Source organism: Pipra filicauda, unplaced genomic scaffold (assembly GCF_003945595.2).
Source record: "Pipra filicauda isolate LSUMZ 115617 unplaced genomic scaffold, ASM394559v2 scaffold308_size869403_pilon, whole genome shotgun sequence".
NCBI lineage: Eukaryota > Metazoa > Chordata > Aves > Passeriformes > Pipridae > Pipra > Pipra filicauda.
In genome coordinates this window covers 287,676-359,764 of record NW_024104430.1, presented here as the reverse complement: position 1 = coordinate 359,764, position 72,089 = coordinate 287,676, and the positions used below count along the sequence as shown (strand labels likewise).

Here is a 72,089-nt window from a genome sequence, read left to right as displayed (position 1 = left end):
TTGCATCCAACTGAATATTTGAAATGACAGGACTTTTGAACATGCTTTTACATAAGAATCTGAATATGAAGGCAGATTCTGCAGAAATATTATATGGCGCAGGGAGGCACTGCTGGGTTGTAGGCAGCAAATTATAAGATGATGGTAAAAGAGATACAGTTATCTGAAATCCTCTTACATTTTGGAAAATTCAGTGTGTACCATTTAAAATATAGATGGTCTAGTTAAACATTATGCAAACTGTAAATGTATGTGCTAACATGGCAAAAACTGAGGATAGCCATTAACTGATGACTGTGTAAACATGCTCAGTAAATTTGTGTGCATATCAGATTAGCAGAGTACTCTGATGGTAGTGGAATATCTGGAAACTACTGTGCTAAGAAAAAATACTGGGTTTATTCTAATTTCTATTTTATAATTTAGCAGGCTTATTTCAAGTTTGGGAGATTTTTTAATGTTTGAGGTGTTCCCCTGTATTCTTATTTCAATGAGGGGGGAAAAAGTCACAGTTTTAAACAAGAGTTGAACTGGTAGTTACTCTAGCATATATGTACTATAAACTAAAAACTTGTTATTGGCAAAAAATAACATCTTTCAGTAGATCCTAACTAAACTAGGAAATCCAGATCATCTATTACTTTTGGGTGAAGCCAAGATAGGCAAGAACATGGAAATACCCAGACAAACTTTAGTGAGACATGTTTTACTCTCCTGGTTCAGCACAAGAATGGCTTTCCCTTGACTATTTTCTGCTCTGGGAATAATAAAGAGGGCACTTGCTGGTCATTTCTGAATGACAATAGATTTTCTTGCTTTTATCTTTTGCTGTGAAGTGTATAAAGCCAGATTATTTATTTTTTAATTTATTTTTATTAAATACTAAATGTATGTACTTACAAAATTTAGATATTGTAATGTTATTTTTAATAAACTGAAAAAAAGGTAAAGTATTGCTTCAATAATTTTCAACAGTAACTGAGTCTACAGTTCCTAATTATTAAATTAAGCCTCAAGAACTTGGATGTATTTCTAATGTAAGACTGTAGCACTGTTATTACTATTTATGTTTCTCATAATTTTGTGAACAGGTTTTCTCTCCTGAATAAAATGAAACTTCAAATTTGAAAACAATTGCAGTATCATTACAAATATTCAGGTTCATTAAAATCATAGTAGAAACAGAAACTATCACTATATTAACAACTAAATTGCCTCAGGACCACTAGATAAGATGAATCATAAAGTTCTCGTCTTTGGTATTTTCTGCTAATTACCTAATTATATATTCATTATTATCAGAATGCTATTCATCTTTTCCTTGAAAAGAAATATCTCCTCACTTGTTTTCACAGGAGGTATACAATGAGCTTTTCTATGGTTTTTAAGTCAAACTACCCATTCGAATTCAAATATCTATCCCAGTGCTTTTTCACTCCTGTTGTTCCCCTCTCTCTGGAAAGGAAGAACACTTTCCTTACTGGCTCTCTTTTATCTTGAATTATGTTTCACAGTAATGATCTTTAGCTGTTATATGTCTGATAGAAAGGCAGTTGAAATTGAAAGAAATTGATCCGCTAGAAAAAGATGACTCCTATTTATCAGATTTCTGCCTCACATGACCTCCAATTTGTTCATTTTGCACTCTGCAGATTTGCTGGAAAAACAAAAAACAACCTCTTTTCCCCCTGCAAATACCTCAACACCTCCTTTTTTTTTTCACTTTCTATGTTTTCTCTGTGCCTTGAGCATAAATATTTGTAAATCTATCTCTGGCAAGGCTGCACAAATCAAAAGGCAGCACGATGCTCTGTCAGTGGTCCTTTGGTGCACCAGGACCTACATGCCACTCTTCCAGCATAATTTTTAACCACCACATCTCTCGTTGGGAATAATTTTTCAAAAATGCCATTAGAAGTAACAGTTGTGATATATTTACTATATAAACCAAGTAGAATATACTATTTGATAGTCTTTTCTGCCTGGAACATCATTATCCAATGCTAAACGGAGTCTCCAAAGCAGAATAATCAGTGATTAGAGGATAATTAGTAATCTGGTGGGGCCTTACTGCTATGGCCTGTAGGTACGAAGCAATTCAGAAAATAGAAAAAAGCCTTTTAATTCCTTTTGAAGTTCTACAAAAGAACTGGAAATTCTTGCTGAGATGCTGTAGACACCTAGACAATACTTGCCTCTCTTTAGATGTTGGTATAAAAGCTACTGGATGTTGGTGTAAAAGCACCATCTCCCCCCAGCCAGGATCAGGGCAGCCAGGGACATCAGGGCAGCCCCAGCCCCTGGCATTGGGCACCTCCTTGGGGATAGGGAGGGGCAGAGGCCGGGCAGGGTCATCAGCGCAAGGGTGGGCCGGGCTCAGCAGGGCAGGGTGGGGCTGCAGGGAGCCGGAGACCCGCCCTGGTGCTGCATCACTGGGTGGGATTGATGGTCTCAGGGGGCTGATGTGGGGTCCTGGGCCCTGGGGAGGGCAGGGGGAGCCTTGGAGGGCTGGTGGTGGTGCCCTCAGGGACACAGAAGTTTTAAAATATCTGTCAGCTGTAGTGTAAGAAGTATTGAAATAAAAGCAAAAGAAAAACCATTTCCTCCCCCTTATTTCTTGGGTATGATGCCATTTTGTGGAAGTAATTTTGTACGTCAGTCTGTAAAATAGAGATATGTGTAATAATAATAACTTTTTACTTCTGTACTACTCTCAGACACATAATTCTTGGGGTTTTGTGCAGGGCCAGAAGCTGGAATACAATGGTCTTTGTGTGTCACTTTCAACTCAGGATATTCTATGATTGCTACAAAGGCCAAGTAGAAGTAAATTAGATACTACTGTGTTTCTGTTACATCAGCAGTACAATTAGTGAATTCTAACCTTCAAAACCTGTTAATTTTATTTTTTTTAATCTTTGACTGACAGATGCTTCACCCATTCATGGTCATTTATCATTGAAGCAATACATGAAGGAAAGAAATGGTGAACAGTGCTTACACCTCACATACAAGTATTTAGTATCTAGTGCTTCTGTACTCCTACACTCCAAAAAGAGATATCAAGTTGAAGGCATATTTCAGAACAGGAAGAGGAGCAGGGAGTTATGGATGTGGTTGGACAGTTGACAAAAAAACAAGGTCTACCTGTGCACTTGCCATCTCCACACTGAAAGTATTCAAACAGGTCTCAAACTGTCTGCTCAACAAATGTTTTTTCAATAGGAGAGCACAATGGCACAGCTTCTTTGCATGCCCCACTAGCTGTCAGCTGTCTAATGATTTCAAAATTAGGAAAGAGAGGTTGATGGCAACTTCTGAATTTTCAGTGTAGTCCAGTCCTAAAAGACCAGAAAGAGAGCATGTTCTGAGACTAGGAAGTTCTCTGAGACACTTGTGACTTTTGATGGGAAAACAAAGTCCAGTTCTACTCCATTTTCCAAAAATGCTTCTGAGTACTTTTCCTCAGGAAACAATTCTGTCTGTGGATGGAAGAGCAACTCTGAGAAGGGTGATCACAAAGAACTGTGATTTCCAATGCAGAATCATAAGTTTCCATATTGGCCAGATGGTTCTAAACATGTCCCTGCTGGGACAATTAGTTCCCCTCTTACACTGTAGAGAGAAATTAAGTATGTATTTCATGCAATGTTCCCCATTTGTCAGCTGTCAAATCAGTATTTAAATACGGTATCACACGAGCAACAGCATAGCATAAATATATCTCACTTTCTTCTTCAAGTTACAATTCCTCTTAGAAACCATCAATTTAAATGGAAGCATTGTCCTCCATCTGATACAAAAAAGAAGTGTTGACTCTGTGTGTGATGTGCATTTAAATTTAAGGACTAGAGATAAGCATTTTACTGTGTATTTTAACAAGAAAGGAATGTAAATCTTAATATGATACTCCTGATAGCCACATACTAGCAATTGTGACAAAAGAAATCTTAACAAAATGTACCAATGGAGAAAATACCACAATGAATGAAATGGAATAAGAATCAGTTCTTACATACAGTTAATTGATGGTAATGTACAAAATCTATGATCCCACTGCCAGATGCAATGTTTATCAGCTATCAAAACCAGACACATACAAAGATGTTTACTATAAAATAAAATAAATAATAAAATAAATAATAAAATAAAATTTTCTATCTAAGTTTACAGTTATCTAAAGAAAGTACAGATATTCTGGAACCGTTTTAGAATACTGCCTTTAGAGGACTGTTAAATAATTCACAAGCATATTATTATATTTGACAAATAACTAGTCCAGTGTACATTTCAAATAGAATTTTCTTGGAACATTTTGTTTTCACTAATGCTTAGCACTGTTTATGAATTTTCTGATATAGAAAAAGCTCTTCTGAATTCAAAATCAGTATTTATCTTGTAAGGTTCTTATCAGTTAGCTACTGGCATGAAGGTTCCAGAGTACTATACAGAAAATAGTTGGCAAGCAAACCATCTGTTTGGCACTCAATTCATGCAGTCAAAGATGTCTTCATCCCACTGATGGCAGTGTGGACATCTCCAGGGAGTATACATGGATAACTGCTGCACCAAGAGCAAGTAAATCTTTGAGACAATATTGAGAACACAAAAACAGATTCCTGAATTTTAATCTGCAACTAGGACTAAAGTTTATCATATTCTTTAATGCTTTTTCATTGACAGTATTTACCAGCACTCACAACAACAGCTGGGATAAACTGAGACAGAGTATGCTCCTAGTTCCTCATCTGTTTCCTTGATTCCTTTTGCAAAACATAACAAACGACAGGCTCTTTATCAAAATATTTCCTCTAAGGTACTCCTGATCTTTGTGGTTGGGAAAGGAGGGAGAAACAAACCCTCAACAGTCCAGACTCAGATATTTCCAGTTTGACTTATCTAAATGGGAAAGTTCTTTAATTATTAAGAGCCACAGATGTTTTCCAAACTGATTTCCTGCCGGTCAGACTTTTTCTGTCAAAAAAATAGTATATCCTCTGTACTCTCAGGAATTCAGAGTACATACATGCTGTGTGTTTGTGAACTGAAATGGTTGTTCCTGGCATGGGAGAAATTCTTTTCTTTGGCAGGCAAGGGAAAATCTAGTTAAACCCTTTTGAAGGTACTGTGGCTACTGCAATGAAATGAAAAACAAAAGAGGGATTCATTAATTGTAGCTCTGCCAATTTATCACTTTTGTTTGTTTGTTTGTTTATTTATTTCCTTGTGAACCCAATTATTGCATAACCTTTAAAAGAAAAGCCTCTTCAGAGCACACAGAATATCACTTTCTTTTACTTGATGGGATTAATGTTTTATCTTCGCACAGAATTATGCTGAATTACCTATCCCCCCGTAAAATAAAAAGATATATTGGTTCCATTCCCTAAGATTCTGTTTTTCTTTCCATCTTGTTCTTTTTGTACATAAATTCCAGAATATTGTTCAAAATGAAAGATGATTCATACCATTTGTGTACATTTGAGCCATTTGTTCCTACATGTAAAAATGAAAGAGAAAATCAAAATTCTGGCTGTATTGCAGCAAATTATACATGTAAAATAGTGAAATAGTGAAATTAAGAGTAAAAATGTGTTTGAAAAAGACAAAAGGAAGAAAAAATGAAACTATATATTTAGGCAACAGAAATGGTAGGGCACCAAAAGCTTTCTGACAGATGTTAAGCAATTAGCAGAGTGTCTCTTTACATGGTGATACAGGAAACACATTTAATAATATATTTATTAATTATAGTCTAATTATGTACTTTTCCTTACTAAACCCCCACTAAGGACAGAACAACTCTTCATGGAAGGTAAGGCTGAGCCCAGAGAGTTCTGGTTACTGAAAATATAAAATCGGAAACTGCAAAAATAGCAGCCTATTGTATTTAGGATATTTGTATCAAAGAGAAGGCTCAGTCTTTTCACATAACAGATACATTGGAGTGGATTTTGTGACCTCTATAGGAACAAGGAGAGTCTGGAAAACCTACTTAATTTCATAACCTGCCTCTCTCTTAACAACAAAAGAAGATGTAAAGGAACAAGTACATTTAACTTCCCTTGTCTTTTCTAATTTTAGACAAAAACTCACATAATTCTTACAGTATTTTTCATTTTCAGCACAGAAGTATTCTCAATTTTAAAATTAAGATAAGGAGACATTTATTACAACTGTTCACATTTTTCCAACTTTTATCATCATAAATAATAATGTTGCTTCTCATACTCTGTACCCAGGGAAGTACTCAGGTAGCATCACTCTCCTGATAGGAAATCATGTCTGACTGTGTTCTAATCTAACCTACAGCATGTTTCTGCATCCTATAAAAAGCTTTTATCTCATCTCACTGTAAAAAACCAGAACAGACTGCTAACAAAACCTCCTTGTCAGTAATAGTAGCTGCAATGTATTTTACGTGGTACCGTTTAAATCCTTTTGTCAAAATGGAAAGATTTCGCCCCAGCTGAAGTAAACCAGGATTCCCAAATATTAAATAATGCAAATCTATTAAAATTTATTTTTCTGGCCCGTGTCTTACCCCAGAGTGTGGTTGGGCAATGGTATATGCTCCCCAGGGAAGTGGTCTGACAGATTTAAGAAGCATTTGGATGATACTCTCAGGCACATGGTGTGACTCTTGGGGATGGTCCTGTGCAGGGTTAAGGGTTGGACTCAATGATCCTTGTGGTCCCTTCCAACTCAGCATATTCTGTGATCTTTCACATGTACAGTAAAATACTGGCATCTTCTCTCTACAGTATGGAAATGTAGGTGCCACTATAATCCTGCCAAGAGGGAGAGATAAGCAAACACCTTGAAATTCACAAGTTCATGAATGCATGGCTTGTCAAATCCTAATTTAAAAACAAACAAACAAACAAAAGTACCCCACAAATTAAACAAATAAACAAGCAAACAAAAAAAAACCCACTAAAACTATAAAAGACCCAGGCAGTGCATTTTTTTTTAACCTTAGAACTCTTTTTTTTCACTGAGCAAAAAACTCCAGAGGGGATTGCCCACTTTAAAAGAATCTTTCCCACAGTTGTATTATAAGGGAGTCTTTTCCTTTTAACACAGAAGACTGTCTTCTGTTCTCATTTCCACATTGACAAGTCTGAATTTGTGAGAACTGCCTCTTGGTAAATCAACAACATTTTTGTCATAAACTGATAATGTGACTATGTAGAAAATAATTGTTTTGCACAGGTTTCACTAGATGCACATGTGAGAATGTGAGTTAGCTGGAAGAGATATCTGTATAGCAGGAAAAGATAAAACAGTTGATGTGAAGCTTCTCTTATCATGTGTGTTTTCTGAGTTGCTTTTCCTGCTGTACAATACCCCCTGCAAACACACACGGTCTCTTTATCTTCTTTGGGCCCAAGGTGTGTTCTTCTAGTGTTCTGGAATTCTGTTCTTCACAACCGGTGAAGGAAACAATTGATTAACACATTTGTTACAAAAGGTGATAATTCCTAGTTGGTATTTTCAGTTAAGACAGAATTCAGCTCAATGCGTAAGTCAGCACTTCCCAGAACTTTCTTTAGGAGGCAGATAAGTCCTTTTAAGTCATTCTTAGATTTCTCCTCTGCTCTTCAGCATCATGCTCTCATCAGACAAACACATATGGAGAAGAAGGTAATTTTCAATGACCACAAAGGAAATATTAATAGAAAAACTACATGAATGATTATATTATTAATTTAATATTTTTATTTTCCAAATAAATTTGAGTATATAACATAATACAGAGAAATTATTGGCCTTATGGTTTCAGTTGAAAGATCTGTTATTTTATTCCAGATGGAGGAAAGGGACAGAGAAAATTGCTTACGCAAGTTTTCTCTTCATAGGTGAAAATTAATGAAAACCTTTGACAAATTTGAGAAAAGAAAAAGAACTATTTCCTGTTAGATCTGTACATTGCAACTGACTTAGGAACAAATCTTGCATTTGATAAAATATTTCTGGGGCTTCAAATTGTTTTGCTTTTGTTTCCATTTTTGTTTTTGTTTGTTTGTTTGTTTGCTTGCTTTTAATGCTGTGCTACTTTTCTTTTACTCTTTATATTTTGTGTTCCAATTCAGAACACAGCTTTTAACTCCAACATATTTGATAGTCACAAAAAAAAGCTTAAAGGCACGATGATAGAAAAGTCCTGAAAGACCTCAGATTTGCTGAACTTACTTCAGTTTGTGATCTAAGGAGGTCTATAAGATATAACTGCTCATTCTCAACATTTACTTATCCAGCACATCTCACAGGAACTGAAGTGGTAATCCCTAATATTTTAAAATTTAAAAGTAAAAAAAACCCAAAACAATACAAAGAAAGAGGGAGAATACAAAGCTTCAGAAGACAAGTTTCACTAGGTTAAGGATTTTGTTAGGCTGATTTCAAAAAGATTTTTACCATTTCTTAAATACTATAGATACACATATATAAAAACTGATCGGAAATTAAGACTTAAATCCTAGTCTTGTCAAAAGCAGAAGAAATATTTCTACTGAATAACTCAGGGAGAAACCTTACCATTTTCTTAATGTTTTCTGACACCGGAAAGTCCTTCCATACAATGAAAACTTCTTTGTAAGTGAACTGAGGAAATTTGCATTCAGTATCCACCTGATAACAGAAAATAAAATATCCTGTGCCTCATAGTAGAAAGGTGATTCAGTTCAGGTTTTGTACACATCTAAGAAATAAGAATAGTAACTGTATTTTCTTTGTGTCACTTGAAAAATAGAAATCTCTTCAACAAGCATGATGCACAGTTGTACTTCTCATATGAAACCGAGATAAGGAGGAAACTGTAAGTGTAGGAGATCTGCATTTGAATTTAAGTCATTGTGTGACTGAGAATTATTGAAACATAACAATGAAGTGATACATTTTCTATATTCACTTACCTACTGAATTCAAGTCTTAATATCGAGGCATCTTTTGTCAGGCAAACTAAAAAAGACCTTTCAATGACTGAGATGGGATACTCTGGGGATTTAAGAATTGTGTCAAGTTGAATCTGATTTTTCAATAAAAACGTGGCAAATATTTCATTCTTCTTGTTTTTTTTATGGTGTTAGAATTTTCTTAATGAAGGATTTAGCTCTGCTAACAGGCACTGGATAAATACCACTTCAAACTAAAAACTATGGAAAGAGGACGGATTTTGCAAAATTATTTATGAGATTTCTGTTGGTATAATAAGATAGCGAGGACTGATGTATTCAGACAAATTTGCTGTTCTTCCGCCCAGTGGAAGTAAGGAAATGATCTATTCCACTAAAGTATTTTCAAAAAGACCACTCAGTAGTCTTGTTTTGGAGCATAACAGACCCAATAGAAAAATTTGGAGGAAGTTCTCACTGAAGCCACTCAAAAGCCCACTCTCTTCTGTCCACTCTCTTTCCATTCATGAGTTTTCCTCACAGTCTGGAGAATCTCAGCCTTTCCAATCAGGCCAGAAAGAGTAAGAAGAAACTGAGTTGGTTGTAGCCAGAACTGGAGACTGAAATAATTTTCTGTATAAAACCTCTCTATCCCCTTCTCCCTGGAAAACTTTATTTTTTTTTTTTCTCTCTCTCCTCCTCTCTCCCTATCTCTTTCTTCCTCTGCAGTATCTGATCTTCTTTATCCATACACTTTAGCAAATACACAATACTATTGCAATATGTTTGATATTACACAGTTCTAGACAGTTGAGAATTTTCTGCTTTCAAGATTACAGTACTACGGCTTCTAAAATACACAAAGGAAACAAACAGTGATTCTATATTGCTACTAATGACTAACAGTCTACTGGTTTGTGTAATGCCAGTGACAAACTTTTTACAATAAAGATATTGAAATTTAAGTTGATTTTTTACAGATTGCTTTTATTTCATGTGCTGGGGTTTTTTAGTTTTTGTTTTTTTGGTTTCGTTTTGGGGTATTTTTTGTGGTTTATTTGTTTGGGGTTTTTTGTTTGTTTTTTTTCTTCATAGATCTGACTCACACCAGGTCATCAGCCCTCATGAATACTTTTCCATAACAGCAGATAACATAGGTAAAACACAGGAGCAGAAAGGACAGAGAGGGAAAAGTGAGGAGGGATTCAAGAATATCTTCTTCTGTACTGAGGCATGATATCTATTTCCTCTTTGCGTTTACTGATTGTTACCAAATTTCTAATGCTATCTTTGTTCTTTACCTATAGAATATTCAGTGGTGTAATATTAAGATTTTACTCCATAGGAGTTTGCAATAGTCACTTTAATCCTTAGTAAGAGCAATGCAACAAGGCATCCCCTAAGGAAATCAGAAGAAAATTTCACACCACATTTCCTTATCCCATTCTGCAGTAATACATATACTATAGAAAGGCTATTTGAGGAGCAGATGATTCCATATATTACAGGGTATTATCTCTTGGGTTGTGTATTTCTATCCATAATTTCAATGTAAAATTTGGAATGATAACACAGATTTGCAATGTTTCTGAGTGGGTTTTGTTGTTTTTTTGGAGATTTGGTGGGGTTTTTTTCAGAGATATAAAAAATTCTATCTGATTTTAGTCTGCTTGATGTGTGTACCCCAAAATGAATCATTACAAAAGACAGGGAGATTTGAAGACTGATAATGTATTCAAAGAGCATTCCCACTGGAAACAACAGCTTTAACATTGACTCCTTCACATTACATCTCTTTAGTGTGACAGTATTTCAAGATACAATTTCATATACAACAACGGCTGTACGTTTGTCTAATTCTAATTCTCACTTCTAAATAAACTATCTCACCCATGGACCAGAGACCTGAAGTCTTAACTTATCCAAATCCTTCCAAATTACAAGGCATAAAAGTTAAAATTCATCTATTTTCAGAAAACATTTCTTATCCACATTTCAGAAGAAATACAGATTTTATTTAAATATTTAAAAAATTTTACATTTCTCAAGGTTTCTCTCCTTATTTATAATGACCATATTTCCTAGTGAAAATGGATACATTTTTATGTAAAGCCAGGGAGAACTTAGAAGAAATTTTCCACCTTCATGGAAATAGTTCTATGTGTCCTTCACATAATAAATAACAAGTGAATAATTATTGGATAAAGGCACATCTTTAATTGAGATTTAAACAGTTTCAAGGAAAAAAAAAAGAAAGCAAACCAACAGTATGTCATTGTTTTCATCCATGTTTCAATAAACAGGGTTAGTGAGTCCAGGTAGTTGACATTAAATTCAGTTAACTTTAAATGTTAAGTTAATTCCTAGTAATTAAAGTTAAACCCCAAGGCCAGGGTATGAGCTGTTACGTGTCATACAAGCCCCATGCACCTATTTTTGGGTCAGCTTCAGAAGAAGTAGATGGCATAAAAAGAAAAGATTGTGCAAGCAAAAATAAATATTTATGAAGTTCTCAGACAATTATGTTAAGAAAAACGGTATAAATTTTATGGTATCAAAATGAACCTAGACAGTCAGAGAACAATTTAGGCTTCCTGTTTCCTCTGTTCAAAAAGATTTTATGACTCCATGCATCATTGTCCTTTGCTGTTACAAGTTGCATATAATGTCATCACCTTCACCCACAACACAGCACAGGGGATATTAGCACTGGTAGAAGGGAATACAAAAAAATGTGTGGGATGTGAAGCAATCATTGTTGCAAGACACATGAAAAGCATCCGCATTGCTCTTAGGCAGGAAAGAAAGTCATTATTGTGGAGTAATCAGTAGAGTAATCAAAGTGGGGGTTTTGAAAATTGACTTTTAAAGCTCCTTTCACATTTATATATGAAGAGGAGTTAGTGCTCTATGAATATTGAATACTAATATACTATTAATCTTATTGAATATTAACATTGAGTGGTGGTTTTAGTAGCTTGAAAATGATCATTCTTCAATTATACTGTTGTAGCCGTTGCATGGCACATTAGTAACACAGAAAACCAATTTTTTATTATATTTGTTCTAGGTGAAAAACAAAACAACAATAAATGAAGCTGTAATAACATTATCAACTAGTAATTAAATGATTCCCAAGGGTACACAGTCCTTCAGGATACAGGATTTCTGCCAAGAATGCCTTAGGAGTCTTACTTAGCTGGATAGGTGTTGTTCTCCAAGATGATATTATTTTTCTCTCACTGAGCTTGTTTCATTAATTTGATGTGTGAGAAATAAATATTTGCCATGCAATTAACCGGAGATTATTATGGTCTAATGGAACTTTCCTGTAGAAACAGATGCTCGGCCCTTTAGATGCATAAAAAGCACATCAGGACTTGGTAAACAGAAGGAACCTGTGGGAAAAATATTGTTAAAGGCATTTAACTGGTGAACAAAATTGATGCACATGTAATAGTTTTGGATTTGCTTAATTGAAGTAGCAAAGACAAAAATAAGTTACCATATGTGCAGATATATTTGTCAAAGCCATACTAGTACAGCCAGTAAAAGTAACAATTTTTTTTTAAGAAAAACACATGCCCTTGTTCTCAAAGTGTCACATATACATATACAATATTATGTTTACATATTTATCTTACATATACAATATTTTATAAAACTAATTATGTCACTGTATATTCTGGTAAATGAAAAAGAAAGAAACCACTGAAAATTATAGGTTGAAAATTATAGTACTTAATAGCCAAGACATTTTTTGATGACATTGCAAAATAAATATATGTATGCACTGTATTACTGAGACTGCAAACCACTGGAAAGGGAAGTTTGACCTCTTTCTCCACTTAGCCACTTGTCAACTGAGTGATTTGGTACTTTTAATAATACTACAAAGCCCATCATTAAAGGCTATGATGTCTTCAAATAAAAGGAGTAACTAAGTAAGCAAAGAAATAAGTTAGCTAACGGGGACTCTGGAGGGTAGCTTCTTCTAACACTGCATTTCAGAAACATCACTTTTTATAAGAAGACTAATCCAGCTTTCTCAAAGTGAAAATGTACAAATAAAATTGATTGAGAAAATGTCAAGCAGATAAATTATAATTAATTCTACTTCCAATATACACAGAAATGTTCAGTCTACAACAAGGTATTTTAGGTATTCAGTTAGCACTTACGGTTCACCTCTTAAATTCTCCACACACTGTTTTGCATTTTACATTCGTTCAGGTAGTTATGCTCAGTGTGAGTAAACCAGGAGGAGCTGTACAATCAGTTCAAGCAAAAAAGAAGCTAGAACAAAGGTGGCATTGAATCTTCATAAATATTTTCCTGAAATAGTATGAAACACTTAAAACACAAATCTGAACCTAAATATATACATCTAAATCCAAATCTGTATCTATATATAAAAATAGATATACATAATAAAATGTGTCAAAATGAAAACGTTTTGGAATATCTCATTTCTGAAACTTTTCCAAATGTCCCTATCTTTTTTCCAGGCCAGCCATCATCACAGAAAATTTCTTGAAAATCTCTGTGTAGCCAATGCAATAATTTCTTTGTTTGCAAAAATGTAGAAATAGTGAAAAGTTTTGAACAACCTTGAGATCCCCACCACAGAATCACCCAGGGTGAAGAAGTACCAACGGGACACTGCTGGATCCATGGGTGGTGTCTCTCTTCTGCTTAATCTCTCTCTCTCTGTCTCACTCTCTCTCTCTCCCTCCTCTCTTTTCTGTTTCTTTCTCTATCTCTACCTCACATTTTACTGTTAAATAAAATCTATATTATTGACTTCAGCATATGGTCTTGTTTGCTCCTTAATTCAGGCACCTTAATCCAACCTCTAGCTAGTCATATCTTAACAATAGTATAATGCAGCTAGAAAAGAGATACAAAAGTACCTATTCCATAATTCTTGAAAAATTTCTCTGGAGTTTTTGGAGTTCTGTTACTTGATAGTTCTGCAGGGAAAGTTAAAATGCTAAACTACCTTAAAATACCAAACTGGGTAATGAATAGGCTTTAAACTTTGATCTTAAGGTTCTAGTTGCTATACAATTTTAAAATATTGACTATATTACCAGCGTTCTTTAATATAACTGTGAAATTAAATTACAGTTAAATGCAAAGGTCAGCATTCAAAAACAAAAAGCCAACAAAATCTAAGATGGATAGCACACTGTAAACTGAAGAAAAGAATAATATTTATTTTCATTCTCACTGCTCAATAAGTAAACTCCTCTCTCATTAATTCTGCAGTGACCCTCTTGTATGCTGAAGGCCTAATGGCTGAAAAAACTTGCATTAATTTAGCAAGATGTATAGGCTTCAGAAACTTTAACCAAAGCTTTCTGTTTTGTGAACAAATGTTAACTCAGAATAAGGCATAAATCTGTATTCCGGAAGGAATCCAAAAAAGCAGAAAACATCTACACTTGATGAAGTCTAAGTCTTTAAATGACAGACTGGGTTTGCTCTGAAAAGTACCTAATGAATAAATGGCAAACGTGAACACACCTAGAGAAGAAAGTATAAAGACAGATGAAGAAATAAGTCAGGTGAGTGAAGCTGTAGAAGGCAAGAGTCTCACTGAATGGCTCAGCAACATTAAAAATCATATTCAACACAACAGCTTAGCTGTCGCATGCCTTTTCCACAGACCCACAAATTGCCAGCCATGAGTGATTCCTACAGAAATAGCTCTCTAAACTACAGTATAGAACACATTAAAATGAAAACCTTTTATCCAAAGGTAGTTCACAAATACTTTCAATATGCAATTTCATAGCACAGGAAAGGAAATTTATTATTAGGTCTGGATCTGAAAATCAGAGGTGACATAATTCATAGGGCAATTTACAGGTGCCAGATTTCTCCCTTACTTTTAGTAATCTTGCAGCAAGACCTAGTTTCCAGTTCTAAGTGCTCTTTTGCAGTGAGGTCCTGCTGCTTACCTGCTCTGGCACTGTAGACAACATGCATGCCTCAGTGTGTATGTCCAGAGCTTCCTTGTCAGCAGCTCCAAAAGAGTACTTCCTTTCCTAGCATTAACCTACTTTAATCTCAGTCCTGAGCCAAGTTCAGCTGCAGGACCAAGGCCGGCCTTCAGCTACATAGAAAGTGCTAAGGAGAAAGACTAGGAGAGGTTACAAAACAATGGTATCCTCCCTCAAAACCAAGTATCGAGGTAGGATATCTTTCAGGCCTAGAGGTGGGTAACAAGAACTCTGTCAGGGTTTTTATTGTCCCTGGGAATGCATATCCAGTTTCACTGATGTTTCTGAAACAAGCCAGGATTACAGCATGAGAACTGATCTCTGTGAAGACACAAAACCACACACACTGCTTTGCCCCGACATTAGACCAAAGCAGTAAGGTCTCTTTGTAGTTTCTCCACAATCAGAATCTCACCCTGAAGCAACTTGCAGAGCAAACAGCAACCTCATAGGAAAGCGACATTGCAAATGATGCAAGGATGTACAGATCTTAGAAGGCACCTATGTCTGAAACTGTTCTTACAAACAACAAGAAACGGGAGATTAATTTGCTATGGTATTTTCCACAAAATATTACAGTTCATAACTGATAACTGAATGTCTTCACTGATAAAAGAGCTATTACATAAAGTAGAGCAGATATTATATTGATGTTAAAAAACATAACATGATTCCCCTTGTAATAGTATTCTGCCACATGACACAATGCAAGCTTTTGTGATATTACCCATTATGATAAAGTAGCCACAAAACCAATGTTCCATCCTCGGAAAAGATAAATCCTTCTCCATGACTCTTTCTAAAAGAGCCTGTCCAGCCAACCATAAAAACAATTTAGCCTAGCTAAATGATCAAAGGAAGGCAGACTCATTTAGGGCCCCATGAACGTTGTGGTTTCTTTGGTTAGCACTCTGTTACTTTTGAGGGTTTCCCAGACAGGTCTATTTGCTTTCTGTTTACATTTGTCGCCATTGGGAACTATGTACCTCTCATATCTCAACTGCTACTAGTAATAAAACAACACAGCTGGGGGCAGGCTGTCAACTGAATAAGGCAGTAACACTGTGTTAAAAAACTTCAGGGTAGTCGTGGTGGTGATGAAAACAAGAAATATTAAAATAAAATTAACAAAATACCCTAACAATTATTTATAACTGATGACAATAACATTACACTAAGGATGGTAATGGGAAGAGGGTAAAGGGATAAACTGAAATTATGGGTAGCACAGATTTCTTCAAAAGGAAGTGTTCCCGAAATGTTTTACCACCTGCTGAGTAGCTCCGACAAGTCACCCTCCTAAAACTCCTTTCTCAAAAGGAGAAGCTTTCTTAGGACATGCCAAATTTTGATCAATTAACCCAGCCTTTCTAGCTCTCAAAGCTGAATCACAGTTCTCTAATAAAAGTCTGCATATACCTAACAATATTTGAAAAATTTGTTAACACTTTTCCGTTGTTATCATTGCAGAGAAAGAAAACATAAAAATACACTCTAAAACATTAAGCTTACCCTTATTACACTGCATAGACATACAAAACTGAACTTGCTACTTGTTTCCTCAGCAGCAGGCCTTGGTAGCTTCAAAATTTCCCATCAATTCTCCATCATGCATAACACACTTTACAATCTCCTCACCTCTCTTTGCTTCTCCTTCTCCTTTCCCAACATTTTCTTCCCTTTCCCTTCCCTCTCTACCTCTGCTTCTGTTCCCTCTCCCTCTCCTTTTCCTTCTCCCTCTTCCGATCCCACTTCCTTTACCCCCATTGATAAACAGACTGCAAAGACAAACTCACAACCAAAAAAAGAACAATGAATTTATAATGCAGAAATAATTTTTCACACTTTAATTAAGCTTCCACTTTTTCAGTGTACATACATCTGCAACAAACTCTAAAATTAAAGAATCTCAGGCAAAAAAACCCTTTAATATTTAAGGGACAAACACAATCACATAACAGGAAAAGTGTTCAAGAATTTGACAGTCACTAAATCCATCTGGATGTACTATGCCTCTGAACTATTTTTATTTACATGGAAATCATCGTTCCTCATTGACACTTCAACACACCTGCCGTCAGATTCAGTAGGGCTCATTCCCTTTTACTAGAAATTGATACTCTCATCTCGAGACCAACTGTAGTCATTATCATTCTGCTGATAAAGATTTTTGGGCATATACTTAAAGAAAACAATTATGAACAGTACCTACGAATTGACTTTAAAATGCACAAAGCACACAGAAAGATAGTTTGCTGAATTACTTTTAATTTATCATCTTATATTTTCATTAAAAGACCCTTCCATACTCAACTAACAACAGAACTTAAATGAGCTTTGTTGCATGTCAGCAGGAATGCACTAATGCTGATAGATGCTGATCTGACCTCTACTTATTAGGATCTGACAGCTGGGTTTGATACCATCTGCCATCCTTTAGGGATGGCACCTGAGAGTTACGTTACTAATGCATCATGATGGCAAATTGCTGCCATTTATACAATACTTATGGTTCAGCAAATACAGGCAGAACTTGAATGATAAAATCTTTCAGCTACTACACCTGCTGCAGAAAACTTGGCTCCTAACTTGACTGGTTATATAAAGTAAAAGTTCCTCAAATATTTCTCATGTCAGAAGAATATTTAATTCAAGTTTCAAATACAAAAATGGAACTGATACATTTATCACAACAGTGATAAATTAAAGTACTATGGACTCATGATTATCAAGTGAAGACTTTTAAGAATTTCTTGTAATTCCTGTAAGTAACTTCCCAAAATTACCAGCCTTTTCCCTTACCTCCAGTGCTCTGTCTTACAGCATGGACATCTATGATTTTACTGTTTCACCCTTACTACTCTAAGTAAATGGGCATTTCTTAAATAGAGTCCTTTGGCTTTCAGCAGTGCTCTTTTGGGAGCTTGAACATTGCAATTTTACTGTAATGTTAACAGATCTAAACTGCCCAGTATTATAATTACTAATTTAACAGTCTCCTTCCATCCCTCAAAAAAACCTCAAACAAAACAAAACAAAAACCCAAACCAAAATACCCACATAAGACCAACCAAACAGAAGACCCTGAGAAATCTCCAGTTTTACATAGCTAAATGACTTAATGACAGTTTTAGGTCTATTAGAGCACAGACCTTTGGAAGAAGCCAGACTTAGCCTTTTTCTACCCGACCACATGAACAACTTTGTTCAAATGTAGGCTACCCATGATCTTCAGATGTCATCGTAACACTAAAAAGACAACACATCAAGAAGACAAAAGTGTTTCTCTCTAACATTGTATAAGTAATTGATAATATGCAGTTGCTAGAAATCTATAGAATGAAAACAGAAAACAAAATTATAACTCCTCCACCTTTACAAAAGGTAAACTGAGACTCAAAAGTTAATATGGATGAGTAAAGGTTATGTACTAATTTATGCCTTAATTACTTGCTTATGATGAAATGTTTCTATATACCTTCCACAGCAAATCATCCCCATTTCTACAATACAAGCCTGATTAAACCAACAACAAAATAATTAGATGTTTCAATAATTATACACATCTAGATCTAGTTCAATATACATAGTAAACAAAAGCAGATTAAGCAATGCAATCTAAATGTGGTATAGGTGACAGAACTGGATGTATTTAATAACAACATAATGTACTATACCTGATAATGTAAATTGAAATTGCATGTCATTAATACGAGGTTTGGTCATATTTTCAAAAATCAGTATAATTAAAAAGCTAATGATGTCAGACACCAGAACAAGAGAACTACATCAATTCCACTTTCCCCACATTCAATTGCTCAAACTGGACACAAGGATCCTCTACAAAATACAGAATGGAAATGAAGCAGAGGGGAAAAATGAAGAAAACAGAAATGTAAGGTTGTCCACATTTATCTTTCTCAACCTTTTAAATCATCCTTCACACGATTACCTTACTTTCTATTGAATTGGTCAGCCGCCTTCTATTATTAAATGCTGTTGAAGAGAATTTCAATAATGCCCAAACTGTCTTTTGAAAAGCAGGATTTGCAAACATCAGAAGAATCTTTTCTGAAGCATAAAGAGAAAAGCTGATGCTGATAGTGATTTTCTACTTGTGGAAAATGTATGTGTGCTCATCACAGACAAAACAAAGAGATCCCACAACAGACATGTCAAATCATCATTACTTCTTCCAGGTTCACCCCTTTAGGACTACAGTATGACTGCCCTCAAAGGCTCAAAAGTTGCATGAACTCTGAAACTGTCTCTCTATAACAAATTAATATCACATAACAGAAAACTGGCTTCAATTTTCTGGTGCATGGAAAAACCACCAGATTAGCAATAGAAAGCATCTGTTTTTCTGTGGGTTCTTTCTAGCCTTTAAAGAAAACACAAGAAAGCAAATTAAAAAGAGGAACTTTTATCTCTCCAGTCATTATTGGTGTTTTACCACATACAGCATTTTCATAGTTTTAGTTTGAAAGTGTAACACATAAAACATTTGCTGATTAACATAAGAGCCAACTATTTTGCTGTTTAATCTCATGTATGTATAAGAATCTGAATTACCGCTCTTGCTATCCCATCTGTTTCTCTAATTGCTGCTGGCTTCTTCACAGGGATAGAAAACAGTAATTTAGTTGCATCATTGTTAACACTTGTGATTTTTGCTGGCTGAGACCAAATATGCTGCGTTGGTGAAAAAGCCATAGTACCTTTCAGATCCTTAGTCTGAGATGGTCATTTAATGCTGGACAAAGGTGGAAGGTGGCCAGCACTGGAAACTCTAGATAAATTTATTAAAGTAAGAGACAAAGGTTGGCTGGGGATTGGAACTAGATAATCTTTAATGTCTCTTCCAACCCTAACTATTCTATGATTCAATGATAATATAAGCTTTCATATATCACCCTGTCAATATAAAAAATATTGTTAGGAATCAGAGCCTTTAATCTCATATAGTAAAGCAATCCTCACCAGGTAATTTCACTTGTGCAGCTGCGAAGAACATCGATGATTCTTGGAAATGATCAGGAAACATTCTGTCTGGGAGCCGTAGGCTGGGGTCCTCTGATCTAAAGATATGTAAATAGGTTTGTGATTTTACATTTATCTTTAGAATGCTCTCTTCCTCTTTCTCATACTGCGTTTAACATTTTCTCTTTGGATTTTCTATTTCCATGCATGAAATATACTTTTGTATAGATAGAGGTTTATGGCTTGATATGCAAGCGGTAGAATGTTTAAATATTGTGATAACAAGAGTGGGCTTCGAAGTGCACAAACATAGTGCTAAGTCAGAGTGGTTGTCTGGTTCAATACAAGTCCATCAACACTGACATAAGCACTAGAGAAACTACCTATACTTCAAGGAACAGTCATATTTCAGACTTACATCCTTCACCTCAAGTTGTTTTTAAAGTTAACAACAATTAAAAAAAGGAAAAAATTAAGTAAGCTTTTTAGTCATTGCTGGGTACTAAACTGATACTTTCTTTAAAGGGGAACATTATCATATTCTGTCAAAGGAATTGCTCGACAGAGAGTGCATATGTCTCAAGTTGAAACTGATATACAGTGTAGAAAGATCTCACAGTATTTTTGCTCTTTCTGCCAATGGATGAAGAAGACTTACATTAGGCTTGATAAGTCTGTTGCTTGCTTTTGATATGAGAAAGCACAAAGTTGTTGATTTGGCAGTGAACAGAGCTGCTCTTGAGAAGGCTTTATCTTTTCTGTTCGAGGCTTCAAGTGACAGTTCAGATAAAAAGTTCTTTTGTATCTCATGTAAGGATTGACTTATACCTGACTTAGTCTTTTATCAGGCCAGCAGGACTGTGAAGTGTAAAAGCATCTGCTCCAGAGTGTTCACTGTGGTGGTGGCATTCACAAGATTGAGAGACTCTTACAAGAGCTACCACACACTGAACCAAGGAAAAGGTAACAGCTGGGCAGATGAAGCTCAGTCCAGATAACTTCACAAGGTAATTGGTAGGCTAGATGCTTCGAAACATAATGAAATGCAAAGATTTCTCTGGGAGTGATAGTTGCCAGGTTTCTTTGCAGTCAAGCAGTAAGATTTCCAGCCCATTGTAACATCAATATACATCACAGTACATCACAGCATCAGTGCGCAAACAAGATGTGTAAGAAGGTATTTTTCTTTTTCTTCTTTTTCTGTTTTCTATGTGACAGTGTCCTATGACCTGAATATGGTAACCCATATCTCAAGAGATATTCTCATTGGTTTTCTGGGACTCCTGTGTTTACAGTTTTGAGATTGTATCAGAGGGTACCCTAAATGTAGGGTTTGGGTAAATGGCTTGAGTTACAGCTCAACCCAGCTTAGAAACCAAGCCAACATAAAAATCTATGGCTCCTTTATTGATTTGATTTCTCAGTGGAAATACATAACATGACAATTTTGTGTTTTGCAGGAGCTGCCTTGAGACTTCTGTGTAGATTTTAAAGGTTTAATATGGATCTATAAAACCCAAAATATTTTGGTTTCTGGCTATTTGATAAACTGTTTCCCTTCTATGGTGCAGCAGGAGACAGTGAAAAGCACTGCAGTAAACTTTCTTCAGTCTAGCATAGTAAATAATACTTCCAGATCAGGGGGCCACCTTCAAAGTGGTATCCACTTTCAATGCAGAAGAGAGCCAAGGGAATGAAAATGGGGGGAAAAACAAAGAAAGGGTGTTTTTTTCACTCTATATTAGCTCGATTTGTACTGTGGTCTGATAATTTGTGTAATGCAAAATTTCTCCTTGATAAACTGGGGAAAGACTGTAGCTTTCATTTCTTAAGTGCTGTTCAACATCATGAAAAAACTTGTTCATTACAGCATTTTTGAGACTGTTCAGAGGTGACCACACACATTAAGAATCCTCTGAGCACATATGAAGGACTGGGGTGCATCTATACATGACATCTCAGAGGATCATATATGATTACTGAAGCTATGGAATTACCACTTTTGGGTATCTCCAGGACCAGAATATTGAACTACTATATTGGTTTTGGGAGAAATATTTTGATTCATGAAGTCTGCTAGAATTTAATGTTACTAGCTTGCTTGAGTGATTTGTTAAGGATTTAACAACCATTTTGGATCTCTCTGTACTGGAGTCAAGAAAAGAACCCCCAGGAACACTAAGTCATCTCAATATATTGCAGAATCCTACAAGCTGAAATGTCTCATAGACTCCTTTGCAGATACTGACTGCACCTCCATTGACTATGGTGGCAGCTCAAATACCCTTTACACATGCAGATAGTTAAATGCAGATGTTTTACTCTCAAGCTTATTCCATGCCTACACAAAGAACATGGAAGAAGCCTCCAGAATGTGGAAGCACGCTTCCTCTATAGAGGGAAAAGCAGGTCTGTATGTAGATGTGTCCATGGAGAGAAATGGAAAGTATCATATTCCTTATCTCAAACTATTTCGATTAAACCAGAAGCTAAGTTTCCACCCAGTAATGTTCATTAACAGACAGTTTTCTTAGTTGCATAACACTTGTTTTTAAAATTAAATCAAGCTATTTTCCTCTGATTATCTTTGTTTAAACAGCAATTAATTTTTTATTTAGTAGTAACACACAACAATCCTGGAGTCTGAAATCAGATGACTTCATAAACAACTTGCTCTAACTCCAATTTCCAAGCTGCAGATCCACTACTGACAAGCACTTTTGGCATCTATAACCATACCTGCTTATGATAGAATCATAGAATGGTCTGGGCTGGAAGAAACTTTAAAGATCATCTAGTTCCAACCACCCTCCCATTGACAGGGACACTTTTCACTAGACCAGGTTGCTGAGAGCTCCATCCTACCTGGCCTAAACACTTCCAGGGATGGAGCAACTTATTGAAGGGAACACTGCACAAATTTGGTCTCTGGATTTCAAATTACTAAGGCATTTTTAATTCATAGTGGTTAGTAAAGAGATATGTACACATGGTAAATGTTCTGGTATTGATGGCATTTCCTCTCTTGGCTATAAGAATTAGGAACTGCTCAATAATTAAAATGAGTTTGTAAATTTGGTCAAATGAGACTACATGTTCTTCCATATTTCATCTTTGATTTCATCCATTTTCTCTCCTTGTTTGGAATGTAAGATCCCATAAAAGTATCTGCTTCTCCTGTCTGAATTTCATTTATACTCCTGTTTTGTTTTCATTAAAAAGGATTCTGCAGTGCCTTTAACCTTCTACTGGGATAGAAAATGCTACGTTATGGAGACACCCAGCAGGAACTTACATCCTCTGCTTTAATGGGGAACCTGCATATTTTCTCTGAATTTTCAGGAAGGATCACTGGTCATAAAGCAGCTTAGGAGCTCAGGTAGGTTCTCTCAGTCTGTGTTATTGCGGCAGCCCTCTCTCACTGAGTACACTTGAGTAGAAAACAGAGAAATCCTGAGGCCATATGCACTCAGCAGCAACAAATCACATCCTCCATCATCAGCCAGTGCAGGATCCACAACATCTGTGTCACTCTTGACACATGCTTGTCTCATCTTTCTCAAAGGTTTCCAGCCTCTCCAGAGGTCTACTGTTTTTCACCATTAGGAAGCTTTTACTGTGTTTGACTGCTTTGTTGGACTATAAATTTATGCTGAATAAAGCTAAACAATAAACTGAAAGCAAGTTGCGCTACTTGTTCAACATATGCCAAGGAGATGCCTATTTTAAGTTGTTCCATATTGTAAAGTAGCTATTTTGGGGTAGTTGTCAAACTATAAGGCACTGTTTTATTTCATACAGCCACATTCACCTCCACTTCGTAAAATGCTTGATTGCTTCTCACAGACAAATACCTCAAAATGAGAATTGGGGAAGGATATTACTGTCTGAGACTGTTTGATTCATCCCTCATGTCTTGTTATCCTTTCTCACTGCTTCACTTGTAAATTGGCACAACAATTATTTGCTCATCTCTTGGTGATACTGTTATGTGTTTTCAAGACAAATTATGTATTTGCTTTTCATTTAGACATTACTTAACCATGCCACTCCTCCAGGCTGCAACCACAGAGCAGTGAGGTAGCCATTCAGTTACACTTTCAACTCTTACAAAAGTCTTAGCATAGTGGAAAATAATGCTGATAATGGAGGAGCTACAGTCTATTCATTACATCCATCCATCTTTTTTTCCAGTACTATGGGAGGACAATATTTAGCTGGAATGAAGGCCTTTATATTATGTATTGTCATTTTTATAGGCCTATATCTAATCCTTATTTCAGCAGAAAATAAAAAAGATACTTTTCAAATTATCAGACTCAAGTTTCTAAATTCCCTGAAATTACAGTTGAAGCTAGCAATGAGAAAGTACACAGGACTGATATGACAGAAAATCTAAATGTGATTGTACTTGTCTGTTGGTATCTCTCTAATATCTTCATAGACCCAATTCTTATTTTCATCACCATGAGATAGTCCTGAAACAGGTCTACACACTGATCCCCTGCTCCTTAAGTATCTCAAAGTTATGCATTTTTTTTTTAAGATTTATAAAGAAATCGCCCATTTCTTAACTTGTCTGAAGTTTCAAACCTTAAAATTCTTCTCTGACAGCGATTTCATGCACAGAGAGAATATAAAATATTTTAAAATTGTTATCTCTCCAGTGTTAGAGAGTAAACACACCTTTTAGGCAAGCGCATTTTAATAGCTTCTATTCTATGCCATAAAAGAGCATTTTGGATTTCATCTTATTTAAACTCTTAATGATTTAGAATCTTTCATCATGTTTTCTCAGCCACAAGTTTCACTGGCATAGTTAAGTACAAAAGTCATCTGATTTCTCCTCATGAAAGTTCTTATGTCACATGCTCATCACTCCTATAGGACGTAGCTTCTTCTCAAACATCTTTAATGAATGGAAAAAGACTTAAGCAGGTGCCTGTCTTTAAGTATGAACATGAATCTTTTGGTTAGCGGAAACTCAAGGCTCTGGAAGGATTTCGTTCATTAGAAATTTTAGAAAGATAATACATATTTTTGCCTTGCATACCAATAACACATAAACTTCAAGACAATTAAAATAGAAATTTGTCATGGTTTAGTTAGTCAAAATTGTTTGCAAGCCTTTCCCTTTCCTGAATACTCAGCCAATAAATCAATGCTTATTTACAGCATCAAATTCTAATTAGTAGTATAGTTCTGTACTATTGTAATTACATATTATTAAAACCAGGTTAAACTTTATTCATTAAATTAATTTTCAGGAAAAATAAAACAAAACAAAACACCCTGTTTTTTTTGATATTGGGTAGCTGCTTAAATGTGCATGTGAATCCTTGACTAGCTGCATTAATTTACTTATTCTTGTCTTTGATCAGTTTTCTCTGAATCAGTTCTTTCCTTTTCAAGTCAGTATCTTAAAGGCATTTTATCACTGTTTTTCAAAATGTTATAGATAAAAATAGAGCATTATCTGAGAAGTTACTATCAAAAACCAGGAAATTTTCTAGTTTGCACTTTTTTTTTGTTTGTTTCTCTCTTTAACCTGATTAGTTTTTGATATGATCAATAACAATCACATCCAATTAGATATTCTTATATTCAGATGTTGGTAAAATAATTAAATAAATTTGTTTATCTGCTGATAGCAAAATGAGGTAACACAGACAGTGTTTTTTCCCTGTGCCTTTGAATGAATATAAATGAAGAGAATGGGATTCTTTGAGACATAAGTGCAAGTTATTTTTAGAGCACACAATCAGTAATTTAAGATCAGTTTAAGAAAGCACCTCTGAAAGTTATCACTAAGGAGACATCATTAAATAGCATATGTTGGAAAGTTGGAGGGTTTGATTGTTATTTAAGGAACATGTGACATATCTGTACCCCATAAGAAAGCAGTGACTCTGAAAAGACACATTTCAAGTAGAAAATCAGTTGACAGTGAATTCCCAGTAGGACTCTGTGGAGGAATATTCCTGTACCTGTAAACAAGACAGAGGGACAGAAGAATAGAAATTAGATTTTAACCCTGAATAAAGGGGATTTAAGGAATCCAGCTTTAAAGAGCATACCAGTTGCAAGAAACAGAATCAGTTATACCAGGATGATGTCTTCAAATAGGAGACTTGCATGCATTTGGGGATTTTTTTTTTAATTTTTTTAAAGACTATCAGGAGATTATCATATATAATGCATAAGTATAATATTAAAGAAAAAGCAGGTACTAAAGGGCTACAGAGAAAATGTCAAAGCTGTTTCAGTGATGATAAGCTGAAGACAGTGCTCAGAATACAAATGAAGACACAGCCCTTCACAGTTACAGTGACTAGTCATCACAGCAGCTAACCATTTAGTTTGTTGACTCTCTATCTCTCAAAGCCTTCAGATCAAAACTGGATATTTCTGTGGAAGTCATCTCTTAGTCAAAACCAGACATTCAAGTCTGCAGGCAGTGAGGCGAGATGACAAGAAGTTTTAGCTAAGCCTAGGGGTAACTTTGTTGGATGAAATTTAGTAGTCTGTAGAAGATGCTACCACAATGTTAACTAACCTAGCGGGCTCCTGTAAATTTGGACGGTATATATTAGGAGCTTAAATACATTGCCCTCTTCATCATTTTATAGTTTTTGGCAGGTAATGTTCACGTGTCATGGACTGCAGGATGATAATTAGACATTCAGTATCATTTCAGCAAAGAGAAATAGCGCTTCCTCTGAATCATTCCTGTACTATATTTGATTTGTGTAATTGGATCAACACTAGATAAAGCAAAGCCATCTTCATCCGTATGGTGTTTAAGGCACAAACGGAACTTTAGGCAAAAGCATCAGAGTTAGGCCTCTATTGCAAACTTTGCTGTATTACATCATAGGCACTGCTCTGAGTCTTGGGGGGTTTAAGCATTTTTTGGGGGATGGACATCTTTGAGGAAATCTGCCGTACAAAACTGATCCTACTTCTAGTCATCCCAAGAAAATTCTCAGATTGGAAAAATAATCCCAGTGGAGTTAAATTTGAAACTGTTAGAAGTTAATATGTTGCGATGTCCAGGATGTCTGAAGGTACAAAGGAAAATAGTTACAGCAAATGAAACCACAAGAACCTCCCCTTAGAAACAAGATTAAAAACATGTTTTTAATCGAGAGTTTAATTTACTTTTCAACTACTTCCTGAAAGCTGTGGTATCAGTAGTCTTGGCTGATGTTTTAAAACCTTGCATTAGAAATCCCAAGAAAATGATGCCACTTGGTATATTAGAAATTATTACAATTTACTTCACTCACTCTGCAGGTAAGTAGGGGTTTTTTTGTTGTTTATTTATTTTAGCTCAGAATTCTCCAAACCCTAATTGATCAAGGAAGGTAATGCTAATTTACTGATCAAGGATGAAAGTGTCATTTGCTCAGTTTTAAATCATAAACTCTTCAAGCTGCTGTTTTATGAAGGAAAGCAAAAATGAGGGAAAAGAAAGTATAAAATTACTTAAAGTAGTAGATAGAAATTAAAATTTAATCTGACAGAAAATTAAAGTTATATCTGAGTAGAAAAGCAGAAAAATATGCATTCATATCTATGCTGATATTTTTATATGGAGTTGAGCTGGACAATGTATTATTTCAGGATTTTTATAAAACTGCATCTCGGAGCACTTGTAAAAGTGTATATATTCTCTTACACCAACAAACTTAAAAGAAAAAAGTTATGTAGGATTAATTTTTTTTTATAGCCCGATAAAAATGTGCAAGGTATTTCAGATATGAGCCACCTCTTTCTCTTCAAAAAGTTAGCTACCTCTCCTTCATTCAACTGAGGTGAGACTTGTTTTCTGTGGGCAGAGAAATATCATCATTGATGCAATGTACTGATTTTTTAAGATATTTATTTCTCACCCAGATTAAAAAGTATGGCCTAGAAACTCTTCTGGATTATTACCATTTTAAAAAGTGTTTCATGTTAGCTTTCAGGAATCTCTTTCAACACAGACCAGTAATTTCTGAAAATACATTTCTTAGTATACATGTTCAAATTACAGCTAGCAGTGGGCCAGAGCTTTTGGTCATGCAATACCCTGAAGATGCCAGCGTGCTCCTTAACTCCACAGTGTGGATGCTGTGTGTATTTGAGTACCCCAGTGAGGAGGACGAGGAGCCAGTCGTGTACTGGAGGAAAGGCCTTGACTTCCACAACCAGCAAAACCTCCAGTCGAGCCCCAGCACAGGTGGGCCACAGGTACACATTACAAAAAACATCATCGGGGGATTCTCCATCTTGAAACTGAGCAACGTTGACCAGAACGCCAGTAACTCCTATTTTTGTGATGTGATGCTAACACAGAAAATCCAGGGAAAACGTGGAAATGGCACCAAGCTAACAGTGCATGGTAAGGAGTGTTTGGGAGTGATAGAAAAAGTCTTGATGTGTGCAAGGTGAATTAAATTTTCATTCAGCCTTACCCTCTTCTCTCCCACTGCTTGCCTCTGCCAGAGGAAGGGTGTGAAAGACCAGTCTACAGTCATATGAGTAGGGGAGGGTAGGTATGCCTTTTTGTTTGAACTATTTATACTGCTGGACAGACAGTGAGTTTCTGTGGATCTAAACCAGTACACTGTGAAGTAGAACTCTGACTATATATTTTATAGAATGCTAAATGTTTACATATCAAAATATATGGCATTTGTTAAAGTTATGTGTTTATTTTAAATACTTAGTCTCCTCCACAGACATTTGCTGAGTTTTTACACCATATTTAAAAACACCCAAATCAAGCCCATTATAATAATTTTTATCATTTTCTTCAGTATTTATAGGCAAATGGTCTCTTTAAAAAATGCAGTTTGTGCTTTCTCTTCCAGTTACTCAAAAGCTGTACAGTCAACTCACACAGCAGTGTGAGTGTTTTTAGAAAGAGTGTACATGACAGTAGGGATATGTGGAAGCAGAATTTTCTTTCTGTTTGATTGTAAAATTATTTTCAACAACTTATAACTTTTCCCCATCTTCTAATTATGAATGCAATTCCCACAATCTTGCTGGGCATATGACCTCAGTGACCAAGATACACCATTTCACATGAGCCAAACTTTCTTCACATGGACCTTCCAGACAAAAGGGTCTAGCAAGTCCTAAATGCCACACAGCATCTCTCTCATTCCAGATGTGTTTAACAATCACCCAATGCAATTCTTCAGAGTCCCTAAAAAAACAGAGGAGTCAAGGAAATTCTATTGACTATTGTACCATATGTTTATTTTAGCTTAAAAAACAAAAGGAAAAAAAAAGTCTGAGACTTAGTAAGATAACTGTCATTTACCTTGCTTGTCCTACGTAATATTTTCCCACTTCTACTAAACTGGGAATTTTGTTTACTTTTCATTGTATAATTAATTTACAACAGATCCAAAAATTTCATGTCTGGACTAAAAAGAAGAAAGATCTCTCTAGAGAAGCTTAACAAGGCTGAAAAAACAGCATAAGAAAATGTGATGAAAACAAAGGCAATAGTGCTTTTTTAGTCAATTTTCACTAATCCTTCAAATGAAATCTTATCAGAAAAGCAACTTTTTTTTTCTGTTTCAAGTACTTAATTTTCTTTCTCTTTCTTCCAGATTTCAAATGCAAAGACTGTATAAGATCGGATGAGATCTGGTGGGGTTGGTTCCTTCTTCTTGGATACACCATCTTTGTCACCACAGTTATCATAACTTTTGGTGTAAGTAATAACTTCAGAAACAAATAATACAAACATAAAGATGGGTAGCATCCTCTGATGGAAAGAAACGATAAGGAGATTAGCCTGAATATGTACGCTTCATTTTATGTTAACTAAAGTGTTAGAGGTATAGTCCACACCCTATGAATGTTTTGAGCACACAGCCTTAAAGTAAAAAAAGATGAAGCTGTGACACATAGAGAAATGTTTTTTTTCTGAGCTTGCTGAAAATTGGGAAGCTATTTTCTATGTTGCTGGCTGATCTTCTTACTTTAACCTGCAAACAAAAGAGAAAACAAACGCCTAAATGATTAGCAGTTTGAAAGACATCCTGCTCCTTTCGTATTTCTGGGCTCCAGCTCCTAATTTCATGGGCTCCCCGGGCACACATCAATGTCTGCTCGTTTTTTGTCTTACTCATGTTCTGACCAACCAACCAGTCATGCAAGGGTTTCACGCCCACTTCCACTCACTAATTGGTATGGGCCACTGCTGGACATTTACCTGTCCAGCAGTGCAGCACCCTGACAACTTGAAAACTTGAAAATATTTTTGCAACAGAAAATGTTTGTGTACAAAATTGTCTAAACCCATGGAAAGTTCTTACGCTTCCCATAGTATTTTAAAAATCCTTCTCTCTTTTCTATTTGTGGCTCTGTTCCCTACTTCAGGAAAAAAACTTCATAATCATTTTAATCAAGTACCTTTTATGGAATCAAAACCTAAAAAGACAGTTATTAATGAATAGCTCTACTTTGATCCTACTTGGGAATATCCCTCATGTAAATGAAACCATTAGGAAGGAAATAAATCTGTGCTGAAGCAATCTGAGCTATGCCCGGAACTCAAGGCGAATCAGCATCACAAGTCTTTGAAACCATGGATGGCACTGCATTCCTGCCTAACCCTCAACAGTACAATGTGCTTTACTTACATTTACAAGTAAATGTAAGTACTTGGAAGTGTAATTCCAAGATTATAATTTATATGATACCTCAAAAACTCCTTCTGCTTCACCGACAGTGTCTCTCTTTAAAGCTACTATTGAAGAGTCCCTTATAAGTTAACAAACATGGGCTAAATTGGACTAAGAGAGAATAGGTACCAAACTTAACAGGCTTAGGGGAAGAAAACTTAGCTCTTAAGGAATCAACACAGTTTTAAACCATTAGCTCTTCTATGTCTAGAAGGATGGATCTTTCAGGGAACCAATGATTTCCTTCACCCTGTTCTGTCTTCCTCAGCTTGTGCTAGTTAAAGGTACTACTTAAAGGGGCTACTTCAGTGGCACTGAACCTGGCATTATGGCAACAGCTCGCTCTCTGCTGTTACTGATGCACAGCCAAGGAATTCATTATCAGATAAGACTCAGCACCAGTGACATAAATTACAAGATTACAAAGACATTTACGGTATCTGATTGCCCTTCTAGGTCAAATAAGGTTTGGGTTTTGTTTTTCTTAACAACCAGTTTTTAAGTACTGTTACCTCAAAGCCACAACAAAAACAGAAATGTTCAAGAGTTCAGGCAGTAGGAGACAAGATATGAGAGAGAGATGTGATAAACAGTCAAATCTTCCTAAAACACAATAGCAGTGGAAGCCTGCCGGAAGCTGTATTGCATCTGAACATACAAAGTGAGACAAGTGAGTCTCTCCTAAAATGAGTCACTGTGAGCACAATTAGCAAGCGGTAGCAGCAGTAGCAGTAAACTGGGATGGAGTTTAACTTTCTTCATAGCAGTCTGTATGGTGCTTTGTTTTGGATTTGTGGTTAAAACAATTGCTATCACAGCAGTGATTTGGCTGAACAGTGCTCGCATGGCATCAAGGCTTTCTCTTTCTCACTCTGCTGCTCCAGAGAGGAGGCTGTGGGTGGGCAAGAGGCTGGAAGGGGACGCAGATGAGACAGCAGACTCCAAATGACCCAAGGACATCCCATACCATATAATGTCATGCTCAGCAATAAAAGCTGGGGTAGGGGAAGAAGAACAAATGGATTATTTTGCTTTTGAGTTGCCCATTGCTCATAGACTGTCTGGGTAATTTTTGCTCAAGGGAGGGGGTGAGTGATTTCCCCTGCACAACTTGTGGGTTTTTTGTTGTTTTGTTTTGTTGTTTTCTTATTTTATTTTTTTTTTTAGCTCTCTCCTTCACCTGTTAAATTGTCTTCATATTGACAAATTAGGTTTTTTGGTTTTGTTCCTCATATTCTCTCCCCAGTCCCACTCTTGGGATGGAGAAGTGAGCAAGCAACCAGCTCTGCAGATGCTTGGCTGCTGGCTGGGCTCAACCTACCACGTAGACCAACACTGAAATTCATAAAGTTAGGAAGTTTATAACTTTTAAAGGTCATTTCTTTACTAAATGACAAATGTGTCCTGTCATGAAAATGTACATTGTGTCAAAATCAGAGCGTAAACTAATGAAAGTGGGACTAGATGACTCAAAGGTCCTTTGGCCCTTACAGTCCACAGCTTAAATCCAGCGTGTCATGGCTGGTTAAAGCCTTCAGGGAGCTTCTGTACAGACCTCAGGAGGAAGTCTGACTTGCCTTTTCTTAGTCTAAAATCCACTCAGCTGTTGCCTTGTTTCTTACTTCTGCCAAACTTTCTCAGGGATTTCAAGTTCAGACTGGGGCACAGCAAGGCACTATCCCAATGAAACCTGTGCCTGATAACTGTGTCATTACAGTGGCACTTGGGGATCCTCCCCAAAAGAAGACATCTATCTCCAGAAAACCCTGTCTATACTACCTAAGAATTAAAAATGAATGAAAATGTCTCTCCCAGCTGTAGGGATAGACACAATTTTGGAAGAATTTGTAACGGAAAGTTAGGAACTCTGTTTTCACTAGGAAGGCTTTCTGCCTAAACACTAACTCTTTCTCGAAAGCAGTTTCAATGCTTCCCTCCCCCCTCCCCACATAGCAAGAGAAGCTCTCAGCCTCTCTGTCTGATATGTGAGAGGAGAAAGATAGCCCTAACAGACATGCACAGAGGTCTTGGGAAGGAGGGGGAGAAACAGAGAGGATAAAAGAGGCCCTGAGGGGGCAGGAACTTCCTTTTTTCCCCCTGGAGGCCCAGTGCACCACATCCCATCGTAAAAAAGTGGTCCTTGCATCTGAAATAAAGCTTTTTTTCAATCCTTCCACTTCCTTGGCATTCTTGGGAAGAATACCTGAGCATGTTTACCTTACACAGCACTCCTATTCCCTACTGAGAATTGGACAAGCATTACATGAAATCACTGGTACACAGTCAGACATACTTTCAGCTTGTTTCTTGAGTACAGTATGAATTGCCCTTACTGTGATACCTGTAAAGGCTTAGAATTCATCATATAAGATTGTAATTCACTGAAATGAATTAATCTAATGCTGTTAGGTATTTGTTCTTAATAATTTTAAACCAAAATGTACCATAATTACTCTGCTGTATCATAATGGCACACATCTGACCATATTCCACTTGTTTATTAAGTTAGAACCAAATAAACTATAAACCAGTAAGGCATTAGTAACTTAGTTTACATATCACTAACATTTTTACTACTAATAATAATAGTAATTAATAGTCTGACAATTTATGAAGGTGTAGTTAAAGTTACTATTTTCACATTTCATTTTGACTGCAATATGGATAACAACTTTTAAACCAATTCAGAATAAGTAATGGACTGCTATACCAGTAAAGGTAGCCATCTGCTCTCTAAACTGCCTAACAATATATGTTGTTGTGGACTATTGCAACAGATTCATCAATGCTGTACAAAGTGCAAGAATGAGTCAAGAAATACAGAGAGCAGTGCTACCCTGCAAAGTGAATGGATTTATGAACAGCCACCAAGACCAGTTAATAATGGGTTTAATCAAGAATATGAAGATATGTCAGTAATAAGAACTTTAAGTGACACTGGAAGGAAAATGATATGAAAAAGAAGGTGTGTGCAGTAACCAAGATATGAGCATGTGTGGTGTGTGCTACTCCTATCAAGGAAGAAAAGAAAATACACACAAATATCTTCAGTAACATGGAATGATTTTGTTCATGTATTTTTTCAAGTCAAAGAAGTTTTCACTTCACGCAGCTACAAGTGAAATGGTCTTTAGTGTATGTAACTATCATCAAAATACTGTAAATGCTAAAGGTATTCAAACCTCTTGTCAATGCCAACATATCTGACCTTATACACTGGGGTTTTTTTCTATTTCAAACACAAGAACACAGTCACAATTTTATTTTTACCCAGGTTAAGGCAGCTTCTTTGATTTAAAAATGCAGTTCTGTAACACAGCATCTGCCCACTGTAATGACAGATTGACAGAGAGGAATTCCTCACATGCTCCCAGTGCACTGTCTGGCTTATTTCTAACTCCTTTCATATCCCCCACATTTACAAATCCCTACAACTCCTTCTACTCTTAGCTATTTAGCCAGCTATGCCACCTTGCAATGCATGTTCCAACAGAATGAAAATACCTAATGTGGTTTTAAAAGTCGTAACTTACATGTTTTTAAAGAAATATTAATTACCGAAATAATCTTGACAGGTAGATAGGCTACATAGTTTACTGCTGTAGGGTTTAAGCTTATTGCTTATGTGCCATATCTAAGACTGTAATAGAAATTACTTGGATCCAAAATGTGTCTTCTAAACTTGACTTACAGTGCTTAGAATAGTTGTGGAATCTAAGTAAATAACAACAATACAACTAAATTGCATAGAAGGAGATTACCATAATTTGCATAGTAATTAAGTACTTGAGGAAATGCAACCTTGGTATAGTTATGTATGTGTGACTTGAAGGAAATGAATACTTTGACAAAATATTTAAATTACTGCATTTTTTCCCCAGTCAAATATTTCAAGCTGAATACTGTGTTTCAAATTTGCTTATCGCTGTAAATATATTTTGTGAATGGAAACAGTTCATAGAATAAAATGACAAAAGTTACAGCCTTATACATTAATTGTGTAGTATGAACTGGGTACACACTGCTCACTGGATTCAACTTCATCACTAGCCATTTTTTGTTAAATATTTCCTTTCCCCATCAGTAAAGACGCCAAATAATTACAAGAAATTGATCTGACCATTTGATTGCTTTCGGTGAAAATGCTGGCTACTACGCTTAGAGTGAAATATGACTTTCAAAGGGACAGATAGGCTGTGTTTGAACATCTGGATAGAGGGAAAGTTATGAAGAATTTTTTTTTAATTATTATTATTATTTTTATTATTATTTGGACATTGAGACCTAAACAATGGTCTTCCCTCCTCCTCTACCTAAACTGGGAACTAACTCCATCTGCAGTCATACATATTTAGGTTTCCAGAGTGAGTAAATCAAACTTTAATTGTGGGTGTAAATACATAGTTCATTTCTTTTCCAGCAAAAAGAAGCACTTGAAATTTCCTCCTTTGAAACTCTTTTAAAAATAAAATCCTTACTGCATCCATACATGTCTCTTAATTTTAAAGGTAAAATTATAAATTGGGTTAAATATTAAGGGGTTAAATACAGGGAATGTTTATATATTTCACATAGAGTTTTAGAGGGCAAAGATACAGACATTCCATCCTTTTAAATGTGAGGTGTGAACTCCATCTGAGCCACAGATGCAGTTCTGTGAAGAACTGAAGGCAACAGTCACTGAACCAAAGTCACCTCCAAGTACATGAAGCACAAAGAGGTCAATGTATTCAGTAAAACCCTTCAGCTCTGACCTTTTGTCAAAAAAACCAAGAAGAATTCATACCTAATCTAGCAGGCACAGCTAGAAGGTGCATTTAAAAAAACATCTAAATTCAGATAACATATACACTTAGATTTAGTTCTTTTCTTTCCACTTTATAACACTGCCTCCACTTCAGATCAATGGTCCTTCAAATGAAGGTCAATGGGATTTCTGCAGTTTTTCACACACTTCTCAGAAGCAGCTGAAAGCTGCTTCCAAAGAAATTGGACATAAACTTCTACTCTGAAAGGTTAAAGATTCAGACAGTTCGGGGGAACTGAAAAGACATATTATGTAATATGTTCTACCACCTAACACCAACAGCATGAAGACATTATTTGTCATGTCCCAGTCAGCAATGTTATGGATTTTTATGGAATCCTAGCACAGAATGAAACAATAGAACCAAATTCAGAATGAGTTTAGAACACAAAAATTCTTAATATTAGATGTGTGAAATATCCCTTTTTTTTGATTTACACTTTTTTTTTTAAGTGCACATTGTAGTGTTAAGAAAACTATTATTTATATGAAATGGGGATCCTGCAGTAAGTCAAAGAATCACGGAACTACTGGTTATAGGGGACCTATGCAGATCATGTATTCCAACACCCCTACTGAAGATAGAGTAGGTTGTCCAAGACCTTGTTCAGGCTTTTGAAGATCTACAAGGAAGGAGATTCCACAGCCTTTGTGGGCAACCTACCCAGTCACTCTCACACTAAAGTGTTTCCTGATGTTTTGACGGACTCTCTCTTGTGTTCCATGTTGTGCCCATTGCCTCTGATCCTGTCCCTGAGCACCACTGAAAAGAACCTGGCTCCATCTTCTTCAGGTATTTATACAAATTGGTAAGATCCTCTTGATCCTTCTCTTCTCCAGGACACACAGTCACAGCTCTCCCAGCCTCCCACATATCAGACGCTCCACTCCTTAATCATCTTCATGGGCCTGCAGTGGAGTCACTCCAGAAATTCCATAACATTCTTCTACTGGGGAACGCAGGACGGGACAAAGCACTTCAGATGTGGTTTAGCCTCTTCCGTGTAGAGAGGAAGGATCACCACCTTTGAACTGCTGGCAACGCTCTACCCAAGGCAGGGTAGATACTGTTGGAGATGATAATCTTAGCAGGACTCAAGCTTACCTTCAAATCTCTTAAATATATACTCTGATAGGAAACATGTAGAAAAGCTAAAGGAAAATAGTAATTGAAGCAGTCACTTCCAATTACTTCATCTGATATTAAGGATTATTTAATACATCCTGAGCTAGGAGTTTAACCGTAATTACAGATTTCAGGATGCATTGTGTACAAATTACATTAGAGTGTGGAAAACTGGACAGAAAACACTTCACAGACTTATTGGACCTCAGAAAAATATATATGATAATAGCATGCATGCCATATAGTTTCCCTAGAGAAATGAAAGAAGATGGGAAAAAGGATTGAAATTCATCTTCATACGAAGAGGGAGGTAGGAGAAAGGATGAGTATTGAAGTTCATATGAAGAACTGCTCTTGAAGAAATAAAGTACTTGTCTAGGTATCAGATATTTATAGAAGTACCTACATCTGGATGATGAGCATTACTGTTTAGCCTAGTACTCACAGCCAATTGCCATTTGTATTAGCTAACAAAACAACTGTTGCATATTTACAGTGATCTTCATTTCCAATCTCTACGCACAAAGGTGACCAAATTTTTCAAGGGCAGAGCACAGTTCAGAGTCGAGTCTTTTTAGGAAAACAGAGCTCTTAGAAAATACAGAACTACTCCTGAATAGCCTAGACAGAGCACTGATATGTTCACATAAAAATTCATGGCATTTCTGAAACATGAAAATTATGAAATCCAAGAATACAAGCATTAATTGAATGCTACATCCCAACCACTATCCAATTTCCACACAGGAGTGAGTTTCTTTCATTTCAAGGACTGAAGTGATCTTCCTCAATAGCTCTAAAAAGAGGTGAAGTTGTTCTGTTTGCCTCAGCATGCAGAGAGTGAAGTTTTAACTGAAGACTTGGGCTTAGTACACCTGGGCATGCCCTCTTTACCTTGTGTTATGAAAAAGAGCCTAAATTAACTTCATCAGTTATGGACAACACTAATGGCTAAAGACAGACTTACATGGTCTTTAGAGTACTTCTACGTTTTTTTCCTTTCATAGTAAATTTTTCTAGAATTTACTTGCAGCTTCATGAGGAGAGATGGAAAACTATTGTATTTTTCTATTCTCACATTGAAATGCCAATTTTCTAGTCTCAGTAGGTGTCATGTTGTCTATCCTTATCAAAATTATAATTAAAATGTAAGGCACCAAGTCCTACACAGCTGTCCAGTTCATAAATCTGGAAAACAATTTTCTTAATGCTTCTCCATCTTTCCCTAGTACAATTATAACTGCACAAGTTCTCTCCTTTGTCAGTATACAAAAAATCTTTTTCAAATTTGCTGTTCCTTCGTTGCCTATGAACAAAAAATGGTGGTAACTGATCTGCCTAGAGGAGAAACAGTGTTGCCATATAGTTTGCATTCTTGAACACAAGTCTTTCTTTAAGAAGATAAGAAATTCTCTAAGAAAAAAAATTACTCCCTGACCAAATAATACCTAAATCATGTGATACACATCTCTGGAGTATAACAGGATCTCAGACTAGCTTCCTAAAATCAATAAATGTATTTCAGCATAGAAGGATCTTTGCTGCCTAAAACAATCTTTATAGATCAAGAGAGAAAGATACAGATGCAGCACAGAAATTATATATTCTTAATAGTCTCTTAGGATTTGTACATCTTACCTAAGTATACTTCAGCACAGAATAATTAAACAAGAAGAAGTGTCTTAGCATATCCTTAGCATTATCTGAAGTAATATCAGAACAGATATTACTTTGTCATTAAAAATACATTCATTCTCATGATAAAATATTACCTTAGCCCATCTCATTTTCTAGATTTGACTATTTGTACTAATGATTTTCAAAAGTATTCATAAAATCTGAATCAAAAACCCAAATAAACCAAAGCAATGGTTTCCCAGACAACATAGCTAGAAGAGTTAGTAATGTTTCAGCAGAAACAGAACCTTCTATTCAAATTATAAGTATTGTTTGCAATTATACTCATAGCAACACTTATCAACAGCATCATGGTACAAAGTAGGTAAGAGTTTTTGCAAATTTCATTTCCCTCAACCTTCTAAGATATTAGTAACATATTTTTGAAAAATAGTTATGCAGCCTATTTGTGTAGCAAGTCCACCAGAAAATTCTGATGAGTGCAGGTTCTACTTTCAGCCACACAAGGACCACACCTAAAATGAATCTAAAAGAAGCAACAGAATCTGTTTAAGAAGTATTCTTGAAATTAAAAATTCATTTATTTCATTGGGGTATATTTTGACAAAAGAGATCACTGATTTTCAACTCCACTTATTTAGGACTTGTTAAAAAGGACTTCCTAATACCTTAGGCTTTTGTGAGAAACATAAGGTAGCAAGGATTCTTTTTCAGCACAACTGATTTATGATGTTCTAACAGAAAATTCTAGTTACTAGTCAGTATAACTAGCTAGAAAAGAACCATAACAACTGAAGAACTTGCAAAGTGGTAAAAACCCCCAGAACTTTGTCCGTTCAAAAAGGCTAATATTCACTCCCTGAAGAATATAACTACTGTTGAAACAAAGCCTAAGAAACTTTAATCTTGTTGGATTTCTCACTGTTTCCCTCAGTGAAAAAGAGTTGTTTAAAGATTCCACCAGAATTCCAAAACAGTCTCTGATTCCATTGAATCAGAGACTTTGACCGTAGCAGAGTAACATGAAATAAGAGAAATTTTTAGTAGCATTATCTATGATTGCTATTCATGCTGAAAGTTATCCTCTATAAATGAGAATGCAAGTGAGCGAGGCACAGGTGCCTTGGTAGACCGAAGGTAACTTATTGCAGCTTTACATGCAAAAATGCTGTCCTACAGATCTGAAAATCACACAAGCTATCCTGTTTTCACTGTATACAGAATCTCATGCATCCAGAAAGAGTTGTTGTTCTGAAATGAAAGTAAGGGGCCTTACATCAGCCTTTTCCTTTTTTTAATTTCTTTCATTATCAAAAACAGTAATAAAATAATTCAATCCCTGCCCATGAACCCTAATTTGATGCAATCTACGTATGAATATAAATCTGGTGGTTGCATGTTGAAGAGGCTTTCAAACAGCTATAGAAGGTTTGTTTTTTTCTTTAGCCACAGGTATTTCAGTTGTTCTTAGGAATTCTAAAATTTCATACATGCTTAATTCAACCTTCATTTTTTTTTTAATTTTTTACATATTACTAAACCAACTTAAAATCCATACTTATAAACCAAACACTCTTTGCTTTTAAATAAATAGTTGTGAATTTTAGCATTTAGACATTAAGAGTGAAAATCCTGAACTTAAGGTATAGCATTCCAAGAAACTTATAAATGAACTCTTGACAAAAGACTCAAGAAAATATATTTATTCAATTTTGGCAGAGGAAGAAAACGTAATAAATACGACAACTTCTTACACCCTTCTTTACAAGTTATTTTTATATCACACTTCTGCTACAAATTTCAGTGTTTCAAATTTTAAAAGAACATATTCACTGAAAAATTAAGAACTTTTAATGTGAAAAAGTACACAAAATAAGAGTGCAAATGTTTTATTTTTTGTGGCTAGTGCTTAATCTTCAAGTCCTTTAGAACACTGCAGGAAATGCTTTAGATCAGTAACATTGAGAGCATCCAATTACTACTCACAAGTATGTTAAGTGAATAATATAGATTGTAATTTTTCATGATATGACATCAATTTGTCTCTGAAATAATATTGAAAAAGACTTTTCCAAATTTCTGTTATTATGATAATTTTACAAATCCCCCACTGAAATCCCCAGCTGAAGCAAAATGAATCTAAGTGGAACCTCCTCAAAACAAGACATCCACCAGGCAAGCACTATTTCCATTCTGAGATGTTTATACAGTTCTTTGGAGTGCAACTGATACCTTCTCAGCAGAAGCAGATTCAAGTCCATTAGGATTTTTATTTTCACAAACACCAACCGAGGCAGCAATCCCTGAGATTCTCCATGAAGCCTGTAGCTGTGTTTTGACAGCCATCATGTCTCACTACTTTTTTATGTGCCATCTATTCAAACCAGTTTTCTTTCAACAAAAAACGTACAGCATCGTCAAAGCCATTTTGGTACAATGATTCCATTTTCTCCTGGTCTGGTGGGAACAAAGCTTGATTAAGTCTTACCAGGTTGGCCAGTGACAGCTGCAATAGAGCAAGAAGGTACAAATTAGTTTGTTAAAGCAACTTATCTAGATGTGACTGTTCTGTCACGTGTTTCATGTAGCATATGCAAAACCAAAAGAGCAGCAAGGCTGTGTCTACACCAGGAAATTAACCACGTCCAGGTTCACTGCTGAGCACCAAGACAAACTGGCACAAACACCACATACACACTACTAAACTCACAGCATCCAAAACAGACTGTCTGCCTGTAAAACTGCCCAAAGTTTTTGAAACACTTTAAGTCTGGAAATAATCCCAAAACTGTCTGGCAGAGTGGTAGCTGGCACATGCTAAACTTGTGCAAGGAATAATATTTTGACAACTTACTAGTGCAAACAACCACATCCTTGGGAACATTCCCAGGCAATGTTTACATATGAGTATAAACGTAGCTTGTATTACCAACAATTAAGGACTACTCAGCTTTTTAACTGGTCACTCCATCATGTATAAATATTTTGGAGCTTTATTCTTGAAAACAGACTTTATTAAATTATGGCCAAATAAAAAATATAATTAAATTCAATAATGTTCTGAACAATTTGTTTATAAAATTAACTTAATATTTTAGCCACATACTTTATTATACACAATTTTGCTAAACAATATCAACATCATCTTCATTATTTAAAATAAGCAATTATTCAAATTCATTCTAGAAGATGGAGGAGATTCAAAGAGACAAAAAATTGTTAACATTCCAATATAGATAAATGAAGATATGCAATTCTTCAATTTATGAGGATTACAATATTGCTGAAAAAAAATGGTTCTTAGTGATCATTCTTACAGTTTTAAGAGCTAGAGATGCTTCAAATCAAATAGTTTAAAATGTTTCTGAGATTCTGCACAAGTCTGCACATGCATGACCCCAGAAGCAATTAATTTTCTACTCTAAACTAAACTAATCACCAACTAATTTTTCCTCCTCTAGATACACTAGATATTAGATACAAAATATGACCAAGAAATACACAGTAAGTGATTGTGTATATTTTCGATATGTACTTTATGACCTTTTGCCAAGCACTACCATGCTTAAAATCTCTCTGCGAAACACTATAAAGATTCAGAAACTGGTCCAATTTAGAATGACATTACATAACACTAATTTTACTAAAATTAAGAAAACCTTAAAAACTGTCTAAAAAGAAACCTAAAGTACCAATTATTATTAATCTTTATTGTTTCTTTCTAATGGAATATTGTTGACCACTAGGTCTATCATTATTCAATATTTTCTTTCATCATGTCAAAAGAAGCAAGACTAGTTAAAGTGTATGAGACAAAGGTTGCAAAGACAGAAATGTCAACAATGAAAAGGAGGCAATAAAAAATAGTCTTATCTTATATCTCAACATAGGGAAATGTTTCTGAAACTTCTAACAAGACTTCTGCAAAAGTCTTGTGGTCACAGGTGTTCACAAGCTCTCTTGAGCAATGCGGTGACAAGTCACTGCATGTCACTTCAAATGTAGAACTTAAACTTGTATTTTAAATTCAGTTCAATAGAGCAATAGAGTTCAATAAGTATGAAGAAATGTTCTGGAGTTCTCCTTTACTGAGGTATTCAATTTGGTTTTTTCCTATAAACACTGTACCTAGCCATAGACTGATGATATGTAAAGTAAGCCTAATATTATTTACACTTAACAGCCTGTTATAATGTGCTCAATTTTGTACTAGATCAATGATTTTCAAACTTCCTTCTTTATTCTACATTTTCCTTCCCTTGTGTCTAAGAAAAGGTTTAACCTCCATTTGCAAACCAGAAAATGCCAAAACTTTACATAAGTTGATATATAACACAAAATAGACACTTAAATATAAACATAAACTTAACTGCAGAAGTACCTTTTATTCTTTTTAAGGTAATTAATAAACAAGTAACTCACCATCATATCTTGTTTTGCTAATTTAACATAAAGATCCACACGTCCTTTATCTTGTGGACAGATATCCAATCGACCGCTGAAAGGAGAAATCGTCACAGTTCTTCCAAAAGGCAAGATAGGAAGGCCATTGGTAAGACCACCATCAACCCACTTCTATTGGGAAACAGAAGTATTTTCCAAGTTACTCTAGTACAGTATGATCATAATGGAATACTTTTTCCTTCTTGACCTTGCCTCCTCCAGTCCACTCTTAAGAAAATGTACAGGTTTCCTTCTAAGAATACAATGGATAATATCGAATATGTGGCACAAATATCAAAGAACTGACAATGTACACACAGAGTTATGAATCAATGACCATTTGACATAATGTGCATATTTGTGTGTAATGTATTTATCAAGTTCTGATAAGGTTCGTTGATTAATCTAATAATAAAATGCCCCCTACAGAATTTTTCTCAACACACACATGAAAATATAAGACTTTTAATATTACACATGAATCACATTAAATGCTGTATATTCCTCTAGAACATTATTCTGATTGAAACGAGGAGCTGCACAATCTGTAGGTGCAGGTAAACTGACTGCACAAGCAAAACCACACATCACTCCTACCCCTCTTCTATGATTCTTCTTCCAGAGTCTCATGTCTTACATACACTACACAAGACAGCAGCAGCTGGAAAGTGGAGGATAAAGGTGGGAAGGAGTTGAACAGCTATGACATAGGAGGGAGCAGACAGGAGTTAAGTATTGTGAAGAATGAGATCTAGAGGCACAAATCTGATCTTTAGAAGGACCACGGCCAAATTCCATTCCAGTATAAGCAGGACAGTTGTGATATTTCTGGCTAATATATTTTATATCTTCATATTTCTTTCTATGCTTACATGCATAACCCAAAACCCAACAGCCCTCTGCTGGCTAGATGCATTCACTAACATCATACATGAGGTCTGATGACCAAAAGCATCTCACTGAACTTTACACACCTAAATTCAACTAGTAATTCTACACTTCTTTTATCATCCAAGGGAGAGAAAACAGTAACAAAAGTTAAAAAAAACCCAAATCAACAAAAAGCTCTCACAAAAAGTATATGATTAGGAAGTTTTTTATGACATTTAAATGTTTGCACAGTCTCCCCACACCACCCTCTTCTTCACTATCTCAGATGAAAGTTTATGTTCCTAATTTCAAAATATAAGCTATAAATATTAACATTCAACAGTTTCTATGGCCCTTTTCATCCTGTTACTTCATTGTATGCTTTAGCACTTGACTCTTGACATTACCTCATGTCAGCACCCACAATCCACCACTGAATTCCTTCACTTTGCACAAACATCATATTTCTCAATGCTTAGGATTGAGATTGTTTTGTCTTAGAAAATAAGGTAAAAAAAGAATAAAATTCCAGAATGATAGCTATCTTTCAGATTTCTCAAACTTCTATTACAGCACTGCTGTGATAGCTGTGAGTAGAGCTGCAATATACCATAACATTTCTAACACCACAGTTTTTTTGTGTGTATCTATAAATAGTAGTTTATTATTGATTCATATGCCATGTTCCTTGTAGTAGCAAGTGGCTTTTTGTTGTATTTCCTACTGTGAAAAGTACAGTGGATGCCCTGTCTAAGCCATGTCAAAGAAAACGTAACAGATGACATTATTAATGTTTTTCACAAGTCTAGCTTAGCACTGCTACAACTTAAAAGTTCTCACACTTTTAAAAATTTTGATTATTTATTTTTCTCCCCTCTCCTCTTATGTAACTTCAATATTTATTTGAAAACCAAAACATTTACCAGGGCATCTCAGTAATTTTTATTTAGCACTAATTTCTATAGATTCTGTTGTTTTATTTTCTTTCAAGCATTTCGTAGAAACTGCTTTTCAGTCAAAAATACTCTATCTCCACAGTCCCTTGTGTTTAATAGTTATAAAACATTTATTTGCTGCAGACAAAGAAAAGTGATGTCCCAGCTTCTTTTAATTTCATTAATCAGTTCTTGAAAGATGCTTCTTAGCTGATGAGACAAATTCCTGGTAACTTCTGAATCAGTGTCACTAATATCTAGTACAGTGTAAAGACAGAGAAAGTTTTGAAATAACGTGCGATGAAAACCAAACCAGCCAATAGGAACAAGGATGTGGGCTTGACCTAACACAATCTACCCGTTTATCAGTTTGGTTTTTACAAAGCTGTTCCATATTAACTACAGTCACACAAACTACAGACTCATCATCAAATACAGTCAACTCAATTATCTGTCTTAAAAATTAACCTTGTCATGTCAAAGGACACCAAACTAAGTCAAAGAAAGATAATTTCACATGGAGTGGGTTTGCACTGGTGTTACTGGAAGCCTAGTCCAAGGGTACCTGAAAAACCCAACCCAGGTAATAAGTTGTTAAGGGCACAAACAGACAATAAATTCTCAGATGTTATCTGACACTTCTTTCTTTGTCATATTATTTTTAGGCTCATCAAATCAGAAGAAAACATAATATGAAGAGATTAATGTTATGTTCACCATAACATGAAATTTAGCTTATCCATCTCAAGAGTGTAGCCTGCAGGCAAGCACACTTACAGGTAAACTAGCTAAACCCAAAGTGAAGCCAAATGCTCCCCACTAAAGTGCCATGAACCGTAAACTGAATCCTAGGGTTCAGTCTCTGTAGGCACTATGGGCAGGCTAGCAAAAGGTTTGGTTATTTTCTGATACTATTTCAGCAAAAGTGCACCATACCTGCTTACTTACTTACGATGCATAATGGTAGTAGTAACATAGCAGAGGTAACATAGTGAAATACATTTCAAAAACACTCCCAGATGATGTGGTGCTATGTGTTGATCCAGATCAACTGTTCTAAAGCACAGATAAGGCCTGTAGACTCAGGCACCTAGCAGGCAGTAATCTGAATTTCATGCTACCAGGGATGTGGTGCTATGTGTTGATCCAGATCAACTGTTCTAAAGCACAGATAAGGCCTGTAGACTCAGGCACCTAGCAGGCAGTAATCTGAATTTCATGCTACCAGGGACCCATGGCCTAAGGAATTTACCTCCTGAAACCAATGTAAATGCAGACAGACAGGCTAAAAAAAGGTCTAAAAAGGTTTCAGTAAATATTACAATACCTATTCAATCATAATAGAACTGTTCATCCAATACAATGGGGTTTAAATAAGTTTTGGACAAAACTCTGGGCCAACTTTTCAATTTCTTAATTGAAAGGATACTACAAAAAAAATTAACAATGACACTTTTTTCCCTTTAACTAATGGCAGAATGAACCTAAAAATCCAAAGATCCCCTCTGAAATGGCACAAGCAACATAGAGACTCCAACAACAAAAAATTCCAGACCCTGGGAAGCTGTAAGCAGTCTCCATTTAACTCAAGCAGTCAAACAATACTGATTTAAACCCTTCAAATATTTCAGCTGATATGTATTGTCATATATATAATTCTCAAGCTGAAAAGCTTTCTGACACAACTACTATTAGCTGGGGCAAATATACATGGTTTTGTGTGGCTTTTTGGCAGGGTGGCTGTGAGGATTACAGAGGTTTGAGAAGAATCATTTGTATGAATACAAGGAAATAAAGGAAGAAGTATCACGTAGTTTTTCTCAGAAAGAAATAGCTATTTTCATCTTTCTAAAATTATTCTTAGAGTGTTAATATATTTATGTAAGATAGACAAAAACGTTCTTGGAGCTAAATTAAGAAAACTGTGAAAAGGTTTTCTTATAATAGTGTACACTCCTGAAAAGTTTATTCTTTAAATGCTTTTCCAAACGTAAGGGATTTGAAGGTACCTGGTAAGCATGTAATTCTATACAGAACATGAGAACAACACGCATGAAAACACATGTACTCCAGCAGCATCCAACTTGCCAAGAACCTCCCCTATCATTCCCTCCATCAAACAGAAAAAACATTGGTGGTCCTCTAAACTGCAAAATAAACCATTTTAAAGCTGGTAACACAGGCTGTGGTGAGAAGAATCTTTAGTAAAACAAGCTTCTTCTCACAGTAAGTGTCAGACACTATCTTTAGAAACAGCTTCACGTTACAGAGATCATTTCAGTCTCAGCACCCACAATTTCTGTAACAACACACGAGCAAACTCGTATTAACTTTCCTGGTGTTAATCTGCAACATCAACAGAAACAATAACTATCTTACAAAATACAGCACTGCAGTTGTTTTCCCTTAATATCAAATAGTTACATCATAAGTAAAGAACATATAAAAAGAAAGTTGGCAGTTGATGAAAAATTACCTCTCCTTTATATTCCACTGGCTTAATTCCTGCATATAGTGGTATAAAGCTACTTGCTAGCAGGACCTAGAGAGAAGAAAGCAGAAAGAATAGAGAAAAAAAAATGAGAGAAAGGTGTCAAAGTAATTTTAAATGAATACATATCTTCATATCTATTTATATATATTAAATAATACAGCAGTAACCACTCAATATATTAGTTTTACATAAACCCACTGTCATCTCAAAATGTCTTCTTGTTGTGGTATGTCAAAATGTGATTAAAATTATTCAGTATGGTTGGCCTTTTTTTATGACTTGACAGTGACAGCTCTTAAAACAAAATATCAAAAATTAACTCATTGACTTATGTGATTCAAAAGAGTATGAGCTTAGTTTTGCACAATGTAAAGTATGTCTATAGTTTTGCAGAAACTAAATATGCATATGCTGGAAAAAAACCAATATATTGTCAAAGAAGAAACTGACCCAGTCATTCTTTTGGCATATTAATATAGCGTCCACTCTTCTAATAAATCAGATTTTCAAACTTTCAAAAATATTATAAACAACCCAAAAATTCACACATGTATATCTTTACCAGTATCAGTACTTTGCATTTAATACATTCAGTACTTAACAAATTACTATTTCCCCTACTGTAAGCCTTCATTGCTATCCACAGCAGCTCTCAGTTTGTTGTTTTTTTTTTTTTTTTTATATTAGGACACTGTTCTGTCATGTACAGATTTGCACACACACACACACCTTTCTATCCGTTCATAGCAATACCTGTGAGAGAATGTGTGTTTCTCTATACCTATGTATCCACTCACATATATATAAGCAACCAGTATACAGCATTTCAAAGAGAAAGTGTAAATGCATGGACAAAGTGCAATATGTCAGAATTTTTCATAGGGCTAAACAGGGTGAATCCACGGGCTTGTGTGGCGGCATAAAAAAACAATTTGGGGAACAGAAGCGGGTCCCAAACTGGTGTATATACTATGTGAAAGATCAGATGCAGAAAACCTCACAATCCATGGAGATTATGGAATAAAATGCCTGAGCTTTTTTGGGTGGAATTACACTTACTTTTACAAAAAAATTAAGCTACTTTCAGTATTAAGCACCTCTGCTCCCCTAAAATTTTAATTAAGACTGCATATGTATATGAAGTCTTCAACTTTCACTTTGAGAACTCTTCTCTTGCCTATTTCTCTTCCCAGTGATGTAGAGGACCAGAGCTTTGTCTGAGCTCAGATAAAAAGGCCTTCTCACTTTCCTTATGAAAACTGCAGCTATTTCTCTTTCCTTTCCCTCACAAAAGCATAACATAGGACTCCCAAGTTCCCAACATCAGCATCTTCCCCTGCCCAACTCCCTTTCTCCTCTCTACTTCAACTCCACCTCAGTAACTTTGGCCCTTCTAAAGGGAAAAAGGTTTAGTGAAAGAACAGAGTCAAAACCAGGTGACCTCTGCAAAACTTGAATTCTTTTCAAAAGGACTGAAGAAAGCAGTTGTTTTTCCTTCTAAAGTCACTTAGATCTCAAGAGTGAGGAGAGGAAGGACAAATTTGAAGAACACTTTCAGTATTTCTCTACCACTAACAGACCACTGTGGACTTCAATACACTGCTCCCACCTTTCCAAATTAAATACAACAGTCTTCAGTGTCCTGCTCCCTCACAAACACAAATCATGCCTCTCTTCCCTGTCACCTCCAGTTTAAGAACTGCAAGTCTAGGAATGCTGATACAAGACCACTGTCTTCACATATGTAAAGACTATTTCAAATGTGGGAGATTATTAACTACCTTCCATGTCCACTGGGAATAGCAAAAAAAATAAAAGCTTAAAACTGTAGCAACATATACTCAGTTCAGCCATTTTGAAAAATTTTGGAAACCGTGAGGCTTGTTAAGCATTGAAACCAAATGCATATGGAAGTTGAAAGATTTCTGACAGAGGGTACAGAAGTTTTGCTGTTTGTAAAACAGTTTGCTCAGCAGTATTTTTATCCAGCCTTCGAGGTAGCAGGTCATGTCTAGGCCTAATACAGTCAAATAACCAAACAAATTCTACCCTCCAAGCTACTGCAGCAGCCCCCAACACTCAGACAGCTGTACACACGACACACACAGAGATGAAGGTATGCACAAAAACATGTATTATGAGCTGCATTGAAAAATCAGACAATATGAATGTATTCCAGTGAGCAATTATTTGTAATTTTATTGCTATTATTCCAATCCATTTTACTGCTACCATAGAGAACAAAAGAATAGAATAGAAATGGCTAAATCAACGAGAGAACTATGGAAATACTAATATGTTCAAACTTCCGAGGTCATCCTAATGCTTCTAATTCTCTTCGGGTTAGAAGTTTTCACTGCAAAAACACATATACCTACAGAATAATAATCTCCATGCTTGTCACTGCTAGTTATTTCTATAGTTAGAAATTACAGTGCATAATTTGAGATAATAAACTTTTTGTATAATTATCTTTGCATGAGGAAGTCTTAAAAATTATGAGAACTAACATAATAGGATCAAGATTTTTTAAAATACTTTAAAGGCAAACTCCCCATGTATAGTTTGAGATTCTGTAAACAAGTGTGATTTTTTTAAAGCGATAACTGTAAAGAAACTCTTATTTGCTCTAAGCATCCACAATGATAGCAAAAGGAATTCCTCCTTATTCTTTTTTCTCCTTTATTCTGCTATATCTTATGATAATCTCCACTAAGATACAATCAATTACTAGAAAGAGCATGCTTTACATACATCTGACTTCCTCCTACAATTTCATATCAGCTTACGTATACAATCCTGATCCAAATTTAAAAAGTGACATTCAAATTAAGAGAAGGGCAGCAAAAGATATACTTTCCAGTACCAGATAAAATACAGATTACATACAGGACTTAACATTACATGATATCTATTCCACACAAAGACCTATAGGAAGTGTTGAGTTTTTTTTAAAACTTCTTTCACTTTCTTTTGTGATGAAACTTAATATAAATAGTGTCAGTGAAGTAAGAGATGCAAAAATTATTATAAAATTTTGATATTATTTTATTCTCATATACTGCAACCATGAGTTACCCTATTACTTTTTAAAAATATTTTGCCTACAAGGTAGAATATACCTTAATAATAACAGATTAAGGAAACACACACAAGCAAAAAATGAATTTTAGCAAAATTTGTGAAACTGTAGGATCAAATTCTGCTTCCATTGTTTATGTTATGGTTGTAGCACCACTGATAGTATAAGTGGTTATTTGAGTAATACAGTGATTCATTGTACAGCTAATAACATACTCTTAAGTCTTGAAGAAACTCAAGCATTTTTATTTAATGCAGTACTATTCAACTTCATTACCTTAATGAGGTCCTCCCTGGAGGAAAAATTTGAAACCAAGCGATTTTCCCCACTTTTTGAGTTAGTGACTGACACATAGAGCCGGTTCTCAGCTATCTCATGAACATTAGCAGGAAGAATAGACTCTATGCCCTCCCTAGAGAAAAGAAAATGCTCAACATTACTCATCATCATTATATAAAAATGTTGCAAATACATTAGTGGTGAAAGAAAGAGTGGTGAGCACTCCACAGTATAGAAGAAATATGCACACTCTTCATTTGCATTTGGAGAGCCCAACACAAAAGTGATCTTATAGAAGTATTAAGATAGGTACCTAAGTGTTTTCATAAAATCATAACCAGGTGTTACAGCACCGAAGTTCAGTTTTCTGACTTCCTCTGCAAATCCATAGGCAAAGTGCTTACATTGCTGGAAATGAAAAACATTAACCATTAAGGATGTTTCAGTGATGGGAAGTATGTTCAAGTGTAGTACCTAAAACATACTAGAGGCTAAAGCTTTAATCAAGAGAGAGCTAAAAGAGCCAACTGAAATACGTTCCCCTATGTGCTTGGTTTGTAACAAGATATGCGTAACAAAATATTGATACTTTTATAAGGACTAATTTGTAAGAAAAAAAAAATCCCTAATTAAAAAAAATTATAAACTTTCACAAGTATGTTACTTTAACAACCAAGGAAAGTTAAAGCTTATTTTTCTACACACTAGCACTGATAAATAATCAGCTGCCTAAACCATGCCCTTACAAAAACAATAATTTCTAATTCAATTCTAAAGCTACCTTTTATTTTAATCACTATTTCAGTACTAAAACCAGACACAATTACCTTAAGATGCTTATAAGCATTAAAAAAACTAAAATTACTACCATTTCTTCTGACCAATGGAAAAACCAAGCTACTAAGAAGTATACACATGAATACAATACTATGGAACTATTTAATGAACGGAATACTATGATGGATGACATAGGAAGAAAAGACACCAGATAAAAGTCTTGCACAGGGAATCTCTTTTATAAAAGTTGAAATGCCCATCATTAATGGCTACAGAAAAATAGCTTGAAGTGTGATCCATAAGAAATCCCAAAGGAGAGCAACGGAATTGGTAAAATTTATTTTTTAGTCATAACATGTTGAAACAATGAATTGTGATCCTGAGTGCTTAAGACTCAGTATTCAGTATTTGCAATCTTTTTTTTATCCTTTCATGCAGATTTCCCTAATGATTTTAAGGACTTGGGAAAAAACTAAATTCAGTCTTATGCAGTCTTATGAAATTGGTACTCTATAAATATATTACACCCATATTCACCTACATAACCACATGAAAAAAGAGATAGTTTGGGTTTCCTGGATTATTAGCTCCCTGCATGAAGAACAAATATGTTACTAGTAGCAAGATAAATTATTGAGTGACTGAAGAAACGCAAGAAAAAAAAAGGAGAAGTGAATGTGTCCTACTGGGGAGCAGGATAAAGGATTTGATGGAAGGAAAACCAGAAAGGAGTTGGGGAGAGGATTAGCATGAGATCAGGATCAGGCTGACTGAAGCATTTTAACTTCCTCACATCACTTGAACAACAGAGCACTCATCTAAGTGAAAGACAGAAATGTAGTTCTTGCATCCACTTTCTTTACATGGCATTTGAATAAATGTATTAAAGAAGTTCACTATGAGGTTCATATCGCTTAAAGAAGTGATCATCATAAATATTTGTGCTAATTAATTTCACGTAGGTTAGATTTGCACCTTTAGCCCATGAGGTACTTGCCATTGCGAGCTTCAAGCCAATTAAAATATATAAAATCAGTTATTAAGCCTTTAATTTATTTTACAGTAGGCAGTTAGGCTTCTTCTGTACTCAATCTGCTGGAAAGAGGCATATTCAGGCACATCTCTCTTTAAACAGAGAAGAAACTCACAAAACCCTACAAAGAAGTACCTTCAAACTACCATCTTTATATCTAAGAAGCTTTGATAAAGCGATGGGGAGCTAAGAGTAACAGGGAGCTGGATGAACCCAAATCTAGCTGAATGACAGAAAACTACATTCCATATTACAAATGCAAAGAATAGACCATACCTAGGCTCTCAATTCCTCTTCCCAAAAGGAACAACTTCTTACAACTATGAATTATTTTAGAATTTTATTGCTAAAAGCTTTAAACAATACATCTAAAATTTAAATAGTGACTGAGGACATGTTTAGAAATTGTAACTATATCGACTTAAGCAAACTTGATATCAAACGTGATCAAAGTACTTTTTTAATAAATAGGTATTTATCGATAACTATATATGCCTCCCTGGAATTCTGAAGTCCCACACCTTTTCAGCAGCGATAAAAATCCAAGATATGACAGAAAAACATTTGGAAACTGTCTTATTAAAACAGCAACAGTCAAAATAATAAATCCTCAATGTTATATTCACTTTAAGATAAGGACAGGTTGCATTAGAGCTCTGAGATTAGGAGATGCAGAAAGTCCTAATTATGGCTTGTCTAACATTGCCATCTCTGGGGAGAGAGGAAAAAAACAGAAAAAAATAATTAAATTATTAAAAGCTATATCTGTGGATATTAAATATTTCAAGATAGAAATGTAGGAAAGATAATAATATAATTATCCTGATAGGAAAAGTTAATTCTATTCAGTACGCAACACTGCCTTTACTTAAATTCCATGAGAATTAGAAAGAATTATTCCCCCTGATAAAATAGCTCTCAATTTTCCATTTAAACAATATAAAAGAATAACTAAAACATACATAAAAAAATCAAAGGCACTAAAAAGTTAATGAAACATTCTTCAGTTTGCAATAAAATGACAAATTTTCAAAGGAAAAATCCATCAGATTCAATATAATACAGCCTTAGTTTCCACAAACAAAAAATAAAAATTGCTCTAATATTTTTACTTAGAAATATCTTTGTAAGTTGGACCAGGCTGAGAACAAGTGCTCATACCCAGAGCCTACAATAAGCAGAAAAATTCCCTTGGGCTAACAAAGGGCTGCTGTGCTCACCACAGAAGAAATTAAAGTCAGAGGTACCCATTATACCAGGCAAACTTGGGATTGAACCACCAGTCAGAGGTGACAGAAAGGGAGTAGCACCTGAACAGGATAGGAGTAAGGCTCTTTTCACACCAGTGTAACTTGCCTAGTACCAAATCATATAAAGAATGCACCTGAGGGAGTCAGGTGGGGGAAAGAAGCCAGGGAAGAACCTACTGATTAAAGCAACAGAAGTATAGCTAATGCTGCAAGCTGAATTCATATCCCAGCAGAAACGACCAACACACAAACTAACAGAAAGGTCAGTGGCCAAGTGTGGTTTGGCTGGGACTGTTATTTGAATCAAATGCAGTGAAATAAGCAAGGCCTGGAGAAAGTTACCCAACACTCACAGAACTGAAATATAAGTGTACTTAGACCAAAAATCTAACAGCCTGTTTTCCCCCACAATAAGACATTAAAGAAATATTAACATTTTCGTAATACCTAGTCCTCTACATATATTAATGCAAAGTCACTACAAGCATTTCAGAAGGGCAAAGCAGCCTTAACCTCTGGGGAAAAATCAAACAAAAAGTAAAAAAAAGTTATGCTCTCCCACAGAACCTGTAACAGTGCAGTCATTAAATAAAACTCTGGCGTCTCTACGTGACACCATATGCACAGTGAGAAAGGAGTGGCATCTCTGGAGGAGAAACAACCCTGACACATGCATGTAGTGTGTGAGAACAGAATGCTGCGAGGGTTAATCCCCCCAGGAAAACAGTGGGGGCTACTGCTGGTGAGGAGTGGGCTGTACTGAGTCTAAAGAAGATGCACAAGCCACTTCTTATGCTGTCTAATGGAGCACAGGCAGCAAGGAAAAAAATTGAGCAGGTGTGTGGTGTTTATGAAGATAGACTACCATCTACCATTTTCATGTCCTTTCACAGAAGGATGAAATGATGGTGCTGTGCACTTGCTTAACAAAGCCTATCTCTAGCCAAGGAAAGAATGATTCACTTTGTAATATACCACCATTAAGTAGATATACGTTTTGGTATATTAAACTATACCTGCTTGCCTACAACTCAACATTCACACACAGAAGATTTCTATTTATGTAGCTTAAAATATAAAGTTTATATGAAATATTTTTGTCATAAATGTTTTTGCCCACAAGTCACAGATGTGGTTAATGAAAATACACACAAGAGTTCTGTTCCTAGCAAATAGCAAGAAGAAAAAAACAAGAAACTTAATATTTTAATAAACTTAACTGAAGACAATTATATTAAAAACGTCCTTTGAAAATTATCATGGCCTATACCTACGAGTTTACTAATTTACCTCTATATTTTCTGGCACTGCTAACAAGACAGCAGCAGTCAGAGATCCCGCAGAAGCTCCCGCAAAAGCTTTCACATCTGTCAGTAACTTCTTACCATGCCTGTAAAAAGCAGCTGCTGCCCCCAAGTGGTAAATTCCCAGAAAGCCACAAGCTGCAAAGGACAGGTTGATGTGTTTCATTTGTGCTGCGGAAATAAGGTGTCACAGTAAGCAAGAAGGATGTGTTCATTTCGTCTTGTAATATACGTCTATTCTTTTGGCATAGAACACATAACAAACCGTATTTACATAACAAAAAGCAGTTTACTTAAAAGCAGTAAAAACTTTTGATTACTAAATACATCGAACAAACAGCAGTTAGTTTAGTATCTCCAAAACTGAAAACAACCCTAAAATAAGCCTTAGCACAAATTCCTTTTTAAATCGATCAAAAATATATATCTTTATGTACACATTTTCATCTAATTTGTCAAAGAAATGCAAACTAAAAGTAGCTAGTCAAAAGTGATAAAAAATGCCTTTGGAGAGCAAACATTGCCAGCCACCTTGACTAAAAAAGTCAAATTAATTATAAAACTGCTGGTTACTGTCTCATCACGTAGAAACAGGACAAGGGGAATGGATTCAAACTGAAAGACAGTAGGTTCAGATTAGATACTAGGAAAAAATTCTTTACTGTGAGGGTGGTGAGGCACTGGAACAGGTTGCCCAGAGAAGTTGTGGATGCTCCATCCCCAGAAGTGTTCAAAGACAGGTTGGATGGAGCTCTGAAAAACCTGGTCTAGTGAAAGGTGCTCCTGTCCATGGAAGGGGGGTTGGAACTAGATGACCTCTAAGGTCCCTTCCAACGCAGGGTATTCTGTGATTCCAGGATCATACTTCCCTTACACACGCAAAGCCTTGAATCCATTATAATTCTCTAAAAAAGGAATTTTTTCTGTCACCTCTGAAACTCATTTACTTACTAGTATTATTGACAAATTCTTAAAGTAATTGCTAGTTTAGAAAAGAAAAACACACAACATATTGTTGCTACTATTTAAATAAGAAGGAATCAAAAATAATCAAAGTAAAATACAAAGCATTAAATGTATAAACACACACATAGTATGAAGATGTCTAGGGTAGAATTTAAAATTAAAAAAAAATGCAAACAGGAAATATTAGTTCAGATCATTAGGAATGGTTAACTAACTAAATAAAATATAATGATGTACATTTTATTAGTTCTTCTGTTTCTGCAAATAACCACAATTATAAGGTATTCCACAGATTATATTGTACAGATATATGAGATATTGTACACATTATCTTAGTATTGAATTAAAAATAAACTGCTACTATATTTGGGTACATCTCAATATGGAAACAATCAGTCCTGATGAAGAGAGGCAAACATGTACAGCAACATATTTTGGTTAAAGATGCCTCTTCAACTCTAAAATGGGAAGCGCAGGAAAGATCCAAGGGTAAGAAACAGCTTTCAAAACCAGTAGATAAGAAGACATGCTCAACTCAGCTGCTTTACCCATGGCATGATTACAATCAGACCTGATGGTCTAACCAGGTTTCACTGACATGGAGAGAGAAAATCATAGTGCCAAGGAATATTTGGTGCATCAGTCATTCCAGTAAAACACTACATTATCATAAAGTAGTTTATCAGCTGTGCTTTACCCCCTTTGCACTGGAAATGCTTGCATTTACACCTGTAAGTAGGAATACTTGTAACAAATCTAACACACTTGTACTCATAGAAAGTTTTAGAGGTTGGCTCTTGCTGTGACAATATGAGAGAAAGGCATTAGAATGATGCAAATGAAAATTCCTTTATTATTTTTAAAAAGAAAGGATCTTTTAATTTAAAGAAAAGTCACTGTACTGAATAGAAGATTTAAAAAAGTTTACTCAAGATGTTACTGGAATATAAAGAAACACAACCCTACTTTGATCTTATTTTTTTTAAATAGAGTGGAAGAAAACTAAAACAGCCTTTGAACTATGATGTCATGATGTGCTTTTTTTCAGTCTAGTTAAACTCTCAGGAGTTTAACCAACTGCTGCAGCTCTCTCCATGCCTTCTACAAATTAGAAGCAAAGGTGCCTTTGCATCACAGGACACTCTGACAAAAAAGTGAAGCTGGTTAAAGCAAATGCAGTATTATGTAGGTATAAAAGCAAGCATGGGAGAATCAACTCCCATTTCTGTCCAAAACAGACTTCAAGGTCAAGACACTACTAACATGAAATATTATGTGAAATAAGGACTACATTTACATTGCTGATTGGTCAAAAAAAACCCGTGAAGTATGAGTTCATAAATGCAAATAACTACATCTAAGGGACCTATGAAATATAACTAAGAAACACAGTGTAAAATAATAGGGTTATGTAAATAAAAATAAGAATGTGGATGCTTATGTTCATGTATATACACATCCAAATCTTCTACAAGGCTAATACTCCAAAAAGTATCTCTCCCTTCTGGAAAATAATTAAATGTTCACAAATCAAAAAAATATGAGAACTAAGAAGTATCTAAAGCATAGTTACAGCAAGAAATTTTAGATTGAAAGATTTTTTTCAAAAAGAAAAAATTCTCTACAAATACAGAAATCCACTTCACTGTATACAGAACTGGCTGGCACATTTTGTCTAAAGTAAGAACAGAAAAGGAGGCCATGTGAACTGAAGAAACTATTTGAATCTCAGACCAAAAACTAAAGTCAGATATCCATGCCTTCTCTTACATGGCTTCATGAGGAAATTGTAGCTTCTTATATGAGCCTTAGTCCTATCTAATTATCAGTCACTGGGAGTAACCACTGTTCTCTTTTGAGTGTCTGGATACCTGGCATTCATTCACTCTTTGATGAGAGTTGATTTCTTAACACTTAGATCCCATACTTCTCTGCCTCCTTCATTTCCCTACCCTAGAGACAAAAAGAGAGTTTACTGAATGAGTATTCACATCAGTTATCTGACTGACAAAAGCACTCAGTGAGAGACAAACACACAAAAAGAAAAAAGAGCACTAAGATTTCAAGTCAAGGAACACTGTTCGAAAACACTCACTTTTATAAGAATATAAACTTTCCCATTTCTTTTGATTCTTGCAAATATGCCATGGCATTACTTGATTTGCAAATTATAATGGTGTATTTTAAAGACAGAATGATGCTAAAATGTCTTTTGCTTTGATGATCTAGTAGATCACTGCTATTTTGATCAAAAAGAATAGTAGGGTTATAATAACTCCAAAGAGGACACAGAGAGAAATTTAATTAAGTCTGCAGTATGACTATTCCCTGACAATTTCTAACAGAGTAACAGAAATAGGAGCACAGTCATGTCTGGACACAGACCACTTCTTTGAGCTGCCTGCGCAAAGAGCAGAAATCTTTGTATCTTAGAAATGGTACGAAACATCTGTTCAACAAAACTTCAGAACAAATATTCTTAGAAGGTTCAACATAAATTGTGACCATTAAATATATTGATACCTATAATGCAAAATTATCATATTACCATGTCTTAAGAAAAAAACTCATTGAATCTTAAAAGATGCATAAGCACATTTCAGCTGGACAGTACATATACTGTAGAGATATGACATAAACAGGATATAGCAAACGCTTTTGCCACTGCTTTTCAAAAATGCTGTCATTTTACATGATTGGCAAAATTCAGACTATGAGGACTTCAACTGGCTAAGGGAATAGGAATGCTTCTGTTGGCTCCAAGAAAAAAACCAGAAGCGTAAGACAAGATATGTAAAAGAAGAAATGAGAACAACACTGGGGCAGTTCAATCTCATTACTTTACAGATAACGCAGGAGCATTCAGGGATAAACATAAACCTCAGAGTTCTCTTTAAAAGATTACCACATCTGCAGGGAAAAAATAAATTAAAAAAATTCACTGATGATTAAAAATCTACTGGAGGTTGGGGGCATTTCTGTTTGTTCAGCAGTATCTCATCCATTTGTAATGCAAATCTTCAAGAGAACATATGTAAGGAGACAAGACTATAGAGAAGAATTACGATACAGTACCATACAGATTTTTCAGGATGGGTATTGTCTTCCTGATTGTCATACAAGAGAAATAGCACAACAGTTTCTCATGTGGCTGTTTCCTGAGCAACATAATTACATTGTATGATCTCAGGGTCTTAACTTGTCATAACTACCACCCTGTCACTCCATTTGTAAACAAAAGCTGAAAATGCCCAAAGCACTTGAATAAAAAAACCTTTACAAACAAAAACTAAATATACATAGAATGCAAATGACCAAATACCCTGAAGCACAGGAGCTAAAAAGTATGATGCATAACAGCACATCTGAGGATTAGTTATTAGTGAAGAATGACAAAACAAGCAAAGCCACAGAAAGAACTCTCTAGCTAGGCAGCATTGCTAAAATAGAGGTCATAAGTGTAACTACTGATTTACCTGAATCAAAAATCAACATTGACACAGAAATGTTTAACTGTTTTTTCACATTTATAACAGGAAGTTCACTAGCATCATCACAAACCATTTATAGTCTTCAGTGAATATAATAGTTCAATGAAATTGAAGCAAAAAACATTAAAATAATAATAACACAAAATAATAAGTACACAATTTAATCAGCCATTAAGAAACAGGAAAATCACATGATATTTTTCAAATTAAGATTTTAGACCATCTTGACCCTTAATACAAGTTGTCTACATTGGGCAGGGAAGGCTGACTTCTTAAGAAGAGGGCAGTAAAAGGTTCAATACCTTCTAATGAATGATGACTTCCATCATGTACTCCACTGGAACTTTTTCCAACAGGTATTTTAGTTCCCTCTGCACTAGCAGCCGTTCTTCTATCAACTACTGATTGTTTATCATTCACCTTGGAAACCTACAATCATACAGTCAAATATTATTATTAAAAAGAGAAAAAACAACAAATAAGATGACATTATTTAACACTAAACAGATTAATAAAGTCAAATAAAATAGTTGTAAAATCATCTGGATGAATTTCTCAATTGCTTAGCCCCCACTAAACTAGTTTAAACCACAATGTTCTGCTAGTTACACATGCAGCAATTCATATTTTAAAGATGAATTTCATTAGACATTGAAAAGGAAAAACATTGCCACTTGGAACAGTGAGTGTCCAAAATTAGTTTTATGTCTTTTCCCACTACTTTTGTTTATCACGGCTAGGCTTCGTGAACGAAGATTTGGGAAGGGCTCTACCCACATTGGCTACAAGCGCACTGGTGGCTAAAGAGGTCAATGCCTCTTTAGAGATAGACAAGTCTGGTTGCAAAAGGCACAACAGAAAGACTCCTTCAATGGTATTGGCAAGACATATATAAACCCATATATATATATATATACGCATATATATATATATTTATGGGGTTTTTTACAATCAAACTCTTATGTTTTTATCCTCCCCTACCAATACATTCCCCCCACCTTTGTTGCACAATATTGCATCAGTAAGTCATTTTCCAGAGAATTCTGGTCCTATTTTTATCTAAACGAATGTCACTCTAACTATAATCAGCCTGTCAGTTATCATGCAGTATTGCCTGGAGTGTAATTTGAAGAAAATTACCACTTCTCCCCAACTTAAAACTATCAGACACAAAAAGTTTCTTCTGAAACGATGGTACTCCAGTACTTGTTGCTGCCTGCCTGCCCCTTTATATAAAACTGAAGGCATCTTCATAAATAACATGCAAGATCAAAACCTTAGTTCCATAGATTCTAAAATAAATTATTTTTTCACTGTATTGATGCACATCACTTATATCTACAGAGCATCACAAAAACACTTACCTGGAATTTAACTCTGGTACGTGGTGGTCTTACAGTGCAAGAGTTTGGAATTCCAATCCAGAAGTGATGAGTTTTGGGAAAGGTGCAACTATACAGTCGGCCTTCTTTCAACCGCAGCAACAGTATTTGAGCACTATAAAGACTTTTAGCAGTCCACATTTTCTTAAAAGTGACGTCTGGATCCAGATGATGTGGTAACCAAACTGACAGTCTTGTTAAAGTTACAAAGGAAGCATTAGTACATGAGCTTGGATTCCATAGAAGCAAATAGCAGAAACTTTCTCCTAGGTATAACCTGTTAAAAAGACATTAGAGAAAAAAAAAATGTAGCTGAATGGTAAGTTGCACATCAAAACCCTGATACTGTAACAAGGTCCTCTTCACACCCCTCTCACTTAAAACACACAAATGCATTAACAGCTGATTCACTAGACAATGGAACAGTTCCAAGGAGAACTTCTGTTCAGCAGCTTCTCTCTTGCCTTCACCAGCCCCCATCTGGAACCCTGTTGTTCACTGCTGTCCACGAAGTCAATCGTTCATTTCAGAAACAGGAAGGATTAAAACTGAAAATAATGCAAAAAGCAAGCAAACAAACGAATACAGTGTCCCCTTCAACTTCTGCTGAAAAACGCCAAAGGAGTGATCCTGCAACTTCAACCAACTTGTTCACAAAAAACAAAGTACTGATGCCGGGACTCTAGTAAGAAAAAACCCACAGCAGGCTGGCTGGTACACGGCAAGCCTTGTAATCTTCTACGCTACAAGGATATAGCAGGGGTTACTCACAAACCCAGTGTAAGACTGGTTTACACCGAGCAAGACTTTAACCATAAAGAACAATGTGTAGAAATATTCTCTTTTAGACGAAAAGGAGGTTCTCGACTAAGCCCAGTACAAACAAAACCAGTGTGACCCTGAGCAGACCAGGTCTGAGCGGAACTGTGCCAACTTCCCACTTCATCCCAACCAAGTAACCGAGTTAGAGGTTTTCTGTTTCATCTCGTGTGCTATGAGATCAGACCTACGCCGCAGTTGGGTTTTTCCTGTCCCCACTCCTGTCCAGCAAACAGCCGATACAAACAGGCAGAACAGATCTGAAAGGCGAGACAAGTTCTTGAAAGGTAACGAGCACTGAACGTCCAGTGACAACCGCGGGCGCACAGCGCCAGGGGCAGTCCCTGCGCCTGTCAAACTCAGAGCAGGCGGGCGCTCCCTACGCGGGACACGTCCCTTCGCACTCAACATCCTCAACCCCAACTCCGGTCTTTCCCTGTCTCCCTCCCCGCAGGCTCCTGCCCCAGCCCCTCCGGAGGGGTTCTAACGCGGCCTACGCAAGGCAGAGGCGGCACCCTGCCCGACTCGTCCCCACCTCCCCCGTCAGCGGCCCCGGAGACAGCCCCAGCGGCGGGCAGCGGCGGCTGCGGGCGGGTCGCGATCGGGAGCAGCAGGTCGCGGGAGGTCGCGGCGGTGCCGCCCGGCCCCGGCCTTGGCACCGCCCCCGCGCGCCTGCGCAGCGCGGGTCCGGGGCGTGCGGGGACCCCGGGGCGCCCTGAGCGCCCGGAGAGGCCGCGGCTGCGGGCGGGGCCGTGCCCGGGGAAGGCCGTGCCCGGGGGAGGTGGCTGCGAGCGGGCCGTGCCAGGCAGAGGAAGCCTCGGCTCGGCCCCGCCGCTGGGCCGGAGGCCGCTGAGTGGGGGTGTGCCGGCGGGCCCGGCCCGGCCCGGCCCCTCCGGGGGCTGTCGCTGCTGTCGTGCGGGCGGGTGTCCGCTCCCCCAGCACCGCCCCTGTGCCGGGCCGCGCGCCGTCTGAGAATGTCCTGGAGCTGGCGGAGTGACCTCAGGGTGGCAATAAAGATTAAATTTTTTCCCCATTTTTTCATAGAATCATGGAATAGAATCATAGAACAGAATCATAGAATCAGTTGGGTTGAAAAGACCTCTGAGGTCATCAAGTCCAACCCTTGATCCACTACCACCACGGTTAACTAGACTAGGGCTCTAAGTGCCAAATCCAGTCTCATGTTAAAAACTTCCAGAGATGGAGAATCCACCATTTCGCTGGACAGCCCATTCCATTTTGTGAGTGTTTGTGACTGTGTCATTACAGTCTGGGCAAGAGCCAGAGCAAACATGGCTCACAGCTTCAAGATGTGGTGGATCCTGCAGCCAGCAGCAGATGAAGGAGGCACACGCTTTACTGAGGGAGAACAAAGATGCCTGTGGGAGAGAAGTGATCATGTCTGAGCTCTCCCTGGAGTCTGTCGGGTTAAAACTAAACTGGGGAAAAAAACACTTTGTATATTTAACACAGATTAGGCTCCTTGACCCGTGCCGTCCGTTGTCCTTGCTTTTTACTGGTATCTGAGAGATACTGGGATGGATTTGGAATAGAAGGAGGTGCAGCTGTTTTGGCGGGGGAACCCTGGCAGCTTCTGTTGTCTAAAGCGTTTATGCAGAGTTTAGCCAGCTTTTCAACTGCTAAAGAGCAATAGTTACAAAACAGAGCCCTGGGATTGTCTTACAGAAACCACACGGTCTCATCGTGGAGTTACTGTCTGCTCTTTTACATCATCCTGCACTCTTCCCCCATATTTCTAGGATGAGCTTTTAGGTGAGAATACCAGATAAGCCCTAATGGTGAAAAAAAATCTTGCCTTAATTATAACCAGAGTTCTAATTTGTAGTGGTCAGTATTATCATTAGAACTACACTTGCGTCTAAATTAATACTTGGTTGACAGCTGTGGGAAGTACAAAGATCACAAACACGGGAGGAGGACCTTTCTCATGCTTTCAGATGTGTACTCAAGTACATTAGTTAGCTTCTTGTTCCTTCTGTACTGTGTCTTATCTATTAATGAACTGGAAAATGGGTGATGTAGATTAAGCTTTCTGAGTTTCTGAGTTGGTGTAAATTAAACCTTTAATCATGGATAGTTACAAGTATAAAAGCAAGTCATTGCCAAGGACAGCATATGAGATGGTGTCTCAAATGTAGCAGCTGCCACTCAGAATCACAGAATCATTAGGGTTGGAAGGAACCTCTGGAGATCATGTAGTCCAACCCCCTGCCAAGGCAGAGTCGCCTAGAGCAGGTGACATGGGACAACGTCCAGGTGGGCTTTGAATGTCTCCAGAGAGAGGGACTCCACAACCACCCCGGGCAGCTTGTTCCAGTGCTCTGCCACCCTTAACGTAAAGAAATTCTTCCTCATGTTGAGGTGAAACTTCTTGTGGTTTAGTTTATATCCATAAAAAAGAAATACTTGTGTCTCCTTTGGCCTAAAGACTTCTTAAGGACATTGAGGTGCTGGAGCATGTCCAGAGAAGGGCAATGAAGCTCGTGAAGAGCCTGGAGCACATGGTCTGTGAGGAGCAGCTGAGGGAGCTGGCATTGTTTAGCCTGCAGAAGAGGAGACTCAGGGTGACCTAATTGCTCTCTACAACTACCTGAAAGGTGGGTGTAGCCAGGAGACGGTTGGCCTCTTGTCCCAGACAGCCAGTGACAGGACAAGAGGAAATGGCCTCAAGCTGTTTCAGGGAAGGTTCAGGTTGAACATCAGGAAGAATTTCTTCATGGAAAGGGTTGTTAAACATTGGAATGGGCTGGCCAGGGAGGTGGTGGAGTCACCATCCCTGGAGGTGTTTAAGGAAAGACTGGACATGGCACTTAGTGCCACAGTCTATTTGACATGGTGGTGTTTGATCATAGGTTGAACTCAATCTCAGAGGTCTTTTCCAACCTAATTGATTCTGCAAGTCTGTGATTCTTTGACTCCCTATCTCAACTCAATCCTTTCTATTTTTCATAGGTAGACTCAATCAGACCCTTATCCTTTAAGTGTCAAATCTTATTTAATCTCCTGCATGTTCACATTTAGATAAATTTATCTATATTCAACATTTTTATAGAATGACATACATATTTCATTCTTTGCTCCTCTAGTGGTTGTTCTTTGTAATACTCTGACATTTTTTTAAGAATAAAATGTATCAAAAAAGGCTTACATGAGTTACATAAATGTTTCAATGATTTTACAACATGGTATTTGTCAGAACACATATTTTGGAGCACCAATATAGTTAAGTTACAAGGCATTTGAAAATGCGTGTAAAATCACTTCGATTAACAGACTAAGCTACAGAAGCAAAAGATGCTTTTAGTAACAGCACTTTATTATATTTTTGGTCGGCACAATTAACTTGGCTAGTATTGTGACTACTGTAACATGTCTCTGTCAGTAAGAATGAATTCTCACTTCACAGATTTAAGGCCCACATGAAAAATAAGGAGACATATAAAGAAAATCATCAAGAGTCAAACTTAACTTGAGTCTTCTTTTATTACTGACAAAGATTTTATCTGTATAATTCAGAAGTATATATTTTAAAAATATGTCTCTTTTCTATAAACTCTGCATAATAAAGTTTTAGTTGGGAGGATGGAAGATTCTTGTTATGGATAGCTGTCATTAAAGGATTTAATGCAGTTTTTTTGTAACATTAATTCAAATTGGCCTGTATCCGAATGCTGATACATGGATTGAAATGTTCAAGAAAATGTAATGATTTATGGCAGTATATTAAGATCTGCAGAAATGTATAATGGTGCATCACAAGGAAAAGGATAAGCTTTTCTTATGGGATAAGCATGAGAATAGAGGTTAGTGCTGAGCAACTGATACTCAAACCTAAGGATTTGACCGGTGACCACTTAAAACTAATTAATTTTCTTCATCTCAGTGCTAAAAAAAGAGGAGTGTGACTCCTTCTGTCTAGAAGTCCATTCAGGTGTCTGTGTCTAAGGATACCAGATCCATTGCTGAAGTTACCCAGGTACTTAACCATGGCTCAGACTTTTGAGGAAATTGCTACGTTGGGGAGTTGGGGTGAAGCCATCAGAACGTCTGAAAAGGACGTTCCTGTGAGATGAGAAAGCTGCAATTGCAGACAGGGTAAGACAAGGGAAAACACTGAAATGGGCAAGTATAAAATCATCAAGAAAGAAAGGATGTCAGAAGGAGGCATGGTTGTGGCTGTGCTCCAGGGAGCTGTAGGAGCTGCCCTTTCTCCTTCCTGACTTTTGCTTGTCTGGTTAGCAGGGCAAAGTATATGCTTATGTCTTATAAAGGTGGTGAGCACATTGATGTCTAACCTAATAGTGACCATTTATGTATGATAACCAATAAATATTTTTTATACTTCTAAGCTGAGTGTGTCCTGCTCACAGAATCACTTTGGCTAAGGTGTCCAAACAGAGACTCAAAGAGGACTGATTACAGTATACAAATAAAGCAAATGTGGGAATTGTCACCCAAAAAAGTAAGCTCAAAAGAACAGAGGTACTTCCAGACAAAAACCATCTGGTTTTGGAGGGAGACCAGCGACTTCATAAGGTGGAAGACAGGTGGGATTAGTTTGGAACTGTGGGGAAAGGTGTTAACAAAGCTGAAGATTTGTTGAGGCTCATGAGAGAGCATAACATTAGCACAAGGTTTTCAGAAGGCAAAGTTCAACAGCTATCTTGGAAACCAGCTATGATACTAATGGCCAATTTTATGAAATTAGATTTAGCAACCTCTAGTAAAGATCTCCAAATTTTATAGACAGAATACTGAAATATGCAATCAAAAAGGGAAAAGTAAAAACACAAAGAAGTTCACTATGTTGAAAAACAAGGTTCATCGCTGAGTCATGACTGGAATCTTTATAAGATGTACTTCCATATAAGGTGTACAAAGAGAATTTTCAGGAAAAAAGTACTTTTTAAAATATATGTTTTGTGAATGATACCTTCAAAAACCCCCCAAAACCAGACAGTTTGGCTGTAAATAAGTATGAAGGTGAAATGCAGTTTCAAGTATTCCATCCATCATCATCATGGCTGGGCTTCGCGAACGAAGATTTGGGAAGGCTCTAACCACATTTGTTACAGGCACGTTGGTGGCTTATGAGGCCAATACGAGACAGACATATCCGATTGCAAAAGGCACAGCAGAAAGATCCTTAGATGGTGTATTCTGCAGAACACGATTCTTTCTGCGTTGCCTTTTCTCCTCGAGAGTGATCCTGCGTGTGTTCTCGAAGGAGACAGCAGTGTTATAGATGGTGTGTCTCCAGGCCTCCCGATTTGAGGCCAGAGTAGACCAGTTATGGTGATCACTATGGCCAAGGCTGAGATGTTGTTTCAGGGAGTCCTTGTATCTTTTCTTCGGGGCTCCTCTCTTGCGGCAGCCAGTGGCAAGTTCACCATAAAGCAAGAAGTTACACGTAAATATCAAAAAGAGGATAGCTCTTCCTTAGTTTCCAAAGGCCTCATCTATTTCAACTGAACAGAGCAACATTATTTAAATCACGCTGATCAGATTTTGTCACTTAGATACTGTATAGGTCAGCCTTTCAGCAGCTTTACATCTCCCTACAGCCTCTGAGAGTTTATGTCCTGTCTTTATGTATTTATATTATCATCTATTATCTATTATTTATATTATCATCTATTTGTAATACTAAAGTATTGCTTTCAATATTCATTATCATTGTACCACTGATACATGAAGTAAGACGAGAGTTTGCTAGTCATTTGTGGTATACAGCTGACCACTTCAGACTGGAAAAGAAAGCTAATCTGTGCTTTTCTTTGTCACATGCAGCAAATGTGCCAAGAAGTTTGTTCAAAATGATAAATATCAGAATGGTAATTTTTCTACCCAAAGCAAAAAATTGCAGGTCAAGGTATATTTTATTCTGTTAAAAGCAAATATAAATTTTAGCATTGCTCTGGAGTGAGAATTGAAATTCTTCATTTTGCAAGATCCATTTTTTCTGGATTTTTTTTTTTTTTGAAAGATCAGGTTTTCCCGACCTATTAATTTTGGCCAAAATCACGCTTTCATTTATTTGTTTAATGTAAGCAAACATTGACATTCATTTGCAGTAAACTGAACCAGCTTATATTGTATCTTAAGATGAAGCAACTCACCCACTGAATGACTTCTTTCAGGTACCCGAGGTGGTTGAATTAGAAGCCTCACTGTCAGGTGGCTTCAACAATTAGCATGTATCCTACATTTAGGGACTCATATATTGCTGGAATGTTGTAATCATTTTACAAGAGGGATGGGGAATCTAAAATTCCAGCTTTCTAGAATAATATCTCCAAGAGGCCCTGTAAGGCTTTTTTCACTGGTAATGATCTCAACAGAAAGTTTTGTAATAGGCTTGTGTGTCTATGTGTACACGTGTGTAACATAGCTGACATTTGAGAGAATAAACAAATTAAGCAGTGGTTATCTGTTGGGTAATACAAGAGTAAGGTAGTTAGTTGTCATAAGTTGGAAATACATCCCCACTCTTACAAATGGCCATTGCTTCCCAAAGGACATACTGACTTCTTTTTTCTCAGTCCCATTTGCCCCACACTTGTTGACAGGGGCAAGGGCTTGGGGTAGAGCAGGGAAGTCCTCACCAGGGCCTGATGTGTGGGCTAGATGCACCTTCCTGTCCTGACATCTGTGGTGGTGGGCTCAGTCCTAGCAGGTGCCCTGCAACAGCCTGAAACATGAATGAAATCAGACTCCAAGATTTACTAAGGGGTTATAAAGTTCTTGTGGAGATGGATCCCACTATCCCTACGATAAGAGCTTCTGGATACATTACTAAACATGTCAGCACAAACATTTCCTCCAAATAAGATATGCTAATATTTTGTGTGCCCTTTATCAATTCATCTGGAAATAATATTATTTTCTGAAACTATTCTGTATTTGTAGTTAATCTGTATGTGTAATTATTTTGTAATTATTTTCTGTAGGAGAACAAATCATAAATTTCAGGAACACCTCAGTCTTCAAGTCCATTTCATATGTGTGTTTTGAGTGACTGTGCATAGAGAAAGCTCAAGTGCAACTGATACATTCCAATATAGTATAACAAATCAAAGGACTTTGAAATCAGTTGCTTTCCCACTTCATCCTTGTGCTGGTTTAAAGGTAAACCAGCAGGGGAAATGGACTCAACTCAAAAGAGAGATTATAAGTCAGAATAACAATTTAATAAAATAATACAATAAGTACGATTATACAGACAAACAATTGGTTTTAACCCACAAACCCCAAATATATAACCCAGCACCCTGGGGCATGAACAGAGTGGTGTTCTTTGGGCCCCCTGAGTCCAAAGGAAAAGGAGAGGGGAAAACCTGTTGGTGAGAGTCCTGTTGCAGTCTGGTCAAGAGTGGTGATTGCAGTCCAGTCGAGAGTGATGGTTGCAGTCTGATTGAAAAGTGGTGGTTGCAGTCTGGTTGAGAGCGGTGATCTGCACTCTTCCTCTGGATCCCACGAGTGGTAAAAAAGTTCCAAGACTCCAAGATTATATATTCTCCAGTTCAGGCAGGAATGCTCAGTACTTTCCTCAGGGCGGGGAGTTTCACAAAGGGTGTGAGGAACAGGGAGGCACCCTTCTATCTCACAGGCCTCTTAACACCTACTTTGTAGCCTGAGGAATCAGGCTGCTCTGGGCAGAGGGTGTAAATAGTCTACTGAAAACAGTTTCTGGGAAATGGCATGGAAGGCTATAGAATACACAGTTTTGGGTTACATTCATCCAGTGATGAACTGGTCTCAGCTGTCCTAACTAGGACAATCCTTTAACTTTAAAACATTTTTAAATTTCTCATTTCTATGATTGGAATAGTTTGCATGAAAAAATAGGATTGAAATGGAAGACAGTGATCTCACTCATTGACAGCTATTTGGTTATGATTTTGCTTTTAAACTTTTTTTTTAGGCTACCTTGTGTCTGTTATAGAGAGTAATTCCACTGTAAAAAAACATAAATGATGGACCAATCTAGCCCTTAGGAGTTTCTGTAGTTAAAAAATCTGAGCAGAAGGTGGCACTGCTATTTGTCTAGTCTTGATAAATCAATATTATCAACAATGATGGTATTTTCCTTTTTCAGTTCCCACTTCCATAGTAACCTTGATCTAGCCAAGGAGTTGAACAGAAATCTGAAATGGAAATATTTTCTGAACAAAAAAAACCAAACTCCAAACCCCAAACAAATGAAAAAAGTTCAATATTTCCAAGGGATTCATTTGAGGGGGAAAAAAATCAATGAAAAAACAAACCAGGAAATCATTATAAATCTGAAAATATAAAGCAGATTTTTCTCATATGTTGAAAATTGTCTTTAGAAATTTCCTGGTAATCTAATGACCTATTGAACAGAACATGGGAATAGTTATTGAAATTGGGAGCAATGACAGGAAGGGTAGTGGTTTGCATTTTTGCTCTTTTTTTTTTCTATTCTGTTTTTGCTTGATTTTTTTTATAGATGAAGCCAAAGATCAAAGTGACAATGAATATTTTTTTTCAGGCAATCTAGAGTTGCTCTTGCTTCTTTAACATCCCCCAAATATAGGGGGTTTTTTTGCATCCAAAGGTATGCGTGTGGTTTTATATTAATAGTTATCTTTTATAAATGTCCATACAGTTCATAAAAGGCCCAGCAATTTTTTGCTTGTTTCATCTCATATAACCAGACAGTTTGATACTTTCCCCTCTCAGTTTTTGACATCTTGGGTGGGATTTGTCAAAGGAATGCAGGCGTGGGATACAGTCTAGACATGGGTATTTGAGCTAGTCATTCTAAGCTGCTTCAATGGTCAGTGAAAAGAAATAGGCATTTTTGGATAGGAATTGATTTCAACACAGAGTAGACTTTTGAAATATGTTAAATGAATCATTCCCTAAAACTGCTTATTTTTCTTTATTGACGTTGAGGAAGGTCTAAGAAGACCACCTCAGAGGTAAATGATTGAAGTTTTGCAGAAGTAGCCTCTCTCCTGGCAATGCTGTAGAGTCACTTGGCTGCCAAATGCTGAGTCCTCCATCACTTTAGATTCTGAGGTGAGATGAATTACTGTCTGGAAGCCAGAGACCAAAACCTGAAACCATCCATTAAATAGAAAACTCAGTCAGAAAATGTACACTGTAGAAGGGGAATGGCACAGTACTGTTTAGTCACTCCATCTGCTCACAATTTGTCTCATTTCACTTCCTAGCACATCATTCAAAGTGTCTACTTTTGCACTTCATGTTTTTCCTCTTGTCACAGCCTCTGTGGATGCCTTCGTTCAGGTTCACAGCTGCCATGCCCATGAAGAGGTTGCCCAGAAAACTGTGGATGCTCCAAATCTGGAAGTGTTAAAACTGTGAATGCTCCAAACCTGGAAGTGTTCAAGGCTGGGTTGGATGGTTGGATATACCCTGAGCAACCTGGTATAGTGGAAGCTGTTCCTGCCCATGACAGGGAGTTGGAATAAGATGATCTTTAAGGTCTCTTTCAACCCAAACCATTCAATGATTCTGTGATTTTGTTCCTCTGAAAAGCCTCCTATAGATGTTGGTTTGTTGTTTCTTCTTTTAAATAGGAGCTACTGGAGTTCAGCACAGGAATGAGAAGAGATGTGTTTGTAAAGAGTAAGAGGACATAATCATCACTGTTGATTTGTAGGCTACCATTCCTTTCCAAGTTGCAGCTTGATATGCAAGCAGTTAGGTTTTTTTGCATCTTTCATAGTCTTTGTTATAGGTAAATAAACCAGATTGAAATATAGCAGCAAAATTTATTGTAAAATTTATATAAAGTGCAAATAAGCAAAACAGCGCGCTGGGCGGCCTAGGGAGACCCTCACTCCACCAACGGCCCGCAAGCGCAATAGGTATAAACAGTGACTTTTATACCCTTATCAATTCCCCTCCCAAAGTCACTTGTTAGCTCTTCATTGGGCTTGAGTTCGCGGACTTGGTTCTGGTTGGTCTTTTTAAAGGTCCGTTTCAGCTGCCAGGTACTTTCCATTGATGGCTTTAATTAGTCCTGAGTCCTTGAGGCCTGGTGTGTGGGACAGCTCTCCTGATGTCCATTCTGGCCCTTCTTTATCATCCTTGTTCTTGACCTCCTGATCCTTGTTCTCTTCTTCTTTATCTAATGAGTACACTTAGACAGGGGACCCCTGGTGGTCTAGTGGTTAGGATGCAGCACTCTCACCACTGCAGCCCAGGTTCAATTCCCCGTCCGGTGAAACTCCCCCAAGCAGATGGAGCTCGTCAGCCCTGTAAGGCCATCCATCTAAGAGAAGGTCACTCAAAACAAACCTACATCCTGAGGACCTCGCTGCCAGTGTCCAAGCTTGCTTAGCCCCAGCAGATGAACCTTAGGATTAAAGGGTGGGCTCAGTTCAGCGCACACTGTGTCTCACCTAAAAAATCCATTGCACAGGCTCAAAGGGTAAAGACCTTTCCCAAATCTTCACTCACAAAGACTGGCCAGACATACATACACTTAGAAAATATGCTTTTAGGAAAACAGGATATAGCATACGTGTTTGACAAAGCATAATACCTTTTTCTTTACCAGCTAGAGAACTACCAGCTGCAGAACAGCCAACTTATAATAGTAACATGGCAGTTAACTATTCTGCAACCCACAGCTCCCCAGCCTTAGCAGAGAATTAACTACAATATTATATAATAAGCACATATGATTTGATGAGCAAATGATTTTACTATTGCTTATTTATTACATCTTTAATACTTAGCTTTAGCATATTGATAAGTTATTACTGATGCCATGGAATGTGTTGGTGCTAAAA

At 36.5% G+C, this 72,089-nt stretch overlaps 1 protein-coding gene across 6 annotated transcripts; it reads right to left on the bottom strand.

The window, feature by feature from the left end:
• Positions 1–29,202: 29,202 nt before the first annotated feature.
• PNPLA4 (patatin like phospholipase domain containing 4) lies at positions 29,203–62,162 on the bottom strand. 6 transcript variants are annotated; one of them, XM_027750795.2, is made up of 9 exons: positions 61,811–62,162; positions 60,439–60,733; positions 59,377–59,503; positions 54,604–54,788; positions 50,567–50,661; positions 50,251–50,386; positions 46,875–46,940; positions 42,573–42,725; positions 39,839–40,656 (listed from the first exon to the last, which is right to left on the bottom strand). In XM_027750795.2, the coding sequence occupies exons 2-9, from the start codon at positions 60,595–60,597 to the stop codon at positions 40,525–40,527; spliced, it is 1,053 nt and encodes a 350-aa protein (XP_027606596.1). In that variant the 5' UTR covers positions 60,598–60,733; positions 61,811–62,162; the 3' UTR covers positions 39,839–40,524. The 6 variants fall into 6 exon arrangements, with proteins under 6 accessions (XP_039239329.1, XP_027606596.1, XP_027606595.1 ...); XM_027750794.2 differs by lacking the exon at positions 61,811–62,162 and adding an exon at positions 61,463–61,795; XM_039383396.1 differs by lacking the exon at positions 61,811–62,162 and adding an exon at positions 61,463–61,795 and having other exon boundaries at positions 40,569–40,656; positions 42,573–42,648.
• Positions 62,163–72,089: the final 9,927 nt, after the last annotated feature.

Excerpts from the sequence above, each read along its gene's own strand:
- PNPLA4 (XM_027750794.2), bottom strand. The coding sequence starts at position 61,686 with ATGTTGAGTGCGAAGGGACGTGTCCCGCGTAGGGAGCGCCCGCCTGCT. Across the intron at positions 60,734-61,462 it reads AAAACCCAACTGCGGCGTAG|GTTATACCTAGGAGAAAGTT; the intron begins GTCTGATCTCAT and ends TCTTTTTAACAG. Across the intron at positions 50,662-54,603 it reads CAGTGCCAGAAAATATAGAG|CAATGTAAGCACTTTGCCTA; the intron begins GTAAATTAGTAA and ends TTTCATTTCCAG.